Raw genomic sequence first — 72,089 nt, 5'->3', positions numbered from 1 at the left:
GTTATGATTAAATAAAGTTGTAGAAAATTTTATGAAATACACAGGATAAGAAATAAAATGTATCTCACGGAGGGAAGCCAAATCAAACACTCTGATTAGAAAGAAGCAAGGCATATTAAATTAAGTAAATCTCCGTCATTTTTTAATGAAACACAAGTTCACAAAGAAAAGAAATTCGACTGCTAGTTTTCAAAGATTTAAGAATCGCTTGGTTGTATCAAAACAAAATTAGGCTCGCCTTGGAGAGTACAAGGTTCATGCATGATTACGTTCGAGTAAGAAATAGAATTATAGAGACAATTAAATCTTTTGCAAACAAAGAATCTGAGACAAAAGCTCGAGCAAGTTATAAGGGAAAAAAATCGATCAGGTCATGAAGGTCCATGGATACTAAGCCTATCGCACAATCAATCTCTCTCCATTATAGCTCACCATCATAGAATTCAAACAGTACCCCTTGCGACCATAAGCTTTTTCAGACCTTTTGGATATAAATCGAATTGTATATTCGAAGCAATCAAGAAACACGTGGTGTGTTGATAACCAGTCCAATCCTATAAGCGGTAAGAAAGAAAGAGCTTCAAGTCTAAGTATTATAAGTTCAGAAGTTGGTATATGCACACTCGAGTCACAACTAAGTCTTAACACCTTTAGCTCTAAATCTTCACCTCCGTCATACACTATGTCTAAACATGACATTCCCAATATCATATAAAGCAATTAGAATTCTATTAACATTTTTTCAAGATTACCTCCACCTTGTGGTCACGCTTGATCAACGTCCTGAGCCTTTTCTGCGGGAGCAATCTTTAGAAATATGACTCGGCGCCCCGCACCTATAACACAGACCTGAACCCTTTCGGCACGGCCTATTCGGAAGAAAACTTTCGCACATTTGGCACCTCACATCCTCTGGGTAAGGCGTCACTTGCTCCCCTTTATCACTTCCCGGGCGACTACCACTCCTCTTGAACTCTTGGACCCTTGGTGCGAAATTCTGGTTATTGTCCCTTCGGTGGAACTCCTGGCTTTTACCCCCTGCCACAACAGCCTTCTTTAAACATTCTTCCACGACCCTGCTCTTTTATACCAAGTTTGAGAAAACTTTTATTTCTATTGGGCCCACAGAACTCAATATATCACTCCAAAGTCCTCCTTCGTATTTGATGCACTTCCACTCCTCAAAGTCTCCTGGAGCTCCGTGACAAATCCTAGAGAATTGGCACAATTCCTCAAACTTGTTCTTGTATTCAGCGACTGACATCTGACCCTACTTCAATTACAGCAGTTCAAGTTCCTTAGCTGTTCTGACCGAGTTGGAAAAGTATTTCTTGTAAAAATCAGTTCTGAATGCATCCTAGTGTATAGGAGCATCACCCTGTTACAAAAGGCGTCGCGTCGCTTGCCACCAATACTGGGCTTCACTCGCTAACTGATAAGTTGCAAACTCAACACACTGATCTTTAAGGACTTGTTGTGCTTGTAAAGCCCGCTCAATTGCTTGAAACCAGTTGTTGGCCTCAGTGGGGTTTGTGGTTCTTCCCAATATCGGTGGATGTATATTCAGAAAAGTTGCAACCGTCATTGGCCCGTTATCCCCATTTGCGTCATTCCTATTTCCAGCTTGATTCCCTAGCGCTTCGGCTATCGCCTGCATAGACGCAGGCAAGTTTTTTAGGGTAGCCATAAAGTTCACAAGTTTTCCCCTGTCATTTCAGGACCCGCATTACTATTTCTACCTCTGCCTCAGTCACGACTGCGTCCACGAGTAGCCATCTAGTTCCTGATCACACCAAACAAGTGATATCAAGGTGATCAGTCTCAATATCGCAAGTCCAGTGCTTCAAAGTCCCAAATGCATGCTCGTGAACTTTCATGCCACATTTATCAGCTAGATAACCTAGTTTAGCAAGTACAGACAACCAGAGTATGCCCAGAAGCATAGTCAGTCTGTCTCTCAAGCTCTACAGGAACGAGCTGCTCTGATACCTTTATGTAACACTCTATCAGATAGAGCCTTACACTCAAGTCGTAAAACAGAGGTGGTGAGGTATTACAACGTCTAAGAATAAAATATATATGTAGATATAGCTGAAGAAATTTGTAACTAGGAGCCTTGAAGAAAAAATTAAGCAAAAACCGTGAAAAGAAAAGCGCATTACACTCGTAAAGGTAAAATCGGAGAAACGACAAGGGTAAGTCGTGAGTATATTCAAAGAGTTGAGTACCAAAATACAGAATATCAAGCTCGAAATGCAACCTGCAAGGCTAAGGCTGGCCAGAATATAAATACATATATAAGCAAAAGTATATATCCCAAGATAACCCAACATGCATAAAGAAAACACCAAGTTCTCCAAAAAGCCTCTAAGAGGATTAAACATCATTTATCTATGTATATACATAGGAGAATCTATAAATAGAAAATACATAACAGACAACCCCAAAATGTAACATCCCAACTTCACTTATTAGAGAAACCTCTAGATGCTCTCCGAGGCACATCTCGACCAGCATATGAAAACAAAAACATAGATATGGAATCAAAACTGGAGGTTCTCATCATGGTAACGGTGCCATCATGCATAATATATAATGTCCCGGGAAAGCCAGAGGCGATCCTAGAACTTTGACACTCAGATTTAAATCTTAAAGTTTATAAATGGAAAACAATAAATAGGGTAGGTTATCCAAGGTTCTTATTTCTAATTCCTTTCTAACTTAATCCCTAATTTTAGCCTTCCTCCAATCTTCCAAAACTCCGGTGCACAGACAAGCAATAAACACAAAGTAAATACAAGTAGGAAACAGATACAACAGGTAGCAAATATAGCAGGTAAGCATAGTAATCACATAGGCAAGCGTAATTAATGCACAATCAAATAAAACATACATATGCATATGATGTATGTCTGCCCCATGGCTGATGAGTCTCATCTGTCAGTTATAAAGCCAACCCCACATGTCCGGTAGCTAACCCGGACATTGTCCTCTTAAAAACTGGTGAGCGGTACAGTACCACGATGCTCACCTAGTTGGCGGTAAACCACCTCGATCCCCACCAACTGCGAGTGGTAAACCACCTCGATCCTTACAGACATTTTCTGTAACACCTACCACATAGAGCCTTATGCTTAAGTCATAAAATAGAGGTGGCAAGACATTACGACCTCTAAAAAATAAAACTTAGTATGTATAGTAGTGTGAAAAGGTTTATAACTAGGAGCCTTTAAAGAAAAAGGGTAAATCAAAACCGTTAAATTGAAATGTGCAACACTCCGATCGATAACGTGAACGAAACAAATAAGGGATAAGCTAACGCAAAGAGATATATAAGAGAATGCCAAAATATACATATCAAGACTCAGGACTCGGTTTGCGAAGATAACCGTTCCGAGTATATATATAAGTATACATACATATATAAAGGAACTACCCCAAAATAAAGCCCAAAACACAAGATACAAAACCTGTTTCTCCAAAATAACTTCTAAGAGGAGTTAATACAGAATATATATATCAACAGTGGAGAATATAAGTATCTAAGGAAATACATAAATAAAAATAAAGCCCAGAGAGCTAAGGATCTTCGCCAAAATAGAAGTCTCCAGCATGCCTCAGCGAGGAGCCTCACGTCTTGCATCTGAAAACCACATAATCCGCATGGGTGAGAATTAGAGGTTCTCATCATGGTAACAGTACCCAAATATCTAACATGTAATGTCCTGGGAAAACCGAAGGCAATCTTGGAACTCCCAATTCATAATCAAAGCATATAAATGTACTAAACCATAAGAAATGAATATAGGTGACTAACCAATGATCTTCAGTCTAACTAAATATCCCCTTTCCAAATCCTGCAAACCTCCTAACTGCCAAGAGTAACTTGATTTGCACAAGTAGGAAGTAGATATAACAGTTAGGCAATTAGCAAGTAAATATGCAGACAATTAGGCACTCCAAACAAATCACATATGATGCATATGATGCATGCCTGTCCTAGTGGCTAATGAGTCTCATTTGTCAGTTATAAAGCCAACCCGACAAGTCCTGGTAGCTAACTATTGGACTGTCCCACTGTCGTGCATCCCCAACTTGAGTTATTCACAATATAATTCATAATTGACATCCAACATCCTCTATGGTGTATATTCACGGGGGCAAGCTCATCCGAAACTTTCACAGTATCCCGGCCACACTTACGACATAGGGTCAGCAGAGTATCGAGTCTCCACCTGGAGCACGTGGTGGCTAGCCACTGCTTTCACCTAGGGAAACTCGTATCTCAGATAGATGGAGTGCAAAAATCACAATACCAATAATTCAGCATATATGTATTCAATCACGGCCATACATTAACATTCATTTTAGCCATCTGGCTTACATCACACGTAGTCATTCGGCTCATAACATATTCGGCCCTTCGGCTAATATCATACCCAGCACTCCATCATTCTCCTTAACAACTCATATCATCATCAATCATAACTCATCATAATATCCCCTTTCTTCATCCACCAGCTTCCCTCTTCCCTAGCTTCCTCTCATTCACTAGGCATTTATATTGATTTCAGACTTAAAGGATGAAAATGAGGGTTTATAAGCGCGAAATAACATCTTGAAAGGTTACAAGTCTGTTGGAAAAGTGAAAAACTTGAAAACAAAAGCTTTATAAAAGAACAGGGTCGTGTGCGTACGCACAGGGGTCTGCGTGCGCACGCCCAAAAGTGTTTTCAGAAAGTGTGCATGCGCACAGGGTTGTGCGTACACACAGAAAGCGAAATCCCCATTGTTGAGTGCTCGCACATGGCATGCTAACACCGTCAACAGAACGATCTTCCCAACGTGTGCGTTCGTATAGAGTTGTGCGCACGCATAGCTCGCAAAACTAAATTGATTGTGTGCGCACATAGGGCGTGCTAGCGCCCCCACCACAAGCCACTTCCCTGTGTGTGCGTTGATGACAAGTCATCTTAGCCTAGTTTTACTAGTCTTTTTCTTTGTTTTTATTTGGTTTTATGCACTTTCTTGTATTGTAAGTAAGTAATTTGGAATGGAATTGCATGATTTCTTTGAATCAATCAACCACCCTTTAATTGATGCAAAATCATGAGGTTTAAGCTAAATTTAATTGATTTTTAATGATTTATAAACCTTGTGAATTTGGTGATACTTTGATTGGTTGTTTTGATTACTTGTAGGTGAAGAAAAGAAAAAAAATAAGAAAAGCGTAGCCTAAGGAGTATGATCTAAGCAAAGAAAGAAAGCGTGGCACAAGGAAAAGAAGTGTGGCTCAAAGAAGGAGAAGCATAGGTGCATTCAAGAAACAAGGGCACAAAGCTCTTGCCAAGAGCTTTAAAGCTCTTGTGGAGAGCTTTCCTTCAAAGAATCAAGAGCAAGCTCTTGGCAAAGAGCTTTGAAGCTCTTGCCAAAGAGCTTTATCAAGAACACATGGAAGAAGGAACCAAGAGCCAAGCTCTTAGCAAAGAACATTGAAGCTCTTGCCAAGGCTTGAACCTATGACCAAGGGGAGGGGGGCCAGCGCTACTCACAAAGAAAAATAAGCCAAAATTGGCTAAAATGCAACCCCCAAGACTTGAACCTTGCACCTAAAGGATAACAAGAAGGCGCTGCTCCAAGGGGGCAAGGGCGCTCAATTGCTTTACTTAATTGAGCACTACTTTATATTGCTAGGCATAAAGAAAATTGGCTCCACAAAATGCATTCACTGGGAATCGAAGTGGGAGCCTCACTCAAACAACAAGGAGCGCTGCACTCTTCATGAACTTGCAACCAATTTTGCTTCACCCAAGACATGAACCAAGGACCTCAAGGACAAGTAAAGCTCTTGCCAAGAGATTTCAAGCTCTTGCAAAGAGCTTTGTTCTCTTGGACCGTGCGCAACATATTGGAAGGAAAGGAAACCAAAGCTCTTGGCCAAAGCTCTTGCCAAGAGCCGAACTCTTCCCTGGGAGGTGCACCACGGGCTGAAAATTGAACTAAAAATCCAAATTAATTCATTTCTTCACCAAATCAAAAGCCCATCCAAATTCCAAAATCCAAAAATAGAAAGTGTATAAATAAGAGCTAGTTTAATGTAATTAGGACCTTTTTGACACCTTTAGAATTTACTTTGAATTTTTCTTTTGAACTTTCATTTTCATTTTGAAGTTAGATCTTAGAGAATTGGGAAGGAGAATTGATCTCTCTTCTTACTTGTTCTTGCTTGAGCACTCTTTTATTTTCTTGATTTTGATCTTGGGTGAAGAATTGAAGAACTTCTGTTTCAATCTCACCTTGAGAGCTCTTGTTTAATTTTACTGCATAATTCAATTTCCACTTCTGTTTACTGCATCTTCTTCATCTCCTCTTTGATTCTGCAATTTACTTTTCTTTATTTCTTTTGCAATTAATCTTGTTGGATCAAGGAAGGATTTGAGACCTAGACTTGTTATCTAGTCTCTTCCACCCCTGAGATCTTCAACCATCTTTTATTTTGCTGCAAATTAAGCACCCTTTCTGTTTACTTCTCAAAGCATTTTACCTCTCTGTTTGAAATCTATTTCAATTCAATTCATCTTTTACTCTTCTGTTTATTGCAATTTACCTTTGCTTGTTTAAATTCTGCAATCCCAACTCCCAATCCCTTTTATAATTCAAGCAATTTACATTTCTTGCACTTTAAGATTCAGTCATTTACATTTCTTGCAATCTAAGTTTCTGTAATTTACATTACTTGTTCTTTAAGATTCAGCTTATTTACTTTCTTTTCTCTTTAATTTCCTGCAATTTACCCCCTCTCCCTTTACATTTCAAGCAATTTAGTTTCTGTCAAAAACAAACCACTCAACCAATACTTGATTCGCTTGACTAAATCAACCACTAAACTAAAATTGCTCAATCCCTCAATCTCTGTGGGATCGACCTCACTCATGTGAGTTATTATTACTTGATGCGACCCGGTCCACTTGCGGGTGAGTTTTGTGTTGGATCGTTTTCCACACATCAAGTTTTTGGCGCCGTTGCCGGGGATTGAATTAGATTGACAATGATTAAGTGAAGTGGAGATCTAGATTAAGCACTTTTTATTTTTCTTTTTACTAAGCATACTAACTGTTTGAATTTTTGCTTAAGCTAACACTAACTTCAGTCTGGCAATAGAGTGGTTAACTCTGGTTCCTGGTTCTATGTTTATGTCAGGAGGAAGAAGCGATGAATCCACACCTTTTGATCCTGAAACACTTTGGAGGTTGAGAAGAGAACCAAGAAATGGAGGAAAATCCAACAAATCCACAAGTGGGAGTGGCCAACGACAATGGTCAGCCCCAAAGGAGAGTATTGGCTTCATATACATTTGCTAATCCAAGGCATTGTGGGAGTAGCATTCTCACCCCAAATGTTAATGCAAATAACTTTGAACTAAAGCCACAACTCATCACCTTGGTTCAAAATAATTGTTCTTATGGAGGAGGACCACTTGAAGACCCTAACCAACACTTGTCCACCTTCTTAAGGATTTGTGACACTGTCAAAACCAATGGTGTGCACCCTGACAGTTACAAGCTACTGCTATTTTCATTTTCTCTTAGAGACAAAGCCACTCAATGGTTGGAATCCTTCCCAAGAGACAGCATCAACAATTGGGATGATCTAGTAACCAAGTTCCTTGCCAAGTTTTACCCACCTCAAAGAGTTATTAGATTGAAGACTGAAGTGCAAACATTCACACAAATGGATGCTGAACCCTTGTATGAGGCATGGGAACGATACAAAGCTCTAATCAGGAAGTGTCCACCGGGAATGTTCAGTGAGTGAGACAGATTGCAAAATTTCTATGAAGGCTTGACACTGAAATCTCAAGAGGCGTTGGATTATTCAGCAGAAGGCTCTTTGCAACTGATGAAAACGGTAGAGGAAGCCCAAAATCTCATTGACATGGTGGCCAACAACTAGTACTTCTTTGCTCACCAAAGACAACGCCAACCATCACAGAGGAAATGAGTGATGGAGTTGGAAGGAGTGGACTCAATTCTGGCTCAAAACAAAATGATGCAGCAGCAAATTCAACAACAATTTGATCAAATGGCCAAGAGGATTGATAGTCTCCAAGTTGCAGCAGTCAACACAAGCCAATCATCAACCAAATGGGGGCAAAATGAAGAAAACCAAGAAAATCAGCAGCAGGAACAACCTCAATATGTGCACAACCAAAGCTCCGGCCAAAATGAAGTCTATGGTGACACCTACAATCCATCCTGGAAGAACCATCCAATCATAAGATGGGGAGATAACCACACTCAAAACCAGCAACCATGGCAAAGAAATTCAAACCAAAACAACTCAAGAAATAACCAAAACCACAATCAGCAAAACACTAACCCCAATCCATATAGAAAACCCCAAAACAACCACCCAAATTCCAGTTACTATCCACCCAATAACCAAACCACTAACTAAAATACCTATCATCAACCTTCAACATCTCACAACCAGCCACAAGCATCACAAGACACTCAAAGAATCTCTAATTTGGAGATATTGATGGAAAAGATGATGAAGCACCAAGAGATAATGATGGAGAAACTCATGAAAAATCAAGAGATGGCCAGACAAGATCAAGAAACAGCAAGAAAAGATCAAGAAGCATCAAGAAAATATCAAGCCATAACAAGCAAAAACCAAAAAGCTTCAATCAGAAATCTTGAGAGGCATATGGAACAAATGGCTAAACAAATTGCAGAGATGGATGAGAAACAATCAAATGCATCCCCTATTGCCACTCAAGACCACCCAAGGGACAAAGGAAAAGCTACAAAGTGGGAGGAGTGCAAAGCAATCATAGTGGGAAGTGAGAAGACTAGGGAGAAGGAAGCCATCACTCAAGAAGAACACAACAGAGAAGTTTCACAAGAAGAGACAGAAGAGAGAAGTGAAGAGGAGAGAAAGACCAAGAATGCAAAAAGCTCAAAGAAAGATGAGGACATCCTTGAAACACAGCTACAGGAGAAGAAGGAAGGGGTGAAGCCAGATGTCCCCAAACTTCCGTACCCTCAGTGGTTCAAAAAGAAAATGAGGATAAGCAATATTCAAAGTTCCTGGACATATTCAAGACACTTAGCATCAATATTCCTTTCTTAGAAGCACTTGAACAGATGCCATTATATGCCAAATTTATGAAAGAAGTGCTAACAAAGAAAAGACCCTTGAAGGAAGGACAAATTGTTGAAATGACAATGGAGTGTAGTGCTATTCTCCAAAGAGGTCTACCAGAGAAGAAGGATGATCCTGGAAGATTTTATATACCTTGTACCATAGGAGACATAACTATTGAGAAATCATTTTGTGACCTTGGTGCAAGCATAAACTTGATGCCTCTATCTCTTATGAGGAAGCTTCAAATTTTTGAGCTGAAACCCACTCGAATAGCTCTTCAAATGGCTGACAAGTCCATTCAGCAAGCACTCGGAGTTGTAGAGAATGTGCTGGTAAAAGTGGGAAAATTTCTTCTCCCAACTGATTTTGTCATCCTGGATATAGAAGAGGACCCTAACACTCCCATCATATTGGGGAGGCCTTTCCTAGCTACGGGCAGAGCATTGATAGATGTTGAAAAGGGGGAATTGTTGTTAAGAGTGCATGATGAGTACCTAGCATTCCATGTTTTTAAAACCTTGCATGAGCCCATTCAAGAAGAAGATTGTATGAAGGATAAGGCCAAAGATCAAAGCTTGAAGGAGGCATTCAATGAGTTAACTCCAAGACTTAAAATCCATGCTTAAAAGTAGTAGAGATGGTGCAACAGACCAAAGAAATCAAGGAGGAACTAGATCCAAAACCCCCAGATGAGAACCTCAACACTCCAGATAAAGAACCACCAAGGCATGAATTATCTCCTGAGAAAGAAGAGAAGAAGAAGAGGCCAAAAGGGTGGAGAAACAAGAAAATCCCCACTGAAGGCTTCTCACCAGGGGATAAAGTGATGTTGAACACCCAACCAATGAAGGTGTCTCCACAATTATCTGAGTACTATACTGTGAACCGGATCCTTTCACTTGAACACCTAGAGATCATCAAAGAGGAGACCAGAAGAAAGTTCACAGTAAGAGGAGAAAATTTGAGGCACTATGATTTTCAACCTCCATGATCAAAGAACAAGATGTCAAGCTAGTGACATTAAAAGAGCGCTTGTTGGGAGGCAACACAACCTGAGGTAGTTTTCTTTTAATAGCTATTTTAATAAAAAGGTTAATTAGTTTATCTATATTGCAAGGAGCTAAGTTTGGTGTTGCACACCAAAACAATCTAAGGGAGAATGAAGGATTCTAAGTTTAGTGTTCCACCAAAATCTCATTATAAAATATATTCTCACCTTCTGCATAATACTAGCTGCAAGCAATTAGATGAACCAATTAATCAAATTGCTATTTTCTAATCTTTGATTTTATAACCTTTAGCAAAGACAAAAGAATTCATGAATGGTTAACTTGTTGCATCGGAGACATTGGCAAGGAATTAAGTTTGGTGTTCCCACACCAAAATAAGTTTGAACGCCATGCTCAATTCTTGCACACTAACCAGTTGCCTAAGGGCTTAGAGAACAAGCAACTTTCAATATCTTTTGTAGGAAGTCATTCAATCTCTTGGAGGAAAAGGTACATCATCATGGACAGAGGGAGGACATGGAACCCAACAATGATAATGACACAGAGGAAACAAATAGACTCCAAGAGGTTGTATTATTCCCTGACTGATTCTAGTTCAACTATGTTAATTGAAAGTGCAAATGTTCCCTGTTGATTAGTGTCTTCTTAGATTTATTTACTGTCTGCGAGTTTGTTTGTTTTCATGCTGTTATGGCTTGCTAGTCTAAGTGCTTGATTCACTTTCATCCTACTTGAATTATATGCTTTGTTCCTCATGCTTGAATAAAAGAAAAATAACTGTGAAATAGAGAAAGAGTAAAAGTCTGGTATGATATGAGACAAAATAAGATTATGTGGTGGTATGTGCTGGTTCATTAGCTGATTTATAAATAAGGCTGAATGCAGGCATGACTTTGTGATATGAACTTGAGTTACATTTCATGAGACTTGACAAATGAAAAAGGTCCAAAATAAAAGAAAGAAAATACAAGAGAAATAAGCAAAAAGAAATACACAAGGCTGGGCACCAATGGCTGCAAATTTGGATAAATGCCTGTGATGCTCTTGTACAAAGATAAGCTTGGATAACTAGGTTCTAAGGGGTGCTTCATCACCCGGCAACTTGAGTTAACTAACCCGGGATTGCCAACTGAAAGTCCACCATCAAGAGCTACTTTGAGACAAAGCATTTAGTAACCCAAAGAGGTGCTGGGCATCAATTTCCAAAGAACAAACAGAGATGAACACAGCAAGCTAAATGCCTGTGATGTGTGTGTGCTAAGGAGAGGCTTGAGCAAGTAAGCCCATAGGGGTGTTTCAACACCTAGCATCTTGAACCAACTGGGGCGGGAATGCTGGCTGAAAGCTTATTCTAAAAAGCTGCCTTACAACATAGTATTAAGCCTCAGCCAAGAAAGAGAGCAACAAAAAAAAAAAAAAAAACCAGGGACCAAGCAATAACAAGTCTCATTTTTTTGTGTAATTCAAGTAAGGATCCAAAGGGATGTTGATGTCTCAGCCACAGAATAAAAATCACTAAGATACCATGCATAAAAACCCCATTTACCAGTATTCAATGTCTTCCAATAAAAGGCTTATACACTTCTCTGCTTCTAGTAATTTTCTTTATGTTTTACTGCTTGCTTGGGGACAAGCAAGTTTTAAGTTTGGTGTTGTGATGACAAGTCATCTTAGCCTAGTTTTACTAGTCTTTTTCTTTGTTTTTATTTGGTTTTATGCACTTTCTTGTATTTTAAGTAAGTAATTTGGAATGGAATTGCATGATTTCTTTGAATCAATCAACCACCCTTTAATTGATGCAAAATCATGAGGTTTAAGCTAAATTTAATTGATTTTTAATGATTTATAAACCTTGTGAATTTGGTGATACTTTGATTGGTTGTTTTGATTACTTGTAGGTGAAGAAAAGAAAAAAATAAGAAAAGCGTAGCCTAAGGAGCATGATCTAAGCAAAGAAAGAAAGCGTGGCACAAGGAAAAGAAGTGTGGCTCAAAGAAGGAGAAGCATAGGTGCATTCAAGAAACAACGGCACAAAGCTCTTGCCAAGAGCTTTAAAGCTCTTGTGGAGAGCTTTCTTTCAAAGAATCAAGAGCCAAGCTCTTGGCAAAGAGCTTTGAAGCTCTTGCCAAAGAGCTTTATCAAGAACACATGGAAGAAGGAACCAAGAGCCAAGCTCTTGGCAAAGAACTTTGAAGCTCTTGCCAAAGAGCTTTTTCGGGCATGCTCCAAAGAAAATTAAGGAAGAAAAGCTTGCCAATTCACTCACCAAGGTTTGAACCCATGACCAAGGGGAAGGGGGCCAGCGCTACTCACAAAGAAAAATAAGCCAAAATTGGCCAAAATGCATCCCCCAAGACTTGAACCTTGCACCTAAAGGATAACAAGAAGGTGCTACTCCAAGGGGGCAAGGGCGCTCAATTGCTTTGCTTAACTAAGAGCTACTTTATATTGCTAGGCATAAAGAAAATTGGCTCCACAAAATGCATTCACTGGGAATCAAAGTGGGAGCCTCACTCAAACAACAAGGAGCGCTGCACTCTTCATGAACTTGCAACCAATTTTGCTTCACCCAAGACTTGAACCAAGGACCTCAAGGACAAGTAAAGCTCTTGTGCGCAACACATTGGAAGGAAAGGGAACCAAAGCTCTTGGCCAAAGCTCTTGCCAAGAGCCGAACTCTTCCCTGGGAGGTGCATCATGGGCTGAAAATTGAACTAAAAATCCAAATTAATTCATTTCTTCACCAAATCAAAAGCCCATCCAAATTCCAAAATCCAAGAATAGAAAGTGTATAAATAGGAGCTAGTTTAATGTAATTAGGACCTTTTTGACACCTTTAGAATTTACTTTGAATTTTTCTTTTGAACTTTCATTGTCATTTTGAAGTTAGATCTTAGAGAATTGGGAAGGAGAATTGATCTCTCTTCTTCCTTGTTCTTGCTTGAGCACTCTTTTATTTTCTTGCTTTTGATCTTGGGTGAAGAATTGAAGAACTTCTATTTCAATCTCACCTTGAGATCTCTTGTTTAATTTTACTGCATAATTCAATTTCCACTTCTGTTTACTGCATCTTCTTCATCTCCTCTTTGATTCTGCAATTTACTTTTCTTTATTTCTTTTGCAATTAATCTTGTTGGATCAAGGAAGGATTTGAGATCTAGACTTGTTATCTAGTCTCTTCCACCCCTGAGATCTTCAACCATCTTTTATTTTGCTGCAAATTAAGCACCCTTTCTGTTTACTTCTCAAAGCATTTTACCTCTCTGTTTGAAATCTATTTCAATTCAATTCATCTTTTACTCTTCTGTTTATTGCAATTTACCTTTGCTTGTTTAAATTCTGCAATCCCAACTCCCAATCCCTTTTATAATTCAAGCAATTTACATTTATTGCACTTTAAAATTCAGTCATTTACATTTCTTGCAATCTAAGTTTCTGCAATTTACATTACTTGTTCTTTAAGATTCAGCTTATTTACTTTCTTTGCTCTTTAATTTCCTACAATTTACCCCCTCTCCCTTTACATTTCAAGCAATTTAGTTTCTGTCAAAAACAAACCACTCAACCAATACTTGATTCACTTGACTAAATCAACCACTAAACTAAAATTGCTCAATCCCTCAATCCATGTGGGATCGACCTCACTCATGTGAGTTATTATTACTTGATGCGACCCGGTCCACTTGCCGGTGAGTTTTGTGTTGGATCGTTTTCCACACATCATGCGTGCACACAGGTTCAGAAATCCACAGGGTGTGAGTGCGCACACAAACCAGAAATCTCAAATTCTGCAGAATTTGCAGAATTCAGATTTCAAGCCCAAACTTTCAACAATCATATCTCCTTCCAAAAAATTCAGGTTTCTACTAAATTTAATCTGTTTTCAAGCTTATGAAATTATCTTTCATTTGATATAAAAAGCATCAAATTCCAAAAACAATAGCTCAAGATATGATTCGTTAAAATTCATCAAAATTTTATTTTTTACCAATGCTCATAAACTTCCAATTTATAAAACATACATTTCCAAATTCCTTCAAAACCAACCAAAACTCAACCCTTCCATCATCAAGCATTTCCAAACTCTCATTTAATCATCAACCCACCAATTCTTCCACTTTTAGCCATTCTCAATTCAATAATTCAATGCTAAGTCAACATTACACATTTTCAATTTCCAATCAATGCTTAATTCCATCAATCAATATATATCAATATCACATACAATTTCATATTCATCAACAAGAGCCTCAACCTTACCAACAATTAGGCATACCAATCTATATCACTTACAACTTTACATGCTTTATCAACAATTTACACCACTCACAACCAATCAATCATTGTTCACATATATTCAACTTAATTCACATCATCCAACAACCACATCAACATTAAAAATCCACTAGATACATACATCACAACACACTTCATCTTAACCAATTAACAACCTCAAATGTTCAAATCCTATCTTGGGGTCTCTAGCTTAGGTTTTCACAACCACATTACATTTTAGATACAGAAAACCGAAACCATACCTTGGCCGATTCCTGTTCCATCTGGAACACTCTCAAATTCAACTTTCAAGTTTTTAAACCTTCCAAAAATCAGATTTCCAGCTTGTATATCACCTCAAGTCCACAAAATCTCCATCAACTTCGAATTCATTCACATATATACCTTGCCTAACACACATAATAACATCCAACCATACAAACTCAATATCTAATCACAACAACTCAAATATTTGACTTAGGATTAAGATAATTACCAAGTCCAAGGATCAAAAGAGGCAAGAAGAAGCCTTTCCTTCAAGCTAATTGGATCCTATAACGTCAAAACTCAAAAATCTCAACACTTTACCCACTAAATTTTCAAAATTGATGGCTGTAAATTCGAAGATAAAACTGTGGCTTACCTCAAGAATATTTGTGTAGATTTCATAGAGCTTGACGCTGCGGTCGCGTGGCCGTAAACGGTGCATCAATCGGAGCTCCGGATCAAAAGTTGTGATCAATGGAAGATTGAGTTGATTTGGAACAAGGGTTTTAATCTTTCCCCCTTCCCCTTGTGTGTTTCAGCGTGTGTGTGTTCTTTTGAAAGGAAGAGAGTGCTAAGTTTCTTTAATTTAGTGGGGCTTGGCTGGGCCTTGGTCCCAATATGGGTTCGGTTGGCCCGGTTTGGCCCCTTCGGCCGAATCTTGGGCCGATTTCTTTAAAATTGGTGTCTAAATTCTCGTTTTAATTTTTTTTCTATCATATTAGACCATAAAAATCTCATTTCTTATTTTCTAGAATATATTTTAATTTATAGGTTAATTATTCATTAATTAACTGGGTTTTATATTTTCAATTGGAAAAAACACACATATGAGCGATAAATAACCACGATCCCCACAAAATAATTTCTTATAAAATCTGGTAGATAGTAAATAACAACGATCCCCACTAAACAATTCCATATCAAATTCATCCTCATTATCATTCAATTCATTCAACAATTATCATCGTCAGACCTCCTATTCTATTCATCAATAATTCACACTCAAACATAATTCTCTTCTTAACTTAGTAAAACTCAAAACATAATACTTTTCTTGATAAATTGAAACTCCAACATAATACTTTTTTAATAAATCAAGTTCCAAAACATAATGCATTTTTTTCTATATAAATCAAAGTCAAATAATATAATTCTTTTATCCATACTTGTCAAAATAATACTTCAAACTAAATCTCCAATTTTTATAAAAAATTTTGATAGCATCTCCTTTAAAATTCGGACTTTGCCACCCTTCTCGAGTCCCAACCAAACCACCTTTCAAACCCTTTTCAAATCATTTCCAATAAGCCAAACCAATTCCAATATCAAAATCATTTCTAACTCTCAATTCATTTATTATTCAACAAACGCATATATATATATATATATATAATATATATATATATATATATATATATATATATATAACTCAACCAATCCTCAATATTTCATCATCAATACTCACATTCATCAATAATCATTCATCAACTCATTCGCAATATAATTCGCAATATAATTCCATAGGATAGGATGATCATAGCATTAACATGTTCTTACATTTTCAACCTATCCTATGATTATCTGGCCTATATTTTCACAAAATATTATATATTATTTTTGAGAAACCAAAATCATACCTTGGCCGATTCCTCTCTAAGCTCGGAACTCCTCAAAAACCTCTCCTTTCCCAAGCTCTAAACTTGCAAACGTCAATTCCTCAAGCTTAATCACCCGGATTTTGTTCCAAACTGCCTAATTGAACTGTAAATCCACAAGAACACAATCTAATTCATACAATATCACTATAATCAACATAAAGTTTACTAAATTGGAAATTTACCAAGAAATTAGAGTTCTTTACCTTACCCATGGCTCAAAAGAACAAAACCCAATAGTTTCCTCAGGCTAACTCAAGCCTAGAACATCAAAATCACATAATCTATTAATCTCAAAACCTTAAATTTTGAAATTAGGGAGGAGCGGCTAAGTTAGAAATTTCTTTATTCTCATCAAATTTATATTTGGGTTTCGTAGAGAATTCTGAGACGAACGCGTGGCCGCAGACGGCTCGTCAATCGAAATTTCAGATTGAAAGATACAGACGATTGAATTTTGGAAAGGGGGTTTAGGTTTTCAAGACATGAATCTCTCTTCAAAGCATTCCCAGGAGTGAAAAATGAGGAAAGCTCGCTCGTTGTAAAACCCATGAAATTAGTGAATAATTAACTCATAAATTAATATTTATTCTAAAAAATTAGAAAATAGAATTTTATAGCTTAATATGATAGAGCTAATTAAAACAAGAATTTTGACACTAATTTTAAAAAATTTGGCTCAAGATTGGGCCGAACAGGCCGAACCGAGCGAATTGGGCTCATGTTGGGCCCAAGGCCCAACCCAATAGCTAATTAAAGAAGGACACATCCCTTCCTTCCCCAGCAAAACATCACACACGCTGAAATTGATTTGGGGGAAGGGAAGAACGCTTCCAAAACCTAAACCCTCACTTGATAATCAAATTGCCATAACTTTTGATATGGAGCTCCGATCGCCGCACCATTTGCGGCCATGCGACCGTGGCGTCAAGCTCTACAAATCCCATAACATTATTTAAGAGGTAATCCACAAATCCCTTCCAGTTTTCCCAGCCCTTGATTTTGAAAATATTGAGCAAAGGATTTTTTATTTTGATCTCTTTGATGTTTTCAGATCCAATTAGCTTGAGAAAACTGCTTAATCTTTCCTCTTTGGTTCGTGGGTACGGTAAAAATTCTCAACCCTTGTGGAATTCTTGATGTATGGTGTTTGGGTATTAAGTTGTTATGTTTGAATGTGATATTGTGGATTAGGTAGTATATATATATGTATATCAGAGCTTGATTGAGGTCTTGGAATCTTGGAATAAAGTTTGGTGGCTGAAAAATCTGTTTGGGAGGTGTTGGAGTCTCGAAAGTTTGAAGAAAGTTATATTGGAGGTGTTCTGGGTTGATCGGGGAATCGGCCAAGCTATAGTTTCGGTTTCTCATATCTAAAATGTAATGTAATGTGAAAACTTAGGCTAGTGACCCTAGGATAGGAATTGAATTGTTAATGTTGTTGATTGGATGAGATGGATTGTGATATTATGTATGTGGTTTGTGATTTTGGAGGTTTTGATGGAATCTTGTATGTATGATATGTATGCCTTGGTATATGTTTAATGGCTAGTGAGATTGAATTGTGGTTGGTACCATGTTGATGGTGAGGTTAATGCTGGAATTGTCATAAGAAATTGATGATGTATTTTATACGTTGATGAACTTGAAATATTGAATTTGAGATTGATGAAAATGGAGAAAATTGGTAGATTTTGGATTGTATGAAGAAGTTGGTATATGGTTGATGCTGAATTGATAAGGTTTGGGTTGGTTTTAAAGGGTTTGGAAAGTGTTTGTTTTGAAATTAAAGGTTTGTTAAACTTTATGAAAATTGTGATTTTGGCCCAAATTTGGCGGAGCATAACTTGATCTAAGAACCTTTGATTTGTGTCAAACTTGTTTAGAAATAAAATTTTGTCTGAGATGTTTATGCCGTTCGACGGAGGAAAAATGTTTTAAAATGAAGAAGTTATGCTTGATAAAATTTTGGTATAAAAAGTTGAAAATTCTAGACTTAGCAGCTTGTTGAAGTTTCTGCATTACATGCGTACACCGGGCCCATTATACGTGGCCATTCATTTCTGTTTGGCGGGCATGTGTACACGAGCAGGTGCTGCGTATGCGACATGGGCCTAAAGGCGCGCTCACGTGTACGTGTGGCCCACGCATACGCGTAACCCCTGTTTTCAGCAAAGTGGATTTTGTGTTTTAAAACCTAATTTCGAACCTCTAAACCTCTATTTTTACTCTTTTAGCCCCTAAACCTTAGTGGTATGTTGAGTGGTGAGAAGAAGGTAGGGGAGAGTGGTAACTTGGAGATGAAGAAAATTTGAAAAATTAATGAATGATTAAATGATTATGATTAATTGAGGAAGCGTGAAAATGTGGCGAGTATGCTGGAGATGCATAGATGAGTAATGACTGAATGTAGTAAATGAATCATGAATGGAAAATGTTGAATGTAAGTATGCTTGTATTTTCTCTTTGGTTGTAATGGTGATAGGATACCGATACCCTCTAATGGTGACAGAGCACATAATCCCTCTAATGATGACAGGGTGTAAACCCCGAGAAAATAATAAATAGTTAGTGAATAAATTAATTATTAATCAAAGTAATTAGAAAATGGAATTTTTATAGTTTAATGAGATAGAGAAAATTAAAACAAGAATTTTGACACCAATTTTAAAGGATTTGGCCCAAGATTGGGCCGAACGGGCCGAACTGGGCGAACGGGGTCCGTATTGGGCCCAAGGTCCAACCAATCACAGTAAATCAAATAAGCTTTAGCTCCTCCTTCCCCTTACCACAATGAAACACACTGAAAAACTGAATTGGGGGAAGGGAAGGATAGTTCCATGAAACCTAACCCTTGCTCATAATTCAATCCACCATAACTGTCTGCTCCGAGCTCCAATCGCCGCACCGTTTGCAGCCACGCGACCACTACGTCAAGCTCAACTTTTCTACTGGAACAATTTTATCGGTAAGCCTCATCTCTCATCTTAGCCTCTCCTTCTTGTCAAAATTTGAAAATTAGGGCTTTGGTTATTGAAAATTCGATGTCTTGATGTTTATGCTCAAATTAGCTCGAGGAATTTGTGGGCCTTAGCTCAATCAAGATATACATAAGGTGAGGATTCTCAAATTATAAAAATTCTAGCTTATATGAGTTTGGGTATTGAAATTTGGGTGTGATACATGTGAATTAGGCTTGTATATGTGTATGTTGAAGTTGACTGAGTACATTGGAGGCTTGGTGAAAGATTGGTTTTAAAGCTTTATCGAATTTGGACTTGTGGGGGCTGTGTGTGTGACTGATGAGTCCATATTTGATGGTATATTTTGACTCAATTTGGATGGATTCTAGCACATGAAATCACACTTAAGCACCCAAATAGCATACTTTTGTGTTTAATCCCTAGTTTGATCTTAAATGTGAAAACATGCAATTTTGTGCTTTAATAGAGCAATTTAATCCCACCTTTGTGTCATTCGATGCCGTGATATGGTTTGTGAGTGATTTCAGGCCTTGAAGGCAATAATGGAAGGATAAAAGTGGAAGAAAGCATGTACAAGGGAGAAAACATGAAGAAAACAACAAAAAGCACACAGAGCAAAGTGTGCGTGCGCATAGCCCTGCGTGCGCGCGGACAAGAAAGAATTTCCATGTGTGCGTATGCACGCACCTGTGCATACGCACAGGTCAATTTTCAGCCGCGTGTGCGGATGCACACATTTGTGCGTCCGCACAGGTCCCAACACGTGATTTCATTAATGATGCACGTGCTTCGCGATTTCTGAGGCCTTTGGCTCACTTTTGGGAGGCTGAAATGCTATTTTGGAGTGCTATATAAAAGAGACTTCAACACTTATCAAAAGGGGAGGCATTGGAGCAATTTTTAGATAGTTTTCTTAGTAATTAGGAGTGGGAGTAGTGTATAGTAGAAAAGCTTTCTTAGGGTTTATGAATTTCCATTGTAGCATTTTATAGCAAGCCTTGATTTTGATTATACTTCTTCAATTGTAAGTACTCTCAATTTCCTCTTTAATTCAAGCACTTTTACTTTCAATTTCTCTTGGTTCAAGTTACTTTGTTCATATTGCAATTTTGTGTTTCTTGAAGTTTTGATTAATGAATTTTACATTTCATGCTTCCTTTAAGTTTGATTGCTTGTTTATGTTTGATTTTGTTGATAGTTAGTTATAGTTTTACATTTTATTTTGCAAATTTTCCATACTTTACTTTTATGCACACAAGGTGTTTGTGAAAATTCCAACTCTAGATTTTGAGTAAGTTTTACCACCATGGCTTGTGGTTTAAGTTTCTAGGATACCAGAGTCATAATGTCTGACATTTAGTGGTAATTCTTAGGAAGTTAATTGACTCTTGTTTCCATTGACGCTAGCCTTTTATCAACTAGTTTGGTAAGTTGGTTAGGACTTATGGATTAAGGTCAATTATGCTTGCTTGACTTACTCCTCAATGGTTGGGGTTGACTAGGCGAGATTGACCCATCATAATTACCATATTTGTAGTTATGGCAATGATAGGATTCCTTGGATGCTCATTCCCAAGTCAAGGGCTCTTTTATAGCGTTTTCACTAGTTTTGACCTCACTTTCTCTTTACTTGCATTAATTACGATTTTGATCATTTCTTAATTCTTTTGTTGCTTAGTTCTTTTAATCTTTCATTCATTTCTTGCACAAAACCCCTTTTGTTCTCTTCACAACCGAAAGAAGTAACATTTCATTTGCATTCCTAGGGAGAACGACCCGAGGTTTCATTACTCTCAGTTTATAATTTGTTTTGATTTGAATTTATTATTTGATAGTGAGGATTCATTGTTGGTTTGGACTATGCTATCAACGAATGATTCTTGTCCTTGATTAATTCTAGATCAACAAGAACTCTCTTCACGATCAAATTTACCGCCGTTGCCAGAGAATGCAAACGGTGTTATATCTTTTGGTTGTGGTGAATATGTTAATAGTGTAAATAGCTCTTTTTGGTTGTTTGTTTGCTTTTTTTAGTAGGTTTTTATTTATATTTTCTTAATGACTTTTTCACACCATTGCCAGAATGCACCCCAATGGAACCCAAACACTTACCCTCATAGTCACCAATCTTACACACCGCACACAAGAAGTACTTTTCACGCTCGTTCAAGAATAACAAGAGTTCCAGAAGAAGTAAGAGCAAGTCATGTCTACCTTAGCAAAAGCTTTAGGTCATTTAGCTTCATTACGTTCATGCCACAAGCAACAAATTCTAGTGGATGAATGTGTGAGACAAAGTAAAAAGTGTGGAGTGAAAGAAGAATTGCAAAATCAAGTAGAAGATGTCGAGTCACAAAATGAAGTGCAAGAGGAGATAAATGAAGAATGGGTAGGAATTGATCAAGAGGATTCCATCATTCAAGATTTTTTGTCCAACTTGGGTAATTCCTTCTATGACCTTCGTGAACCTCCTTTATTGAATTTGGAAGGAGCCGTTGATGTGGACTTCACACAACCTCCGATCTTTGACTTGAGTGATGATGAAGAAGATTCAAAAGAGGTTGAGGAAGATATTAGTTGCCAAGAAGTAAAGTTAGTTGTGCAAGAACGAATTGTGTGGGTGAAGAATTCTCCAACAAGATTTCTAGGCCCACATCAATATTCCATTTTAGAAACGGATGGTTAACTTCGAACCTTTCTTTGAGTAGTGGATGGTGAAGGGAACAATATTGATTGGCTAAGAAATGGGAAGTTCATCAAAGGAGCCAACTCAACATTTGGAGCTCAATTTTGGTGCAACAGTCACTTTAGTGGATTCCGGGGAATGCACAAGCATGTCAATTGTGATGAAGGAACTCAAGTATGGGATCCGGGCATTAATTTCAAGAATCAATACTTAAGGATCCTAGTTACTAGCTTGAAGTCTCTTACGAGTTAGATGCAACCTAATTGGGACCCCGAAGGTCAAATCAATAGCAAACTTGATTGGAGATTGAAGGAGGAGTGGAAGCATAAGCCTCCCTAGCAAGGATCTCCTCACCATGTCCAACTTAGCACTATAAATCAAAGTGCTAGGTGGGAGACACCCCACCGCGGTAATATCCTTCTAACCTTCTCTCTTTTAGCTTTTGTTTCATGAATAATTAGTTAGTTTGCTTGGTTGGTTGTTTTATTTTGATGTTTGTTGAGTAGTTTTAGTAAAATAAGGTATTTTTGGGAGTTTTGGGGCATGAAAACCTATTTGGGATATCAATTTTGGTGCCTTAGAGCCAAAATTTTTGTTGCAGGAACAGAGACCTGTGCGTCCACACAGCCTTGTGCGTGCGCACAGCTCCCCTGTTTTCCCATCTTTGTGTGCCCGTACATGAGCGTGCGCACGCATGCCCCCAAAAGCTTGCTCTGTTTGCAGTACACGCACGGCTTGTGCGTGTGCACACCTCCTTCTTTTCCCTCTTCTATGCGTCCGCATCCCATGCATGCGGCCGCACACGTCTAAAAAAAAACGTCCATCGTGCAAGCGCACACCCTCTGTGCACCCACACAGATTGAACAACACCCCCTGGTCGCAGTGCACGCACAAGCTGTGCGTGTGCACCCAACCATTCTCCCTCTTCTGTGCGTCCGCACACTAAGTGTGCGCCCGCACGACCCTGCGCGCGCACATGTCATTTTTCAAACGTTAATTCGAAAAGATCAAGGGCTCGCGCTTTATTTCCTTACCTTACCCCAACCCTTTCTTCTCCTTCTCTGAACACACACTCACCCAACCCCTCATCTCCCTCCACCCCGCGACCAACCACCGTCGGCGACCGCCCTGACATCGCCGCCACACACTCTCTCCCTCTCTCATTTCCCTTCTCTCTTCTTCTTCTCTCTCTCTCTCCCACATTTCCCCTTCTCTCTCTCTTTTCTGTCTCTGTACTCTGCGCCAGTGTTGTCCTAGGCCGCGCCTCTTCGGTTCTGACGAGTAGCCACCAGCAGCGGTGGACCCCTGTGCCGCTGCGCCTCTCTCTATCTCGCCCAACCTTCCTTCATCCTTCCTTCTCTATCTGCTTCCTGGTTTCATTTTGGTTCTGTTCCATTTTTTTGCTACTTTATTTTACTGCTTTCTTTTACTTCTGTCTTTAATTTTGCTTTAGTTGATTAAGAGGCATTAGGTTAGATGACTTCTCTTTTTCAGATTGAATATATGTGATGCTGGCTAAGTATTTTGGATTGTTTTCTGGACTGAATGCTGCTGTGAATTTCACCATTGTTAACCTGTGATTGTTGCTCATAACTTTTGCACAGGTTACGCTCATCGAAATGCTAAATGAATTTTTAACTCATCTTCTGTGTCTGATCAACACAGATTTTGAATTTTGTTTCAATTATGCATTGTTGTTTTCTACTTGAACACCATTTTGAACCTGAAACTTATAGCTTTGTCACTTCTGCTGGTGTTCTTGCTCTTATGCATATTAGATTCCATTAAATGCATTGCTAGCCGAGCACTTATTTGATTATTCGTACTAACACATCAAACTGCAATTACAAGCTGAAACTTATTCTGTTTGATGCATTTTGCAGGTGCATAGCATGCTAATTTTGCTACAACATGTACATACTACTCATTTCCTTTTGCTTAAACACCAAACCCGCCTTAAACTTCCAATTTTGGAATCTGTTTGGTGTCATTGGCAGCAGTACATGCATTGCTTTCTATGTGAATTGATCAAATGCTTATCCATGTGTGTTTAACATCAATGACCATAGAGTTAGCCATTTGTTCCTTGAGGTTTTTGAGCAATGCACTTTGTTTTTCAATCAAGCACTGCTTTGGACAAAAGGCTATGTATATGTGATCAATTCCTACTTTTTCAACATGGATAAGTGCGAGCTTTCACTCTGACTTTGATTTTTGCCATTTGTGCTAATTTTTCCAAACTCTTCCAATTTACAAGGCACAATGGCACTAATCAATCTCTTTGAACTCAATTCACATACATAATACACCTAAGTCCTATGTATGCTTTCATTGTTTGTTCATTCATTCATTTATTACTTAGGTTGCTTGATTTTGGGGAAAATGCATTCTCTTTTGCACATTCTACTACCTTACACATGTTTTCCATGATTGAGTATTTATTTATCTGATGGCTCTTAATAGAATTGTTTGATTATATCCTTCTTCTTTCTGTGATTTTATCTGTACCCTGAGTTGTATTCTGTTTTTGTCTTTTTCAAGATGGGCCGCAAGGGAAAGAAGAAAGCCAACCCTTTGGCTCACCTACCACCCATGCCTCCTAGTGACCATCCAGACACTTTCGTCAACTCTGAGGCCCAAGAACAATATAAGAAACTAGAAAATTGTGCCTTTCATTATGAGAGGAAGCTAAACCTGCCCAAGAAATATGCGGATAGAATCCTTGACAGAATAAATTTTTATCATTGGGATTCGTAAAATCCGACCCGGTGGAAGTAAATGAACACCAGGTCAATGAATTTTATGCCAATCTTCTTAAGAGGGATGCCCAAACCGTTTTCTTAAGAGGTGTCATCTTGGACACCTCTAATACTACTTTAAAGGCCCTCTTGGACATTCTGTATATTCCTCCGGGTAGGGACGCTTATACTCAAATAATGACGGATGTCACCACGGGCAAAATCTCTTTGGATGCGGTCTTGAAAAAGATTGGCCAACCTGAGGCTACATGGGAATACAGCAAAGGAGAGCAGCCTGTACCCTTGAGCATGCATGCACAGACCTTGACCCGAAGGCAAGGATCTGGCAGCAGATCATTGCCGATTACATCCTTCCGAGCACGCATGTCACTCATATCAGGATCCGTGTGGCAGTGTTACTATGGGCTATTTTGGAGGGGAAGAGGAACTCTGTTCTTTCCCTTATCAGAGAATGGATGATGAAGGTAAACCTACAACAGAAATTCAATGTTCTCTTCCCATCCCTCATCACCAGATTAGCAGCCTTATTTAGTGTAGAGAGACGCCCAACAGACTAGACGTCTGTCTACATCAGTAAGCAGCCGTATCTGCCATACAGAGATTATGACGGGCCGCCTCAGAAGAAGAGGAAGACTATTGAGCCTCCATCAACAGCAGCAGAGCCTTCAGCACCTCCTTCAGCACCCGCACCCATACCCCAACCTCAGACACCATATGAGTTATGCCGGGACATCCTTCAGGCCCTCCACCGATCTGAGTACTGCAATGCTCGCCGCTTCCAGTGGATAATTGCGAAGTTTGAGGGTAGAGACCCTGGGCCACCTCCTCCAGATACACCAGAGCCAGAGGCTGAGGAGCCTGCATATGAGGAGCTAGCAGCTAAAGCTGGCCAGGTAGTCGAGCACCCTGAGCGAAGACCTGAGGAGACCACAACTGAGGAGGTAGTGGTTGAGAGAGCTGAGGAGCAGAGAGCCGAGGAGCCGAGAGTAGAGGAGCCGACAGCTATCGCCGAGCCGAGAGCACAGACCACCACACAGCCATCCAGTGCCATTATTGTCTACCAGCGTCACCACCACCCACCACCGCCAAGCAGTGGAGCTTCACATGATTGACTCCCCCTATTGATTCCTTTGAGCACTGAGGACAGTGCATGACTTAAGCGTGGGGGAGGATCTTCTATTTTTGGGTGTAAATAATCTCTCCTGAACACTTCTATTTAGTTTATTTTGAGTTTTTTATTATACTTTTTGTGGATATTTATAGTACTTTGAGTTATGCACTGCTGTTTAGTACTTTTGGGTATATATATTAGTTGCTTTTAGTCATCTTTAGTATTGCATCTCTAGTCTTGGTATATATATATTGCATCTTTATATTGCTTGGTATATAGCATAGTTGTGGATTGTGATTGGATGATGTGAATAGCTTATGCCTAGTTATCTTGATCCTAATTGTTCATGTTACTTTTTGCTTGTTGAAAATTAGGAAAAGAACTAAGAAGTTTTGAAAAATTTTGCATCCATTACATTATACATACATATAGGAATTAACTTTGGTGAAAAACAACAAGGATTTCTAAGAATTTTGTCAAGGGCATTCTACTGAATTGACTGAGAAAACTGTTTTCATACTTGCTTGAATGATTTCTTTTTGGAACATGGAAGAGTAAAGAACAAATACCTTGTGAGTTTTTGAGCTATATTGAATGGTTACACATTTTTACCACTAACTTTATTCGTTGTGTGATATATCTCTTCTATGATTGTAATCTTGGTGTTGCTTAATTCTTTATTTCCATTGATTGATGTCTTGAATTACATTGAGCATGATTGAGGCCATCTTTGATAAAAGCTCACTTTACCCATAGAGCCTTACCCTTGCATTTACCATTGTTAACCCCTTTTGAGCCTTATTTACCCCATTGTTCTTGATATTAGCACATCACAACCTTAAGTTAAAAACTATGATTTACCTTAGATTGTATCCTTGATTGGAATAGGTTGAGGAGTGTGTCTCATTTAAGTGTGGGGGAATCTTTTGGGAAACTTTGGTAGTAAAAGAAAATGTTCAAATTGGGTATTTCATTGAAAACTTTGGAAAATGGGTACACTCATGTATGAGCTACTAGAACCGTATGCATTTCACTAGAAAAAAAATCATCATCATAAAAAGGGGATGAAAGTTACACCTGAGTGAAAGAAAATCAATAAGAAATGCATATGTGATATGAATGATAAGCCATACATGAGTGTTTGTAAGAAAGAAATGATGGAAGGTTAGAATTGCATTTGATTTTGATTTGATTGATATGGTTTGAGTTGGATACCTAAACTAATTAAGGATTCAACCATTTCAGTCCACTTAGCCATATCTATCTCACCTTTATCCTAACACCATTACAACCATATGAAGTCCTCATGATAATTGTATTCATGCATCATTTGTGTTGATTGTTAGATGAGGAGCAACTCCTTGAAAGCATGATTAGGAAGAGATTTGAGCGATTGACCCTAAACACCAAGTGATTAGAGTGTATACACACCTAGTGAAGGTTCAATTACTAAATCCTATGTTTCCATACTCCTTATCATGTATTCTTGCAAGATGCTTTACTTTGATGAGTTGAATCAATTCTTTAGATTTTTTATTGCATTGGATCATTTCCTTGCTTGGCCCTGCTTGTCTACACTTGCTTGGGAATTTGATTGTTTGTTTTCACCAAATTCATATAGATACCATAGATAGATAGATAGATAGATAGATAGATAGATAGATAGATAGATAGATAGATATATAGTATTTACATACTTGCATGCATATAGGTAGTTGCATTTAATAAGTTGATTACCCACTTTTTTTTATCATTCTCCTTGTCAGTTTAGCATGAGGACATGCTATTGTTTAAGTGTGGGGGAGTTGATGAGTCCATATTTGTTGGTATATTTGGACTCAATTTGGATGGATTCTAGCACGTGAACTCACACTTAAGCACCCAAATAGCATACTTTTGTGTTTAATCCCTAGTTTGATCTTAAATGTGAAAACATGCAATTTTGTGCTTTAATAGAGCAATTTAATCCCACCTTTGTGCCATTCGATGCCGTGATATGGTTTGTGAGTGATTTCAGGCCTTGAAGGCAAGAATGGAAGGATAAAAGTGGAAGAAAGCATGTACAAGGGAGAAAACATGAAGAAAACAAGGAAAAGCACACATGTGTGCGTACGCACAGGTCAATTTCCAGCCGCGTGTGGGGACACACACAACCGTGTGTCCGCACAGGTCCCAACACGTGATTTCATTAATGATGCACGTGCTTCGCAATTTCTGAGGCCCTTGGCTCATTTTTGGGAGGCTGAAATGCTATTTTGGAGTGCTATATAAAGGAGATTTCAACACTTATCATACGGGGAGGCATTGGAGCAATTTTTAGATAGTTTTCTTAGTAATTAGGAGAAGGAGTAGTGTAGAGTAGAAAAGCTTTCTTAGGGTTTATGAATTTCCATTGTAGCATTTTATAGCAAGCCTTGATTTTGATTCTACTTCTTCAATTGTAAGTACTCTCAATTTCCTCTTTAATTCAAGCACTTTTACTTTCAATTTCTCTTGGTTCAAGTTACTTTGTTCATATTGCAATTTTGTGTTTCTTGAAGTTTTGATTAATGAATTTTACATTTCATGCTTCCTTTAAGTTTGATTGCTTGTTTATGTTTGATTTTGTTGATAGTTAGTTATAGTTTTACATTTTATTTTGCAAATTTTCCATACTTTACTTTTATGCACACAAGGTGTTTGTGAAAATGTCAACTCTAGATTTTGAGTAAATTTTCCCACCTTGGCTTGTGGTTTAAGTTCCTAGGATACTAGAGTCATAATGTCTGACATTTAGTGGTAATTTTTGGGTAGTTAGTTGACTCTTGTTTCCATTAACGCTAGCCTTTTATCAACTAGTTTGGTAAGTTAGTTAGGACTTATGGATTAAGGTCAAATATGCTGGCTTGACTTAATCATCGATGGTTGGGGTTGACTAGGTGAGATTGACCCATCATAATTACCATAGTTGTGGTTATGGCAATGATAGGATTCCTTGGATGCTCATTCCCAAGTCAAGGGCTCTTTTATAGAGTTTTCACTAGTTTTGACCTCACTTTCTCTTTACTTGCATTAATTACGATTTTGATCATTCCTTAGTTCTTTTATTGCTTAGTTCTTTTAATATTTCGTTCATTTCTTGCACAAAACCCCTTTTGTTCTCTTCATAACCGAAAGAAGTAACATTTCATTTGCATTCCTAGGGAGAACGAACCGAGGTTTCATTACTCTCGGTTTATAATTTGTTTTTATTTGAATTTATTATTTGATAGTGGGGATTCATTGTTGGTTTGGATTATGCTATCAACAAATAGATTTTTGTCCTTGATTGATTCTAGATCAACAAGAACTCTCTTCATGATCAGTGACCTTGGTGAGTTGCCTCGGGAAATACGTGTTAATCGCCCAAGGTATGGTTTAGCTTTCTCGTATTTAATATCTAACATCCTGTGAAAACTTAGGCTAAATGACCATAGGATATGAATGAATGTATGAGTATGAGGATTGTTTAGTTCTTTAATGAGTCTGGATGACTAAGGTTGAGTTTTAGTTATTGTTGATGTTGGTGACAAAATGTTCAATGATAAATTGTTGATGTTTGATAAGATATGAGAGTGAAGATGTGTTTGTGATAAATTTTGTTGATTTAAAGGATGAATTCTAATTATGAGATTGTACATATAGGAGTATAATATATTTGAGATAAGATATTGAGGTTTGGTATTTGAAATGGTATGTTGTTGTGCTGAACATGTGTATAGAAAGTTTGATCTGAGTTTGATTTTTAAAGGAAATAGAGGTTTAAAGTTGATAAACCCCATTTTTAGGGTTTATCTTGTGCTTAATTTAGTGGATTTTATGCATTATTCTCACACTTATTCATATAATTTGCATGTTTTACATTTTTCTTCCGAATTTTGTACTATGATTGAAAACATGCTTCTTTGGCCTTAAATTTGCTAATTTTAATCCTATCTATTTACCATTCGATGTTGTGATCTGTGTCTTAAGTGATTTCAGGTTTTCCAAGGCAGGAATGGCTTAGAGGATGGAAAAGAAGCATGCAAAAGTGGAAGGAACACAAGAAAATGAAGTTTTGAGAAGCTGGCAGTGACGTGTACACGTGGATGACGCGCACGCGTGACCAGGAATGTGTTCAAGCGACGCGTACGTGTGGCTGACGCGTACACATGACGAGCGTCACGTGCTGTAATTTACAGAAAATGCTGGGGGCAATTTCTGGGCTACTTTAGACCCAGTTTCAAGCCTGAAAACACATATTAGAGGCTGCAGAGTGGAGGGAATCAATCATTGAACTCTCATTCACATAATTTTAGGTTTAGATGTAGTTTTCTAGAGAGAGGCTCTCTCCTCTCTCTAGGTTTTAGGGTTTTTAGGTTTATTTCTTCTCGAATTCAGAATTCTATATTGCTTTAATTTAGTTTTCTTCTACTTTTAGTTGTTCTAGTACTTTGGTTTATCTACTTCTCTTGTTGATTCCTTTATGTTGCCAATTTAGTTTATGAATTCTTCTTGTTTCCTTTCATTCATATTAATGCAATATATATTTCATGTTTCTTGTTGTTCAATTGCTTTGTTAATTTTATTTCTTTGCTTTGGTTAGTTTCGATTTTGCTATGTGTTGTTAGTTTTCTATGTTTTGATGTTATACCTTCCAACTGTTTGATAAATACTTGGTTGGAATTTAAATTAGATTTTTATATTCTTAATTTTGATTGATCAATTAGAGACTCTTGAGTTATCAAAAGTCTTTTGTTGATTGGTAATTGAGACTTGCTAGTTGGCTTAGCCTTCACTAAATCTAGTCTTTGATTAGGACTTGTGAACTTAAGCTGATTTTGCTCACTTGACTTACCTTTATTGTTATAGGTTAACTAAGTGAAATCAAAAGGCAATTACCATCACAATTTATGATGATAATGAGGATAGGACTTCTAATTATCAATCCCTGCTAAGAGCGTTCTTAGTTATTAATTTATTTTCTTGTCATTTACATTCCTTGTTAAACATTTAAAAAACCCGGAAAATATACTTTCTCATAACCAATAATAAATACACTTCCCTGCAATTCCTTGAGAGACGACCCGAGGTTTAATACTTCGGTTAATTTTATTGGGTTTGCTTAAGTGTCAAACAATTTAAATATTGATTGAGGTTTAATTGTCGGTTTAGAACTATACTTGCAACGCAAATATTTTTGTGACTTTCTTTACCGACGATTTTTCCTCCATCAAGAGTTTCGTGTGACATCGGTTTTTAGCCAAATTTTGGCGAGTCATAACTTGGCTTCCGTCAAATGGTTTCAAACTTATTTTTTATTGAAAATTGGGTCCGTGAAGTTTACTCCGTTCGAATAACGGAGGAAAAATTATTTAAAAGGGAAAATTTATGTGCATCAAAAGTTTGGTGTTTAATTTAGCAAATCTGCAGATTCCAGACTTAGTCAAAACTTTGATAAAATTCAAGCCCACGCATACGCGTGGCCGACGCGTACGCGTGGCAGCGGCAATTTCCGTACGCGAAGCCTTCACATGCATAGGGTAGCTACTGCCTCACGTGTATGCGTGCGCGGGCAAGCCTATGCGTACGCGTAATGGGCAAAGTTTGCATGCCTACATGTGTGTGTGGCCCACTGATGAGTGGATAATTTATACCATTTTGGCATTGTTTTTACATAGTTTTTAGTGTGTTTTAATCACTTTTTGTTATATTTTTATTATTTTTTATTCAAAAATCACATTTCTGGACTTTACTATGAGTTTGTGTGTTTTTCTATAATTTCAGGTATTTTCTGGCTGAAATTGAGGGACCTGAGCAAAAATCTGATTTAGAGACTGAAAAAGGACTACATATGCTGTTGGATTCTGACCCTCCTACACTCGAAATGCATTTTCTCGAGCTACAGAAACCAAATTGGCGCGCTCTCAATTGCGTTAGAAAGTAGACATCCAGGACTTTGCAGAAATATATAATAATCCACACTTTGCTTGAGAATTGATGGCCCAAACTGGCGTCCAAAGTCAGCCTAAAACTTTACGGCATTGGCATCTTTTTCGGCGTTAAACGCCCATTCTGGCACCCAGGGTGGCGTTTAATGCCAACTTTGGGCATATGCAGGTGAAAGCTTGAAAGCTCAGCCTAGGCACACACCAAGTGGGTCCTGGAAGTGGAATTTTGCACTATCTGCACTTAGTTACTCATTTTCTATAAACCTAAGTTACTAGTTTAAGTATAAAAACTACTTTTAGAGATTCATTTTGAACCTCATGACATTTTTACACTTCATATTATATTTCTGATGGCGTGAGTCTCTAAACCCCAGAGGTGGGGGTGAGGAGCTCTGCTGTGTTTCAATGGATTAATGCAATTACTACTGTTTTCTATTCAATCACGCTTGATTCTATTCTAAGATACTCATTCGTACTTCAATCTGGAGAAGATGATGATCCATGACACTCACCATTATTCTCAAATCTATGAACGCGTGCCTGACAACCACTCCCGTTCTATCTGAGCTCAACGTAGTCATTGGGCGACAGCTTGAGTGCGTATCTCTTGGGTCTCGGATCCACGAACCGAATCCATGAGATCAGAACATTCGTGGTAGAGGCTAGAACTAATTGACAGCATTCCTGAGATCCGAAAAGTCTAAACCTTGTGTGTGGTATTTCAAGTAGGATCTGGAAGGGGATGACTGTGACGAGCTTCAAACTTGCGAATGTTGGGCGCAGTGACAGTGTGCAAAAGGATAATGGTCCTATTCTGACGGTCGTGAGAACCGACAGATGATTAGCCATGTGATGACAGTGCCTGGTATTTTTCATCCGAGAGGATCATACAGCCTGCCATGGAAGGAAGCCATGCGTGTTTAGAGAAGAAGACAGTAGGAAAGCAGAGATTCAGATGACAGAGCATCTCAGGAACCTCAACCTGTTTCTCGTTACTGAATCACAAGTACCATTTATTTTATATTATTTACTTTTCATAAACAAAAATCATTTTTATCACTGATCTCCTGACTAAGAGTTACAAGATAACCGTAGCTTGCTTCAAGCCAACAATCTCCGTGGGATCGACCCTTACTCACGTAAGGTATTACTTGGACGACCCAGTGCACTTGCTGGTTAGTTGTGCGAAGTTGTGAAAAGTGTGATTTATAATTTCGTGCACCAAGTTTTTGACGCCTCTGCCGGAGATTGTTCGAGTTTGGACAACTGACGGTTTATTTTGTTGCTTAGATTAGGAAAAATTTTATCTTTTTGGTTTAGAGTCACTAAAATTGAGTGTTCTATTTTTGTTTTTGGTCAAAATTTTAAAATCCTTATTTTCTTTTTCTAATTTATTTTCGAAAATTTTAAAACCAATAACCCCATAATTTAGTCTTCTGTTTGAGTTTAGTTTCATGTTTTAAGTTTGGTGTCCTTTTTATTTTTACTTTCTTAAAAATTTTCAAAATTTGTTTTTGGTGTTCATCTTGATCTTCAAAGTTTTCTTGCTTTCTTTCCTTGTTTTGATAAAAAAAACTCTAAGTTTGGTGTCATTTTAATATTTTTCTCTTTCCTCATTAAATTCAAAAATATCTTTTCTCTTTATTTAATTGAATTTTCGAAAATTTCATTTAAAAATTCAGATTTTTATTTTAAAATTTTTATTTTATCTTATCTTAGTTTTAAAATTTCAAAATTCAAAATCTTCTTCGAAAATCATATCCAAAGTTTTTCAAATCTTCTTAATTAATTAATTGTTTTAGTTTTTGAATTTATTTTTCTTTTTTCTTTTAGTTTCTGAAACTTATATTTTATTTTCCAATTATTTTATTTTATCTTATTTTCTTTTTTTAATTCGGTTTGTTTTTAGTTAAAAAAATAAAAATAAAAATATATTTTATTTGCAATTCACATCAATTCCCTTTTCTCCATCATGGACCTAAGTGGAAATGAACAGTCCAGAAGGACTCTGGGTCATATGCTAACCCCATTACTGCTGCATACGGGAGTAGTATCTGTATACCTCCCATCAAAGTAAGCAGTTTTTGAGCTAAACCCTCAGCTCATTATCATAGTGTAGCAAAATTGCCAGTATTCTGGTCTTCCACAGGAAGAACCTATTGAGTTTCTGGCACAGTTCTTACAAATTGCTGACACAGTACGTGATAAGGAAGTAGATCAGAATGTCTACAGATTATTACTGTTTCCATTTGCTGTAAAAGATCAAGCTAAGAGGTGGTTAAATAGCCAACCCACAGCAAGCATAAGAACATGGAAACAGTTATCAGACAAATTCCTGAATCAATATTTCCCTCCAAAAAGGATGACACAGCTAAGGTTGGATATCCAAGGCTTTAAACAAGAGGATAATGAATCTCTTTATAATGCCTGGGAGAGGTACAGAGGGATGCTAAGGAAATGCCCCTCTGAAATATTTTCAGAGTGGGTGCAATTAGGCATCTTCTACTACGGGCTTACAGAAAAAGCTCAAATATCTCTAGACCACTTAGCTGGTGGATCTATACATATGAGAAAGACAATTGAAGAAGCTCAAGAGCTCATTGATACAGTTGCTAGAAATCAACATCTGTATTTAAGTAGTGAGTCCTCCATGAAAGAAGAAGCTAAAGCAGTATCCACTGAACTTAGTCCTCAAGAACAAGTTGCTAAACTCAATCAGCAATTGCTTATTATAACAAAACAGTTAGCAGAATTTAAAGAGATACTGCAAGAAACCAAGGATGTTAATGAGAATATGGAAACACACTTGAATCAGACAAGACAGTAGCTATCTAAAAAAATAACAGAAGAATGCCAAGCTATCCAATTAAGGAATGGGAAAACACTGAAGGTGTCAATCCAAGGCAGCAGAAAGCCAAGAAAGGAACAACTAATAGAGGATAACCAAACCACTGCCCAAAATCCCTCTGAGGACAGTAAGAGCCCAGAGAGGAATAATTATGGCGTTCAAACGCCAGAAAAGGGTAAAAAAGTGGCGTTAAACGCCCAAGGGATGGCCAGTTCTGGCGTCCAAACTCTTGAAATAAAGATTCTGTTTGCAGAGGCACTTAAGCAAATACCCTCTTATGCTAAGTTCATGAAAGAAATCTTAAATCATAAGAAGGATTGGAGAGAAACTGAAAAAGTTTTCCTCACTAAAGAATGTAGTGCTGTCATTCTGAAAAGCTTACCAGAGAAGCTTAAAGATCCCGGAAGCTTTATGATACCATGCACATTAGAGGATACTTGTACCAAGACAGCTCTATGTGATCTTGGGGCAAATATCAACCAAATACCTGCATCCACTATCAAAAAGCTTGGTTTAACTGATGAAGTTAAACCAACTCGGATATGCCTCCAACTTGCTGATGGATCCATTAAAATTCCATCAGGGGTAATTGAGGACATGATTATCAAGGTTGGGCTGTTTGCCTTTCCTACTGACTTTGTAGTGCTGGAAATAGAGGAGCACAAAAGTGCAACTCTCATTCTAGGAAGACCTTTCCTAGCAACTGGACGAACCCTCATTGACGTCCAAAAAGGAGAGATAACCCTGAGAGTCAATGAGGATGAGTTTAAGTTGAATGCTATCAAAGCTATGCAGCATCCAGACACACCAAAAGACTGCCTGAGCACTGATGTTATTGACTCCTTGGTGGAAGAGGTCAATATGACTGAGAGTCTCGAATCAGAGCTAGAAGACATTCTTAAAGATATTCAGCCTGATCTGGAAGAACCAGAGAGAACAGAAGAACCTCTGAAAACTCCTCAGGAAGAGGATAAGCCTCCTAAACCCGAGCTCAAACCACTACCACCATCCCTGAAATATGTATTTATGGGAGAAGGTGACACTTTTCCGGTGATCATAAGCTCTGCTTTAAATCCACAGGAAGAGAAAGCACAAATTCAGGTGCTAAGGACACACAAGACAGCTCTTGGGTGGTCCATAAGTGATCTAAAGGGCATTAGCCCAGCAAGATGCATGCACAAGATCCTATTGGAGGATGATTCTAAGCCAGTGGTTCAACCACAGAGGCGGCTAAATCCAGCCATGAAGGAGGCGGTGCAGAAAGAGGTCACTAAGTTACTGGAGGCTTGGATTATTTATCCTATTTCTGATTACCCCTGGGTGAGCCCTTTCCAAGTTGTCCCCAAGAAAGGAGGCATGACAGTGGTTCATAATGAAAAGAATGAACTGGTTTCTACAAGAACAGTTACATGGTGGCGTATGTGTATTGACTACAGAAGGTTTAATACAGCCACCAGGAAGGATCATTTTCCTTTACCATTCATAGACCAGATGCTAGAGAGACTAGCAGGTCATGAAAACTACTGATTTTTAGATGGCTATTCAGGTTATAACCAAATTGCAGTAGATCCTCAAGACCAAGAGAAAATAGCATTCAGATGTCCATCTGGAGTATTTGCCTAAGAAAGATGCCATTTGGTCTGTGCAATGCACCTGCAACCTTTCAGAGGTGCATGCTCTCTATATTCTCTGATATGGTAGAGAAGTTTCAAAAAGTCTTCATGGATGACTTCTCAGTATTTGGAGACTCATTCAGCTCCTGTCTTGACCATCTAGCACTTGTTCTAAAAAGGTGTCAAGAGACTAACCTGGTTTTAAACTGGGAAAAATGTCACTTTATGGTGACTGAAGGAATTGTCCTTGGGCACAAAATTTTGAACAAGGGAATAGAGGTGCATCAAGCTAAGGTAGAGGTAATTGAAAAATTACTACCACCTGCCAATGTTAAGGGAATCAGAAGCTTTCTGGGGCATGCAGTATTCTATAGGAGGTTTATAAAGGATTTTTCAAAAATTGCAAAACCTCTGAGCAATCTGCTAGCTGCTGACATGCCATTTGTCTTTGACACGGAGTGTCTGCAGGCGTTTGAAACTCTAAAAGCTAAGCTAGTCACAACACCAGTTATTTCTGCACCAGACTGGACATTACCATTTGAACTAATGTGTGATGCCAGTGACCATGCCATTGGTGCAGTATTAGGACATAGGCATAACAAGCTTCTGCACATCATTTATTATGCTAGCCGTGTTTTAAATGATGCACAGAAGAATTACACAACCACAGAAAAGGAGTTGCTTGCAGTGGTTTATGCCATTGACAAGTTTAGATCTTATTTAGTAGGATCAAAAGTGATTGTGTACACTGACCATGCTGCTCTAAAATATCTCCTCACAAAGCATGATTCAAAACCCAGACTCATAAGATGGGTGTTGCTTCTGCAAGAGTTTGATATAGAAATAAGAGACAGAAAAGGGACAGAGAACCAAGTAGCAGATCACCTATCCCAGATAGAACCAGTAGCAGGAGCGTCCCTCCCTCCTATTGAGATCTCTGAAACCTTCCCGGATGAGCAACTCTTTCCCATTCAGGAGGTACCATGGTTTGTAGACATTGCAAACTATAAAGCTATGAGATTCATACACAAAGAGTATAGCAAGGTGCAAACAAAAAAAATTGATTTCTGATGCAAAATACTACTTGTGGGATAAACCATATCTCTTTAAGAGGTGTGCAGACGGAATGATCCGTAGATGTGTGCCTAGAGAAGAGGCACAGAAGATCCTATGGCATTGCCATGGATCACAATATGGAGGACATTTCGGAGGTGAGCGAACAGCAACCAAGGTTCTCCAGTATGACTTCTACTGGCCTACTCTCTATAGAGACTCCCGAGAGTTTGTACGTAACTGTGACAGTTGCCAGAGAGTTAGTAATCTGCCTAACGGTTATGCCATGCCTCAACAAGGGATCTTAGAGATTGAGTTGTTTGATGTATGGGGTATTGAGTTCATGGGGCCTTTCCCACCATCATACTCAAACACTTATATTCTGGTGGCAATAGACTATGTATCTAAATGGGTAGAGGCAATTGCAACACCCACTAATGATACTAAGACAGTGATGAAGTTCCTCTAGAAGCATATCTTCAGCAGGTTTGGTGTCCCTAGGATACTGATCAGCGATGGAGGCACTCATTTCCGCAATAAACAGCTTGACTCTGCTCTGGTTCGATATGGAATTAAACATAAAGTGGCAACTCCATATCATCCACAGACAAATGGGCAGGCTGAAGTCTCAAATAGAGAACTAAAATGAATCCTGGAGTGGACTGTAAATGCCCGTAGAAAAGATTGGGCAAGAGGTCTGGATGATGCTCTGTGGGCATACAGAACAGCATTCAAGGCTCCTATAGGGACCTCTCCATACCAGCTTGTGTATGGAAAAGCCTGTCATCTGCCAGTGGAACTGGAACACAAGGCCTACTGGGCAACCAGGTTCTTAAACCTTGATACTAAGGTAGCTGGAGAAAGGAGATTACTCCAGTTAAATGAGCTGGAAGAATTCAGACTCAATGCTTTCGAAAATGCCAAAATTTTTAAGGAGAAAGCAAAAATATGGCATGACAAAAGGCTGTCATCTAGAGTCTTTGAGACAGGACAGAAGGTCCTGCTGTTTAACTCTAGGCTCAGATTGTTCCTCGAGAAATTGAAGTCCCGGTGGAGGGGCCCATATGTGATTACAAGTGTATCACCATATGGCTATGTAGAACTTCAAGATATTGATTTTGACAAAAAGTTCATTGTTAATAGACAAAGAATCAAACATTATCTTGAATGCAATGTTGAGCAAGAATGCTCAAAGCTGAGACTAAGTTAAAAGCTCAGTAAAGTCCAGCTAAAGCCAGTAAAGAAGCGCTTGCTAGGAGGCAACCCAGCCATTATCAATAATTAGATGTTTGTAACAGTTAGATAAGTCTCTTTAATTTTGTTTTCCTTGTTAATTAATATATTTTCAGTGAATAAGTCAGGAAAATGGAGGTTCAAGACATAAAGCAGAGAAATCACAGAGAAAAGGAGCTCACTGGCATCAAAATGCCAGTAAAGAGGCAATCTGGGCGTTAAACGCCAGAATGGCTACCATTCTGGGCATTTAACGCCAGTGAAGGTAACATTCTGGGCATTAAACGCCAGAATAGGTAGCATTCTGGGCGTTCAGAAAAACACCCAGTGAAGAAGGATTTCTGGCGTTTAACGCCAGCCAGGGTACCTGGCTGGGCGTTAAACGCCCAAAATGGCCACCAGATGGGCGTTAAACGCCAGAACAGCTAGAAGAGAGGTAATTTCGTTTTCAATTCAAATTTTTTCTAATTTTCATGTTTTAATTCAAAATTTTCTGCATCAAATTAGCACAAACATTCATTTTTCAAGTTCAATTCTCAAAAATTAATAATCTCATAAAATCTTTTTAATTCTTCTCCAATTCTTTTCAATTCTTTTTCAAAAATTCATTCATCTTTCTAAATCCTTTTCAAATCCTTTTTTTTACTAATTCATATTATCTTTTATTTTCTAGAAGCATAAACAAAATTTAGATTTAACTCCCTTATATTTTTTTCTTATCTTTTAAATTTTTAAAAAGAATCTCATCTTTTTCATATCATGTTTATCTTTTTTTCAATCATATCTTTCAATCATATCTTTTTCTTTTTAAATTTTCGAACCCATTTCCTCCCTCCCCTTTATTTATAAATCCGGCCACCACCTTTGGTTCATCATTGGAATCCTTCTCTCCATCTATTCATCTTCTTTCTTTCTATTTTGCTTGAGGGCAAGTAAAGCACTAAGTTTGGTGTGATTTTTGAGGATTAGCCAGGACTTCTTCCAACATATATCTTCTTTCTTTCTCAGGATTAGCCAGGACTTCCCATCCCCTATTTTGAATCTGCTATTCAATCTGTCACCAAGCTGCAAGAAGCTGTGAATCAACTCAAAGAGGAGCAACAGAATCAAAATAGTATGCTTTGCAAACTGCTCATAGAATAAAAGAAACAAGGGCATGAGATACAGGAGTTAAAGCGCCAGAAGCTATCTCTTGAAGAGCCAGGCATCCCACAAATTGAAGGAGCACTTGCCTCTCCAAATACTGGTTGTTGAGTCCTAACTCTGTGATAACTTTTGTTATTAGAGATCTATTTTAAGAGTTACATGAGCCTTAGTAGTAGAGTCATTTACCTTTATGTTTTTTTTCTATTTTTTTACTTGGTCATTAGTGTTTACAGTTCATGTCTTAAGGTTATGAATAAATTCCATGAATCCCTCACCTTTCTTAAATAAAAAATTTTTTTATTTGCAAAAGAACAAGAAGTACATGGTTTCGAATTTTATCTTGAAGTTAGCTTAATTATTTTGATGTGGTGGTAATAATTTTTGTTTTCTGAATGAATGCTTGAACAGTGCATATTTTTTATTTTGTTATTCATGAATGTTAAAATTGTTGGCTCTTGAAAGAATAATGAAAAAGGAGAAATGTTATTGATAATTTGAAAAATCATGAAATTGATTCTTGAAGCAAGAAAAAGCAGTGAAAAAGAAGCCTGCAAAAAAAAAAAAAGCAAGCAGAAAAAGCCAATAGCTCTTTTAACCAAAAGGCAAGGGTAAAAAGGATCCAAGGCTTTGAGCATCAATGGATAGGAGGGCCCAAAGGAATAAACTCTTGGCTTAAGCGGCTAAACCAAGCTGTCCCTAACCATGTGCTTGTGGCATGAAGGTGTCAAGTGAAAAGCTTGAGACTGAGCAGTTAAAGTCGTGGTCCAAAGTAAAAAGAGTGTGCTTAAGAGCTCTGGACACCTCTAACTGGGGACTCTAGCAAAGCTGAGTCACAATCTGAAAAGGTTCACCCAGTTATGTGTCTTTGGCATTTATGTATCCGGTGGTAATACTGGAAAACAAAATGCTTAGGGTCACGGCCAAGACTCATAAAGTAGCTGTGTTCAAGGATCAACATACTGAACTAGGAGAATCAATAATACTATCTGAATTCTGAGTTCCTATAGATGCCAATCATTCTGAACTTCAAAGGATAAAGTGAGATGCCAAAACTGTTCAGAAGCAGGAAGCTACAAGTCCCGCTCATCTAATTGAGGCTAATCTTCATTGATAATTTTGAAATTCATTGTATATTCTCTTATTTTTATCCTATCTTGTTTTTAGTTGCTTGGGGACAAGCAACAATTTAAGTTTGGTGTTGTGATGAGCGGATAATTTATATCCAATTTTGGCATTATTTTTACTTAGTTTTTAGTGTGTTTTAGTCACTTTTTGTTATATTTTAATTAGTTTTTATTCAAAAATCACATTTCTGGACTTTACTATGAGTTTGTGTATTTTTCTATAATTTTAGGTATTTTCTGGCTGAAATTGAGGGACCTGAGAAAAAATCTGATTCAGAGACTGAAAAAGGACTACAGATGCTGTTGGATTCTGACCCTCCTGCACTCGAAATAGATTTTCTCGAAATACAGAAGCCCAATTGATGCGCTCTCAATTGCGTTGGAAAATAGACATCCAGGGCTTTCCAGAAATATATAATAGTCCACACTTTTCCTGAGAATTGATGGCCCAAACTGGCGTCCAAGGTCAGCCTAAAACTTTCTGGCGTAAAACGCCAGAACTGGCACCCATTCTGGCACCCAGTGTGGCGTTTAACGCCAACTTTGGGCATATGCACGTGAAAGCTTGAAAGCTCAGCCCAGGCATGCACCAAGTGGGTCCCGAAAGAGGAATTTTTCACTATCTGCACTTAGTTACTCATTTTCTGTAAACCTAAGTTACTAATTTAAGTATAAAAACTACTTTTAGAGATTCATTTTGAACCTCATGACATTTTTACACTTCATATTGTATTTCTGACGGCATGAGTCTCTAAACCCCATAGGTGGGGTGAGGAGCTCTGCTGTGTTTCAATGGATTAATGCAATTACTACTATTTTCTATTCAATCACGCTTGATTCTATTCTAAGATACTCATTCGTACTTCAATCTAGAGAAGATGATGATCCGTGACACTCATCATTATTCTCAAATCTATGAACGCATGTCTGACAACTACTCTTGTTCTATCTGAGCTCAACGTAGTCATTGGGCGACAGCTTGAGTGCGTATCTCTTGGGTCTCTGATCCACGGACCGAATCCATGAGATCAGAACCTTCGTGGTAGAGGCTAGAACCAATTGACAGCATTCCTGAGATCTGGAAAGTCTAAACCTTGTTTGTGGTATCCCGAGTAGGATCTAGAAGGGGATGACTGTGATGAGCTTCAAACTTGCGAATGTTGGGCGCAGTGACAGTGTGCAAAAGGATAATGGCCCTATTCCGACGCTAGTGAGAACCGACAGATGATTAGCCGTGCGGTGACATCGCCTGGTATTTTTCATCCGAGAGGATCATACAGCCTGCCATGGAAGGAGGCCATGCGTGTTTAGAGAAGAAGACAGTAGGAAAGCAGAGATTCAGATGACAGAACATCTCCAGAACCTCAACCTGTTTCTCATTACTGAATCACAAGTACCATTTATTTTATGTTATTTACTTTTCATAAACAAAAATCATTTTTATCACTGATTTTGATAAACCCCATTTGGAGGGTTTATCTTGTGTTGAATTTAGATAATTTTATAACCTTTTAACCCACATTTATCCAATGAAATAGCATGGTTTCATGATTATCTCCCAATTTGTGCTTAAGTGTGAAAACATGCTTTCTAGTCCTTAATTAGCTAAATTTAATTCACCTTTGATTCCACTAGATGCCTTGATCTGTTTGTTAAGTAATTTCAGGTTGAAAAGGGATAGGAATGGATCAAGGGAATGGAGAGGAAAGCATGCAAAGTGGAGAACACATGAAAAAGCCAAAGATTTGGATATCTTCATCCACGCGCACGCACACCGTACGCGCACGAATGGATCGCAAAAACGCAAGGGACGCGTACACGCACTGTACGCATACGCGTCAGTGGCCACACATGATATTTTAATAGAAAATGTGCCCAGCGATTTTAAGGAGCTGTGGGGCCCAATTTGCAACCAACTTTGGTGCCAAAATGCATTTAAAGGACCAAGGATTGAAGGGAATCAACACTTAGCATCATTTACACTCATTAGGATTAGTTTAGAGTAGTTTTAGAGAGAGAAGCTCTCACTTCTCTCTAGGATTAGGAATTAGGATTAGGTTTAGATCTTAGATCTAGGTTTTAGTTCATGCTTCCCTTTACTTTTGCTTCTTAATTCTTTGTTGTTGCAATCATCTTCTTCTATTCTTTTGTTGTAATTTTCTTTATGTTGCTTCTATACTTTGTTGTAGATCTACTCTTCCTCCTTCTCTTTTCTTTCAATTCAAGTTGAGGTAATTCATAATAATTGTGTTTCTTTTGATTGTTGTTGTTAATTTCTTGCAATAATTGTTGTTAGATTTCATTCTTGTTGTAGATTTCATATGATTCCTTTTATGCCTCTTATGTGTTTGATAAAATGCTTCTTTTAGCTTTAGTGTAGATTTTGTTCCTCTTGGCCTAGGTAGAGTAATTAGTGACGCTTGAGTTATCTAATTCCTTTGTTGATTGATAATTAGAAGTTGCTAATTAATTTGGATACCACTAACGCTAGTCTTTCCCTTGGGAGTTGGCTAGGACTTGTGGAATCAAGTTGATTTATCCACTTGACTTTCCTCCATGGTTAGAGGTTAACTAAGTGGTAGCAATGGACAATTGTGGTCACAATTGAGGAGGATAACTAGGATAGGACTTCTAGTTCTCATATCTTGCCAAGAGCTTTTCTAGTTGTTAGTTTAATTTCCTTTGCCATTTACGTTTCATGTCTAAAACCTCAAAAACTCCAAACATACCTTATAACAATAACAAGACACTTTGTTACAAATACTTCAGTTTATAGATTTTAGGGGTTTGTTTTAGTGACAAACAAATTTTTGTATGAAAGGATTATTGTTAGTTTAGGAACTATACTTTACAACGAGAATTTATTGTGAATTCTAAACCACACAAAAGTCCAATCATCAGATCTCCTGACTAAGCGTTACAAGATAACCATAGCTTGCATCAAGCCGACAATCTTCGTGGGATCGACTCTTACTTGTTGGTTAGTTGTGCAGAGTTGTGAAAAGTGTGATTTACAATTTCGTGTACCACCCACACGTACGCGTGACTCCCCTGTTTTCAGCAAAAGTATTTTGTGTTTTAAAGCTCAATTTTGAACCTCCAAACCTCTATTTTTACCCTTTTAGCCCTAGGACATAATGATAAGCTTAGTTATAAGCTGGAGCTAGGAGATAGAGATAACTTGGAAATGAAGTAAATGTTAAAAATGATTAATTGTATAAAAAGGAGGTGCACATATGAAAGAGTTCTGATGTTAAGGCTTGAATGATTGATTTTCTACAAGTAATATGAAATGTATGTGGCAAGTAAGAAAGTAATATAAGAAATTGAGAATTGTTGGTATTAATTAATTGAGAATAATTGAACATATTATTAATGGGTAAGTGATTATGATTTGTTGAGGAAGTGCGGTAATGTCGTGAGTATGCCGGAGACGCATATGTGAGTTAAAGGTTGAGTATTTTGAGCTTGGGGTACTGTCCCTCCCACATCAGCTGGAAATTTTTCCCGTGAAAAATATTGAGCTTGGGAGTGTTATTTCCCCATGTTAGCTTGGGGTATTATTTCCCCATGTCAGCTTGGGGGTGTCTCTTCTCCCCATGTCTGTAACAACCCCGGTTTTCGAGTACGCGAGATCTTTTCTGAAAGTACGGAGAACTCCGAAGGATCAATAAGGGGAGAAGTTCTGATATATCATCAAGTATCTCAATCGTCATTGTCATTATATCATCTTTAAGCTAGAACCTTTTATGAGGCAAGCTCGATAACGCAGTCACGAAGAACCTAGTTTTTGAACCGTATCGGTTAGGAGTCTTGATTCGGTTTTTCGTAAATAGTCTCAGTTTGACAAACCGGACTCGATTTATGATATAAGAGAGATAATAGGATAATATCATCATTATATGAGTATTAGAAGCTTCTTGAATGATATTATAAGGTTACCTGGTCTATTTTAGTTAAAAACAGAAAATTGGTTTAACCGGGTTTACGGTTTACTGGTGCAGCTTAGCACCAGCACTCTCTGATGACTTTAGCAATGCTAAGGCCTCATTATACATGTTTTATTCTCATAATAAATATGTTACTAGTGTCATTTATGCTAGTAGCTCAGAAAATAATTTTTAGAGATGTTTTTACAAGTGTTCCGATACACCTAGTTTTAGTAGTTATACACCTGACTTAAGTTTTGAAGACTTAGAACGTACTTTCCCTCGCTTTAGTAGTTTAGAGGGACTAGGTGAGAATAGAGTCTAGGCTAGTCTGGGTGCCAGCTTAGGGACCACTTGAACAGGTCAGGACCTGGGATGTTGTATGTATGTACATGTATATAGTTATTATCTAGCTATATCTAGGGGTGTTCTAACTAAAAGTCTATACTCTAATAAAGGCTGGATCACTGAATGTTGTTAGCTGCTTGTGATGTATTTATGTGTGATTGTTTATAACTATTTTATCTATTTTTATTTGTGAATTGATTATAAATGATTATGTTTATTAATCCAAACGTTTTTAGCAAAAAAAAAGTACCTCGCTAACTAACTACGCTTTTAACAACGAATCAGGCTCATATAATAAATAATAGATAATAATTAGGATGACAAATTGGTAGCACTCAGTTTCTGGTATGTCCTAGGCGTACTGAAAATTGGTCGTTACAATGTCAGCTTGGGACTCTTCCCATGGATGTTATTGAGCTTGGGATGATCTTTTTTCCATGTCAGCTTGGGGATTCTCCCCATGGTGTATTTTGAGCCTGAGAACATGTCAGGATGGCTACATAACCGATAGTTGATATCAACAGCCATAGGACAGGCATGCATCAAGTGGATATTGTTTGAATTGCTCGCTTGTGAATTGTTCAGGATTGCCTACGTGATTATAATCTGCTACTTGTTATAATTGTTATTTGTATTACTTGTAAATTACCTGTGTTTGCCTTGTTTGCTTATCCGTCTGTGCATATTCACCGGAGATGGAGGAACAGAGGAAGGATAAAAGGGTCTAATGTTTAGGTCGAGTTTTAGTTGAGTTTCAGAACCCTTAGAAGGCCACCTCTTATGGTTTTTGTTTAATATCTTATGTTTCATAATCTGAGTGTCGATGTTCTAGGATTGCCTCTGGCATTCCCAGGACCTTATGTATTATGTGCATGGCACCTTTACCATGCTGAGAACCTCCGGTTCTTACCCCATACTGTGTTGTTGTTTTCAGATGTAGGTCGAGAGGCACCCCGCTAGGTGTCTGGATTCCTGAAGCGGAGCGGTTTCTGGGTTCTTTTGTTCTGTAGCCTATGTATATATGTACTTAGCTTTCTCTCCAAGAAACTTGTTTATTTTGTTCCTCTTAGAGGTTAATGGAGAGCTAGGGTTTTACCTATGTATCTGGGTTTTTAGGAGATGTATATATGTATGTAAATATTCTTTTGCCAGCCTTGGCTTTGAAGGCTGAGTTAGGAGTTAGTTATTTTGTATCCTTGACTCTATATTCTCATTTTTTGTCTATTTATACTTATTATCTTTAGATTTCTTAGCACGCAAGTTATCTCATTTCCTGAGCGTTGCGCTTTTATTTTGCGATTTTATTTTACCCATTTTTCAAGGCTCTTAGTTAAATATCTCTTTCACTATTACTATATATATATTTTTACTTTTAGAGGTCGTAGTACCTTACTATCTCAGTCTTATGACTTAAGCATAAGATTAAGTGTGGTAGGGTGTTACATTATGGTATCAGAGCAGCTCATTCCTATAGAGCCTAAGGGACAGACTGACTATGCTTCTGTGCATACTCTGTGTGTGACTATGTGCTACCTAGGATATCCGACTGATATGTGTAGCATTCTTGTTCGTGAGCATGCACTTGGGACTCTAAAGCACTAAACTTGAGGTATTGAGATTGATCACCTTAATATCAATTGTTTGGTATGAACAGGGACCAAATGTTGTCTCGCGGATCCAAGCGAGGTACCTAGAGGGAAAATCCTAGGACCGAACCGATGCAAGGACGTCGAGATAGAAGCTCGAGTGCTGGTACAAGCAATGTAGGTCGATACTATAGGTCTATGACCCTTACTAATTTCCTCAAGAGTGGTCCACCGATAACTGAAATTGATGTATCATTACAAAAATTCATTCGACAAGTATACCGAATTGTCGTCAAGTAATAACTCACAAAGAGTGAGGTCAATCCCACGAGATTTAACGGATTAAGCAAACAATAGTTGATTGATTATTCTAGTTAGACAAACATTAAGGAGAGATAATCAACTAGAAATCTAAATGACATGAAAGTAAAGGAAAACATTAAAGTGCAAGAAAGTAAATGGCATAAATGTAAATTACAAGAAAGTAAAGTGCTAGAAAATAAATGACCATAAAGTAAATATAAGAACGAAAGATAAAATAAACATTGGGATCAAGAGATATTGCATTCTAAGGATTAATTGATTTCATCTCATCTTCAATCATGCAACTCATTGACCTCTTGGCAATCATGAGTGATTGAGTCCCAATTTCTTGGTAACTCAATCTTCCCAATCTTCATCGATAGCTAATTCCTTGGTCTAGTTGCTCATGAGAGGAGACGAAACTTGTTCCTTGATTATACCACACATCCTCATAGACCCAAATAATGGATAGATTAAATGTCACAATATCCCATCCATACCCAAATCTACTCAAGTGTGAGAAGGATTTTCAAGCATGGTTTTATGATTCCTCTTCCAAGGTTCACATAAAACCCAAATACATTCAATCTCTTTTCAAAGATAATTGAATGCTAACATGAAGAACGAAATTCCTTCTAGTAAATCAAAGAGAGATGAAGAGAAGAAGAAGAATAAAGACAATTTAATCCATCAAATATCAATAGAGCTCTCTTTCCCAATGGAAAGAGTTAGTGATTCATAACTAAAATGTTTACAAGTAAGAAAGTGGAAGAGGAGAGAAGTGTGGGTGGAAGGGAGGGGTCCAAAAACCCACTCCCCTAATTTTTACCAGAATTCCCCCTTAATGTGGGTGTGGTGGTCCTATTTATAGCTATCCTAAATTACAAACTCAAATGAAATTGAAAGAAATTACAATGAAATGAAAATGAACTATTCTAGAAGCTTCTTGTGGCCTTGATTGATTGAAAATTGTGGCTTGAATGAGAGTTGGAGTGGGCTAGGTTGAAGGTTGGGGGCTGCAAGGAGAAGTTGGCATGTGGTTTCAAGTGCCACGCCCAATAGAAATTGCTCCCAGGAGTGAGACCCATCTTACAACGCTAAACAAATAGATACTTTTTAGCCCACAAACGAATGTCAACTATAGATTATTATATAATTCTAGAAAGCCCTGAATGTCAGCTTTCTAATGTCGCTAGAATCACCACATTTGGACCTCTGTAGCTCAAGTTATGCTTATTTGAAGGTGAAGAGGTCAGGCTGGCGTGTGGCCCGCCGTGCCACGCCCATTCTTTGCGTGCCATGCCCCTTCTTGGCATGCCACGCCCCTTATGTTGTGAAACTGGCATGCCACGCTCATTGTTGGTATGCCAGGGCCCTTGTGGAAGTAAAACTGGCGTGCCACGCCCATGTTTAGCGTGCCACGCACACTGGCACGCCCATAGACACACCCAGCTTGTGACACTAAAAGAATGGTCTTTTTCACCTTTATATTTAATGTCCACTATAGAGTGTTATATATCATTGGAAAGCTCTGGATGTCAGCTTTACAACGCCACAAACAAAGTATCATTTGAATTTCTACAACGCAGGTTATGTTCCTTTGAAGATGAAGAGGTCAGGCTGGTATCTCTGCAGGGACGTGCTGTGCTCCTTGTGGTTTCGGGGTCAATATCTTCCTCAATTCCAATGTCCACTATAACGTGTTATATATGGTTGGAAATATTTGGATGTATAATTTCTAATGGCACTAAAATCACCTCTTTTGGAGTTGAGTAGCTCAAGATATGTTCATTTGAATGGGAGGAGGTCAGGCTGGCATATACCCCGGCATACCACGCCCAAGACTGGCATGCCATGCCCATGTAGAACTGTTCAATCTTCTTTGCTGAATTGTTGGCCTGGCGTGCCATGTCCAAAACACCAAGTGGCATATCCTCTTTGAGATCTTAACTTCACATGCTTGGTGTGCGACGCCCAGAGCACCAAGTGGCACGCCCATTAATGAGAGTTAGCTTCACAAGCTTGGCGTGCGACGCCCAGAGCACCAAGTGGCACGCCCATTAATGAGAGTTAGCTTCACAAGCTTGGCGTGCCACGCCCAGAGCACCAAGTGGAACGCCCATAGTGATTCAACTTCCTCCCTTCTCTGAAATTTAGATCTGGTGTGCCACGTCCATGAGTGGCGTGCCACGCCCCTTGCAGATAGTGATCCAGGCGTGCCACGCCCTCTTTGGCACGCCCAAAATTTCCTCTTTTCTTCTTTTGAGCTTGTTTGTGCTTTTTGCTTCTTTTTCCACAATTTTCTACAAAATTCATCAAATCATAAGATCAAAGCAATATACAACTTAAGCACAACAAATACTCAATAATTGGGCATTATAACTAATTTTTTATATGAAAAAGCATAGAAAAACATAACATGATGTGCAGTCATCACAACACCAAACTTAAACTTTTCTTGTCTAATGAACAAAAATTGTATGTCTGTAAAGAATTTCTCAATTGAATTCTCGTTGAAAGTATAGTTCTAAACCAACAAACAACTCCTCAATCAAAAATTTGGTTGTCACAAGTACAAACCCCAATAATAATAAACCGAAGTATTTAAACCTCGGGTCGTCTCTCAAGGAATTTCAGGGTAGTGTTCTTATTATTGGTTGGGAAGTATGTTTTGGGGTTTTTGAATTAAGAGACAAGAAATGTAAATTGCAAAAGAAATGAAGTATCAACTAATAAAGCTCTTGGCAAGGTATGAGAACTAGAAATCCTATCCTCATTATCATCATCACTTCTGACAACAATTGTTCATTGCTCCACTTAGTTAACCTCTAACTATGAAGGCAAGTCAAGTGAAAATAATCAATTTGGATCCACAAGTACTAGCCAAATCATAATGAAAGACTAGCTTTAGTGACATGCAAATCAATTAGCAATTTCCAATTATGAATCAACAAATGAGTTTGAAAACTCAAGAGTCACTAATTACTCAACTCAAGCCAAAAGGAGAAAAATCTACCTCATAACTAAAATAAACATTTCAACAAACACCTAGTGGGCAATACAAACAAACAACACATTTATTACAAGAATTAAAAGGATCTACAACTACAACAATAGAATATCAAAGTAATCATGAATCAACAAAGAAATCATGAATTGCATTGAAAGGAAAAGGAGATCTACAAAAGAATTCATAAACCACAACTAACAAAGTAAGAGAAATACAAGAGAAGTAGAATGCTACAACTACAAGAGAACAATCAAAGATGAAAAAGGACAACTACAAGAGAATAATAAAAGGGAAGACGTAGATCTAGATCTAAACTAAAAACCCTAATCTAGAGAGAGGAGAGAGCTTCTCTCTCTAGAAACTAACTAAAGCATCATCTAAACTAAACTATGTGCTAATGTGTTCGATCCCTCTTTGAATTCTGCCTATAATAGCCTCAGAGTTGAGTTGGATCTGGGCTTGGGAAGCCCAGAAATTGCCCCCAGCGGATTCACTTCAAGTGGGTCACGTGCGAGAACCAAAGCGTATGCATGGGTCACACATACGCGTCACTTGGCGTTTTGCTATCCACGCGTACGCGTGATGTCACGAGTACGTGTCACCATGCGACTTCACTTTCCACGCTTATGTGTCTGCTGTGCGTGCACGTCGATGAGTGCAACCCAAATTCTTGATTTTTCATGAGTTCTCCACTTGCATGCTTTTCCTCTTCACCCCCTTGACCCATTTCTAGCCTTTCCAATCTGAATTTACTAACAAACATATCAAGGCATTTAGTGGAATCAAAGGTGAATTAAATTTAACTAACTAGAGGTCTAAAAAGTATGTTTTCACACTTAAGCACAAATAAAAGAGAATCTACAAAACCATGCCATTTTATTGAATAAATGTGGGTAAAAGGTGATAAAATCCCCTAAATTAAGCACAAGATAAACCCTAAAAATGGGGTTTTGATAAACCCCATTTTAGGGTCTAAACCCCATTTTTAGGGTTTATCTTGTGCTTAATTTAGGAGATTTTATCACCTTTTCTTACATTTATTCAATGAAATGGCATGGTTTCATGATTGTCTCCTAATTTCTGCCTAAGTGTGAAAACATGCCTTTTAGACCTTAATTAGCTAAATTTAATTCACCTTTGATTCCACTAGATGCCTTGACATGTGTGTTAGTGAATTTAGATTGAAAAGGCTAGGAATGGATCAAATGGATGAAGAGGAAAAGCATGCAAGTGGAGAACTCCTGGAAAATCAAAGATTTGGGGATGCTGAGATCGACATGCACGCGTGGAATGTGAGGTCGCATGGCGACGTGTACGCATGACTAACGCATACACGTGGATAGCAAAATGTCAAGCAACGCGTACGCGTGACCCATGCGTACGCGTCGATACTTGCACGTGACCCAATTAAAGTGAATCTTCTGGGAGCGATTTCTGGGCTTCCCAGGCCCAGATCCAACTCAATTCTGAAGCTATTAAACCCAAGGAATGAAGGGGGGTGGTGCATGAAATTGTGATCATCAATGGCGCCAACAACTTGGTACGCACAATTGTAATCTCAACTATTTATCACAACTTCGCACAACTAACCAGCAAGTGCACTAGGTCGTCCAAGTAATAAACCTTACGTGAGTAAGGGTCGATCCCACGGAGATTGTCGGCCTGAAGAAAGCTATGGTCACCTTGTAAATCTCAGTCAGGCGGATTCAAATGGTTATGGTGAATTGATAATAAAAAGATAAATAAAACGTAAAATAAAGATAGAGGTACTTATGTAATTCTTTGGTGAGAATTTTAGATAAGCGTATAGAGATGCTTTCATTCCTCCTGAACCTCTGCTTTCCTACTGTCTTCATCCAATCATTCCTACTCCTTTCCATGGCAAGCTTTATGTTGGGCATCACCGTTGTCAATGGCTCCATCCCATCCTCTCTGTGAAAATGGTCCAATGCGCTGTCACTGCATGGCTAATCATCTGTCGGTTCTCGATCATACTGGAATAGGATTTACTATCCTTTTGCGTCTGTCACTATGCCCAGCACTCGCGAGTTTGAAGCTCGTCACAGCCATCCCTTCCCAGATCCTACTCGGAATACCACAGACAAGGTTTAGACTTTCCGGATCTCAAGAATGGCCGTCCATGGGTTCTAACTTATACCACGAAGATTCTAATATCTCGGACTCGGTCCTCTTTATTAGATATCTAAGAGATACTCATTCTAGCTTGTTTGCATGTGGAACGGAAGTGTTTGTCAGGCACGCGTTCATGGGTGAGAATGATGATGAGCGTCACATAATCATCACATTCATCATGTTCTTGGGTGCGAATGGATATCTTAGAGAAGGAATAACCTTGAATTGAATAGAAAAATAGTAGTACTTTGTATAAATTCATGAGGAACAGCAGAGCTCCACACCTTAATCTATGGAGTGTAGAAACTCTACCGTTGAAAATACATAAGTGATAAGGTCCAGGCATGGCCGAATGGCCAGCCCCCAAACGTGATCTAAAGATGAAACTAAAGATGTTCCAAAGATATAAATATAATAGTAAAAAGTCCTATTTATACTAAACTAGTTACTAGGGTTTACAGAAATGAGTAAATGATGCAGAAATCCACTTCTGGGGCCCACTTGGTGTGTGCTTGGTCTGAGAATTGAGCTTTACATGTGTAGAGGCTTCTCTTGGAGTTGAACGCCAGTTTGTAGCCTGTTTATGGCGTTTAACTCCACTTTGCAACCTGTTTCTGGCGTTTAACTCCAGAATGCAGTATAGAACTGGCGTTGAACGCCAGTTTACGTCATATAAACTCGGGCAAACTATGGACTATTATATATTGCTGGAAAGCCCTGGATGTCCACTTTCCAACGCAATTGAGAGCGCGCCATTTGGAGTTCCGTAGCTCCAGAAAATCCACTTTGAGTGCACGGAGGTCAGAATCCAACAGCATCTACAGTCCTTCTTCAACCTCTGAATTTGATTTTTGCTCAGGTCCTTCAATTTCAGCCAGAAAATATCTGAAATCACAGAAAAACACACAAACTCATAGTAAAGTCCAGAAATGTGAATTTTATATAAAAACTAATAAAAATATACTAAAAACTAACTAAATCATACTAAAAATTATGTAAAAACAATGCCAAAAAGCGTATAAATTATCCGCTCATCACAACACCAAACTTAAATTGTTGCTTGTCCCCAAGCAACTGAAAATCAAATAGGATAAAAAGAAGAGAATATACTATAAATTCTAAAATATCAATGAAACTTAGCTCCAATCAGATGAGCGGGACTTGTAGCTTTTTGCCTTTTGAATAGTTTTGGCATCTCACTTTATCCATTGAAGTTCAGAATGATTGGCATCTATAGGAACTTAGAATTCAGATAGTGTTATTGATTCTCCTAGTTCAGTATGTTGATTCTTGAACACAGCTACTTTATGAGTCTTGGCCGTGGCCCTAAGCACTTTGTTTTCCAGTATTACCACTGGATACATAAATGCCACAGACACATGACTGGGTGAACCTTTTCAGATTGTGACTCAGCCTTGCTAAAGTCCCCAATTAGAGGTGTCCAGGGTTCTTAAGCACACTCTGTTTTTGCTTTGGACCTCGACTTTAACAGCTCAGTCTCAAGTTTTCACTTGACACCTTCACGCCACAAGCACATGGTTAGGGACAGCTTGGTTTAGCCGCTTAGGCCAGGATTTTATTCCTTTAGGCCCTCCTATCCACTGTTGCTCAAAGCCTTGGATCCTTTTTATTACCCTTGCCTTTTGGTTTTAAGGGCTATTGGCTTTTTGCTCTTGCCTTTTGGTTTTAAGAGCTTTTGGCTTTTTCTGCTTGCTTTTTCTTTTCTTTTTTTTTGCTATTTTTCTTTTTCTTTTTTTTTCACAAGCTTTTGTATTCACTTCTTTTTCTTGCTTCAAGAATCATTTTTATGATTTTTCAGATTATCAAATAACATGTCTCCTTTTTCCTTAATCTTCAAGAGCCAACATATTTAACATTCATAAACATCAACTTCAAAAGACATATGCACTATTCAAGCATTCATTCAGAAAACAAAAAGTATTGTCACCACATCAAAATAATTAAACTAGTTTCAAGGATGAATTTGAAACCATGTACTTCTTGTTCTTTTGTAATTAAAACATTTTTCATTCAAGAGAGGTGATGGATTCATATTCATAACATTAAGGCATAGACACTTAGACACTAATGATCATGTAATAAGACACAAATATAAATAAACATAAAGCTCAGAAATCGAAAAACAAGAAAATAAATAAACAAGGAGATTAAGGAATGAGTCCACCTTAGTGAGGGTGGTGTCTTTCTCTTATTGAAGAACCAATGGTGCTCTTGAGATCCTCTATGTCTCTTCCTTGTCTTTCTTGCTCCTCCCTCATAGCTCTTTGATCTTCTCTAATTTCATGGAGGATGATGGAGTGCTCTTGATGCTCCACCCTTAGTTGTCCCATGTTGGAACTTAACTCTCCTAGGGAAGTGTTGATTTGTTCCCAATAATTCTGTGGAGGAAAGTGCATCCCCTGAGACATCTCAGGGATTTCATGGTGAGGAATTTCCTCATGCTCATGTTGAGGTCCATGGTCTCTTATTTGCTCCATCCTTTTCTTAGTGATGGGCTTGTCCTCTTCAATGAGGATGTCTCCCTCTATGTCAATTCCAGCCGAATTGCAGAGGTGGCAAATGAGGTGAGGAAAGGCTAACCTTGCCCAAGTGAAGGACTTGTTAGCCACCTTGTAGAGTTCTTGAGGTATAATCTCATGAACTTCCACCTCTTCTCCAATCATGATACTATGGATAATGATGGCCCGGTCTATAGTAACTTCAGACCGGTTACTAGTAGGAATGATTGAGCATTGAATGAACTCTAGCCATCCCCTAGCCACTGGTTTGAGGTCGTGCCTTCTTAATTGAACCGGCTTGCCTCTTGAGTCAATTTTCCATTGAGCTCCTTCCTCACATATGTCTATGAGGACTTGGTCCAACCTTTGATCAAGGTTGACCCTTCTTGTGTAGGGGCGTGCGTTCTCTTCCATCATTGGCAAGTTGAACGCCAGCCTTACATTTTTCGGACTGAAATCTAAGTATTTCCCCCGAACCATGGTAAGCCAATGCTTTGGATTCGAGTTCACACTTTGATCATGGTTCCTAGTGATCCATGCGTTTGCTTAGAACTCTTGAACCATTAGGATCCCAACTTGTTGAATGGGGTTGGTGAGAACTTCCCAACCTCTTCTTTGGATTTCAAGTTGGATCTCCGGATACTTGATGAGCGGATAATTTATACGCTTTTTGACATTATTTTTAGTATGTTTTTAGTATATTTTAATTAGTTTTTATTATGTTTTTATTAGTTTTTATTTAAAAATCATATTTCTGGACTTTACTATGAGTTTGTGTGTTTTTCTGTAATTTCAGGTATTTTCTGGCTGAAATTGAGGGACCTGAGCAAAAATATGATTCAGAGGCTGAAAAAGGACTGCAGATGCTGTTGGATTCTGACCTCCCTGCATTCAAAGTGGATTTTCTGGAGCTACAGAAGCCCAATTGGTGCGCTCTTAATTGCGTTGGAAAGTAGACATCTCGGGCTTTCCAGCAATATATAATAATCCATATTTTGCCCGAGATTTGATGGCCCAAACCGGCGTTCCAAGTCAGCTCAAGAATTCTGGCGTTTAACTCCAAAACTGGCATAAAAGTTGGAGTTAAACGCCCAAACTGGCACAAAAGCTGGTGTTTAACTCCAAGAAAAGTCTCTACACATGGAAGCTTCAATGCTCAGCCCAAGCACACACCAAGTAGGCCCAGAAGAAGATTTCTGCATTAATTACTGATTTCTGTAAACCCTAGGCTACTAGTTTTCTATAAATAGGACCTTTTGCTATTGTATTTTCATACTTTAGAATCTTTGGAAATCTTTGACTCATACTAGACCTTTTCATGTTTGGGAGGCTGGCCTCACGGCCATGCCTAGACCTTGTTCTTATGTATTTTCAACGGTGGAGTTTCTACACACCATAGATTAAGGTGTGGAGCTCTGCTGTTCTTCATGACCTAATATAAAGTACTATTGTTTTTCTATTCAACTCAAGTCTATTTCTTCTCCAAGATATTCATTCATTCTTCAACTTGATGAATGTGATGATCCGTGACACTCATCATCATTCTCACCTATGAACATGTGCCTGACAACCACATCTGTTCTACTAGCAATGGCTTGAATGCATATCTCTTGGGTTTCTAATCTAAGATTGGAACCTTCGTGGTTTAAGCTAGAATTATTGGTGGCCATTCCTGAGATCCGGAACGTCTAAACCTTGTCTGTGGTATTCTGAGTAAGATCTGGGAAGGGATGACTGTGACGAGCTTCAAACTCACGATTGTGGGGCGTGTGACAGACGCAAAAGGATCAATGGATCCTATTCCGACATGATCGAGAACCGACAGATGATTAGCCGTGCGATGACAGCGCATTTGGAACGTTTTCACTGAGAGGATGGGAAGTAGCCATTGACAACGGTGATGCCTAACATAAAGCTTGCCATGGAAAAGAGTATGAATGATTGGAAGAGGGCAATAGGAAAGCAGAGGTTCAAGAGGAACAAAGCATCTTCGTACGCTTATCTGAAATTCCTACCAATGAATTACATAAGTATCTCTATCTTTATTCTATTTTATGTTTATCTTTTAATTATCAATCCTCCATCATCATCTGAATTAGCCTGACTGAGATTTACAAGGTGACCATAGCTTGCTTCAAGCCGACAGTCTCCGTGGGATCGACCCTTACTCACGTAAGGTATTACTTGGACGACCCAGTGCACTTGCTGGTTAGTTGTGCGGAATTGTGACAAAGTGTGATTCACGTTTGAGAGCTCCAAGTCTTTGGCGCCATTGTTGATGATCACAATTTCGTGCACCAAGTTTTTGGCGCCGTTGCCGGGGATTGTTCGAGTTTGGACAACTGACGGTTCATCTTGTTGCTTAGATTAGGTAATTTTACTTTTTATTTTCGAAATTTTTTTTTAAAAATACAAAAAAAAATTTCTATTTTGTTCTTCAGAGTTTTTAAGAATGAATTCTAGAGTTTCATGATGATCTGTTGAAGTCTGGCTGGCTGTGAAGCCATGTCTAATCTTATTGGACCGAGGTTTCAACTTATCATCACAAAAGCTTGTTGATTTCCATTAATTTTGCTGTTGTTAGCAATGATCTGCTAAAGCTTGGCTGGCCATTGGCCATGTCTAGTGTTTTGGACCGGAGCTTTCTTTGAAAGCTTGGCTGGCTAGTAAGCCATGTCTAATTCCTGGACCGGAGTCTTAGACTAGCATTGCAATGATTCCTGGAATTCTTATTAAAAATTTTGAATCCCTTTATTTTCTTCTCCACTCAATTTTCGAAAAATCACAAAAAAAAAATTATAAAACCATAAAAATAAAAAATATTTTATCTTTCTTGTTTGAGTCTAGTATCAATTTTTAAGTTTGGTGTCAATTGCATGACTTTCTTCTTCTTGCATTTTTCGAATTTATACATATTGTTCTTCATCTTCAAGTTGTTCTTGATGATTTCATTGCTCTGATCTTTAAATTCTCTTGTTTTGTGTGTTTTAGTTGTTTTTCATATGCATTCTCAATTTGTTAGTGTCTCCTATATGAAAATTTTTTAAGTTTGGTGTCTTGCATGCATTGTTCATTTGATCTTAGTTGCATTTTTTGTTATTTCTCATCATTAAAAATTCAAAAATATTTTCAAAATTGTGTCTTTTCAAGTCAATAATACAGAGAATTGAAGATTCAGAACATTCAGCAGAGGAATCAAACAGAAAAAGATGGGCGTTCAAAACGCCCAGTGAAGAAGGAAAACTGGCGTTTAAACGCCCTGGTTGGGCGTTTAACGCCCAAAAAGGTAGCATTTTGGGTGTTAAACACCAGAATGGATGCCATTCTGGGCGTTTAATGCCAGAAGGACACAAGAGGGAAGATTTTGTTTTTAATTCAAATTTTTTTCAAATCTTCATAATTTTTCAAAATCAAATTTTTTTCAAATCATATCTTTTCAATCATATCTCTTCAAAATCAATTTCTTTCCATTTTTTATTTTATTATTATTTTCGAAAATCCTTGCTATAATTAAAGATTTACTTCAAAATTTTCAAGTTGTTACTTGCCTATTAAGAAAGGATCAAAAGTTTTAATTCTAGAATCATATCTTCTAATTTCTTGTTATTCAAGTAATCAACTTTAATTTTAAAACTTTCTCTTTTTAGTTTGATTTTCAATCATATCTTTTCAATCATATTTTTTCAATCACATCTTTTTTTTTTAAATTAATTTTCAATCATATCTTTTTAATTTCTAGTTTCAATCTTTTTTCAAAATCACTTAATTTCTTTCCCAATTTTAGTTTTCGAAAATCATCAATCAAATTTTCAAAATTTCTTTTAATTATTTCAAAATATTTTTAATTTATTTTCAAAAATTCTTCCCCTCTTCTCACATCCTTCTATTCAAAGGACTAACACTTCTCCTCAAGGTACAATTCGAACTCCTTCCTTCTTTATATGTTCGAATTCTCTTCCATCTACCTCCTCTTTCTTTTCTTCTTTTCCTCTGACACCTCAAGGAATTTCTATACTGTGACATAGAGGATTCCCTACTTTCTTGTTCTCTTCTCTTTCATATGAGCAGAAGCAAAGATAAAGGCATACTTGTTCAAGCTGATCTTGAACCTGAAAGGACCTTAAAGAGAAAGCTAAGAGAAGCCAAAGCATAATTCTCTTTAGAGGGCCTAACAGAGCTCTTCAAGGAAGAAGAAACCATGGCAGCCGAAAACAACAATGCCAACAATACAAGGAAGGTGCTTGGTGACTTTACTGCACCTACTCCCGACTTCTATGGGAGAAGCATCTCAATCCCTGCCATTGGAGCAAACAACTTTGAGCTTAAGCCTCAATTAGTTTCTCTAATGCAAAAGAATTACAAGTTTCATGGACTTCCATTGGAAGATCCTCATCAGTACTTAGCTGAATTCTTGCAAATCTGTGATACTGTCAAGACCAATGGGGTTGACCCTGAAGTCTACAGACTTATGCTCTTTCCTTTTGCTGTAAGAGAAAGAGCTAGGACATGGTTGGATTCACAACCTAAAGAAAGCCTGAACTCTTGGGAAAAGCTAGTCAATGCCTTCTTGGCAAAGTTCTTTCCACCTCAAAAATTGAGCAAGCTAAGAGTGGAAGTCCAAACCTTCAGACAGAAGGAAGGAGAATTCCTCTATGAAGCATAGGAAAGATACAAGCAATTGATCAGAAGATGTCCTTCTGACATGCTTTCTGAATAGAGCATCATAGGTATTTTCTATGATGGTCTGTCTGAACTATCCAAGATGTCATTGGATAGCTCTATTGGAGGATCTCTTCATTTGAAGAAGACGCCTGCAGAAGCTCAGGAACTCATTGAAATGGTTGCAAATAACCAATTCATGTACACCTCTGAAAGGAATCCTGTGAATAATGGGACAAATCCGAAGAAAGGAGTTCTTGAAATTGACACTCTGAATGCCATACTAGCTCAGAACAAAATATTGACTCAACAAGTCAATATGATTTCTCAGAGTCTATCTGGAATGCAAGCAGCAACAGGCAGTACTAAGGAAGATTCCTCTGAAGAAGAAGCTTATGATCCTGAGAACCCAGCAATGGAAGAGGTGAATTACATGGGAGAACCCTATAGAAACACCTATAATCCTTCATGGAGAAATCATCCAAATCTCTCATGGAAGGATCAACAGAGACCTCAACAAGGTTTCAATAATAATAATGGTGGAAGAAACAGGTTTAGCAATGGCAAGCCTTTTCCATCATCTTCTCAGCAACAGATAGAGAATTCTAAGCAAAGCCACTCTGACTTAGCAACCATTGTCTCTGATCTAATCAAAACCACTCAAAGTTTCATGACTGAAACAAGGTCCTCCATTAGAAATTTGGAGGCACAAGTGGGTCAACTGAGTAAGAAAATTACTGAACTCCCTCCTAGTACTCTCCCATGCAACACAGAAGAGAATCCAAAAAGAGAGTGCAAGGCCATAACCACAACCCACAAGGCCGAACCTGGAGACGAGGAAGAGGCAGTAATCTCCACTGAGGAAGACCTCAATGGACGTCCACTAACCTCCATGGAGTTCCCTAAAGAGGAACCATGGGAATCTGAGGCTCACACTGAGACCATAGAGATTCCAGTGAATTTATTTTTGCCATTCATGAGCTCTGATGAGTATTCCTCCTCTGAAGAGGATGAAGATGTTACTGAAGAGTAAGTTGCTAAGTACCTTGGAGCAATCATGAAGCTAAATGCCAAGTTGTTTGGTAATGAGACTTGGGAGGATGAACCTCCATTGCTCATCAAAGAACTGGATGACTTGACTAGGCAGAGATTACCTCTGAAGAGACAAGATCCTGGAAAGTTCTCAATCCCTTGTACCATAGGCACCATGACCTTTGAGAAGGCTCTGTGTGACCTGGGGTCAAGTATAAACCTTATGCCTCTCTCTGTAATGGAGAAGCTAGGGATCATTGAGGTACAAGCTGCAAGAATCTCACTGGAGATGGCAGACAATTCAAAGAAACAAGCTTATGGACTTGTAGAGGATGTCTTGGTAAAGGTTGAAGACCATTACATCCCTGCTGATTTCATAATCCTAGAGACTGGGAAGTGTATGGATGAATCCATCATCCTTGGCAGACCCTTCCTAGCCACAGCAAAAGCTGTGATTGATGTTGACAGAGGAAAATTGATCATTCAAGTGAATGAAGACTCCCTTGTGTTTAAAGCTCAAGGATATTCCTCTATCACCATGAAGAGAAAGCATAAAGAGCTTCTCTCAATACAGAGTCAAACAGAGCCCCCACAGTCAACTTCTAAGTTTGGTGTTGGGAGGCCACAACCAAACTTTAAGTTTGGTGTTGAACCCCCACATTCAAACTCTAAGTTTGGTGTTGGGAGGTTCCAACATTGCTCTGAACATCTGTGAGGCTCCATGAGAGCCACTGTCAAGCTATTGACATTAAAGAAGCGCTTGTTGGGAGGCAACCCAATTTTTACTTATCTATGTTAAATTTCTATTTTCTTTTGTTATTTTATGTTTTCTGTAGGTTGATGATCATGTGAAGTTACAAAAACAATTGAAAAAGTAAAAATAGAAGGAAAAACAGAATGAAAAATAGAACACCCTGGAGGAGAAACTTACTGGCGTTTAAACGCCAGTAAGGGTAGCAGAATGGGTGTTAAACGCCCAGTCTGGCACCATTCTGGGTGTTTAACGCCAGAAATGGGCACCAGACTGGCGTTTAACACCAGGAATGGGTAAGAAGCTGGCGTTAAATGCCAGAAATGGGCAGCAGCCTGGCGTTTAACGCCAGGATTGGCAGCAAGAGGCATTTTTGCACGCCACATGGTGCAGGGATGAGAAATCCTTGACACCTCAGGATCTGTGGACCCCACAGGATCCCTACCTACCCCACCTCTCTCTCTCTTCTTCATCCATTCACCAATCATCTCAATACCTCTTCCCCAAAAACCCCTCACCTATCCAATCCCACAATTCTCTTCACCACTCACATCCATCCTTCATAAAACCCCACCTACCTCACCATTCAAATTCAAACCACTTTCCCACCCAAACCCATCCATAATGGCCGAACCACACCCCCCTCTCCACTCCTATATAAACCCATCTTCACTCCTTCATTTTCACACAACCTAAACACTACTTTTCCCCTTTGGCCGAAACACAAAGCCCCCCTCCATCTCCTCTATTTCTTCTTCTTCTACTCTCTTCTTTCTTCTTTTGCTCGAGAACGAGCAACCTTCTAAGTTTGGTGTGGTAAAAGCTAAAGCTTTTTGTTTTTCCATAACCATTTATGGCACCAAAGGCCGGAGAAACCTCTAGAAAGAGGAAAGGGAAGGCAAAAGCTTCCACCTCCGAGTCATGGGAGATGGAGAGATTCCTCTCAAGGGTGCATCAAGACCACTTCTATGAAGTTGTGACCAAGAAGAAGGGGATCCCCGAGGTCCCTTTTAAGCTCAAAAAGGGCGAATATCCGGAGATCTGACATGAGATCCGAAGAAGAGGTTGGGAAGTTCTCACCAACCCCATTCAACAAGTGAGAATCTTAATGGTTCAAGAGTTCTATGCCAATGCATGGATCACCAAGAACCATGATCAAAGTGTGAACCCGGACCCCAAGAATTGGCTTACAATGGTCCGAGGGAAATACTTAGACTTTAGTCCGGAAAATGTAAGGTTGGCATTCAACTTGCCCATGATGCAAGGAGATGCACACCCATACACTAGAAGGGTCAACTTTGATCAAAGGTTGGACCAAGTCCTCATGGACATCTGTGAAGAGGGCGCTCAATAGAAGAGAGATTCAAGAGGGAAGCCGGTTCAACTAAGAAGGCATGACCTCAAGCCCGTGGCTAGGGGATGGTTGGAGTTCATCCAACGCTCAATCATTCCCACTAGCAACTGGTCTGAAGTTACTATAGACCGGGCTATCATGATTCATAGCATCATGATTAGAGAGGAAGTAGAAGTTCATGAAGTTATATCACAAGAACTCTACAAAGTGGCGGACAAGTCCTCCACTGTGGCAAGGTTAGCCTTTCCTCATCTCATTTGTCACCTCTGTAATTCAGTTGGAATTGACATAGAGGAAGACATCCTCATTGATGTGGACAAGCCCATTACTAAGAAAAGGATGGAGCAAACAAGAGATCCCACTCATGCACAAGAGCATGAGGAAATTCCTCATCATGAAATCCCTGAGATACCTCAAGGGATGCATTTTCCTCCACAAAACTATTGGGAGCAAATCAACACCTCCCTAGGAGAATTAAGTTCCAACATGGGACAACTAAGGGTGGAGCACCAAGAGCATTCCATCCTCCTCCATGAAATTAGAGAAGACCAAAGAACCATGAGAGAGGAGCAACAAAGGCAAGGAAGAGACATTGAGGAGCTCAAGCACTCCATAAGATCTTCAAGAGGAAGAACAAGCCGCCATCACTAAGGTGGACCCGTTCTTTAATTTCCTTGTTCTTTATTTTCTGTTTTTCGAATTTTTATGCTTTATGTTTATTCATGTTTATGTCATGATCATTAGTGTCTAAGTGTCTATGCCTTAAAGCTATGAAAATGAATCCATCACCTTTCTTCAATGAAAAATGTTTTTAATTGAAAAAGAAAAAGAAGTGCATGAATTTCGAATTTTAAAACAGTTTAATTATTTTGATGTGGTGGCAATACTATTGTTTTTCTGAATGAATGCTTGAACAGTGCATATTTTTTGAATTTGTTGTTTAAAGAATGTTAAAATTGTTGGCTCTTGAAAGAATGATGGAAAAAGAGAAATGTTATCTGATGATCTGAAAAATCATAAAATTGATTCTTGAAGCAAGAAAAAGCAGTGAAAAGCTTGCAGAAAAAAAAAAGAAAGAAAGAAAGAAAAAGAAAAGCAAGCAGAAAAAGCCAATACCCCTTTAAACCAAAAGGCAAGGGTGATAAAAAGGATCCAATGCTTTGAGCATCAGTGGATAGGAAGGCCCACAGGAATAAAATCCTGGCCTAAGCGGCTAAACCAAGCTGTCCCTAACCATGTGCTTGTGGCATGAAGGTGTCAAGTGAAAACTTGAGACTGAGCGGTTAAAGTCGAGGTCCAAAGCAAAAAGAAGAGTATGCTTAAGAACAAAGCTGGACTCTAGTAAAGCTGAGTCACAATCTAATTGGGGACTCTAGCAAAGCTGAGTCACAATCTAAAAAGGTTCACCCAGTTATGTGTCTGTGGCATTTATGTATCCGGTGGTAATACTGGAAAATAAAGTGCTTAGGGCCACGGCCAAGACTCATAAAGTAGCTGTGTTCAAGAATCAACATACTTAACTAGGAGAATCAATAACACTATCGGGATTCTGAGTTCCTATAGATGCTAATCATTCTGAACTTCAAGGAATAAAGTGAGACGCCAAAATTGTTCAGAAGCAAAAAGCTAAAAGCCCCGTTCATCTAATTAATACTGATCTTCATAGATGTTTTTGGAATTCATTGTATATTCTCTTCTTTTTATCCTATTTGATTTTTAGTTGCTTGGAGACAAGCAACAATTTAAGTTGTGTGTTTGTGATAAGCGGTTAATTTATACGCTTTTTGGCATTATTTTTAGTATATTTTTAGTATATTTTAATTAATTTTTATTATATTTTTATTAGTTTTTATTTAAAAATCATATTTCTGGACTTTACTATGGGTGTGTGTGTTTTTCTGTGATTTTAGGTATTTTCTGGCTGAAATTGAGGGACCTGAGCCAAAATCTGATTTAGAGGCTGAAAAAGGACCGCAGATGCTGTTGGATTCTGACCTCCCTGCACTCAAAGTGGATTTTCTGGAGCTACAGAAACCCAATTGGCGTGCTCTCAATTGCGTTGAAAATTAGACATCCTGGGCTTTCCAGAAATATATAATAGTTTATACTTTGCTCGAGATTTGATGGCCCAAACCGGCGTTCCAAGTCAGCTCAAGAATTCTTGCGTTTAACTCCAAAACTGGCATAAAAGCTGGAGTTAAACGCCCAAACTGGCACAAAAGCTGGCGTTTAACTCCATGAAAAGTCTCTACACATGGAAGCTTCAATGCTCAGGCCAAGCACACACCAAGTAGGCCCAGAAGAAGATTTCTGCATTAATTACTGATTTCTGTAAACCCTAGGCTACTAGTTTTCTAGTTGTAGTACCTTCTTAGGTTACAGGCGTGCCAAGACCTCGGGAGCTCTCGCCCTTGGAGGCTGGCCACCTTATAGTAACCTTTTTTCCAAGTATGTCTGTAACTCGTTATGTTCCTTTCTAGTTGGACTCTAGTTTTCCTTCTCCCGACCGACCTGCTTCAATGTCATTTCGAATTAGGATGAGGTCGTTGGTCACGAAGCTTCATTGGATTACCTTTCGGTTGTACCTCTCTGATCCGAGCTCTTTCTTGGACTTCTGGAAGCAGGTCGAGTTCTTCTTTTTGTACCTGGGAGTTGGTGTCCCTGTTGTAGAAGATCACCCTAGGGGATCTTTCGTCTATTTCTATAGGGATCATTGCTTCCATCCTACAGGCAAGTCGGAAGGGCGATTCGCCTGTGGTGGAATGTGGGGTTGTCCGGTATGCCCATAGGACCTAAGGGAGCTCTTCAGCCCAGGCTCCTTTCACGTCTTGTAATCGACGCTTTAATCCAGCCAATATGAATTTGTTTGTGGCTTCTGCCTATCCGTTGGCTTGTGGGTGTTCTACTGAGGTGAACTGGTGCTTTAATTTTTAGGTCGGCGACCAGGTTTTTGAAGCGCATGTCAGTGAACTGTGTCCCATCGTCAGTGGTGATGGAATGGGGAACTCCAAACCTTGTGACAATGCTTCTATACAGGATCTTCCGACTTCTTTGAGTGGTGGAGGCGGCCAATGGCTCTGCCTCAATCCACTTTGTGAAGTAGTCTATTCCTATAATGAGGAGCTTGACTTGCCCTGATCCCAGGGAGAATGGTCCGAGGAGGTCGAGTCCCCACTTTGCGAACGGCCAGGGTGAAGTGACGCAGATGAGCTCTTCGTGTGGGGCGATATAGAAGTTGGCGTGCTTCTGGCATGGAGGGCATATTTTGACGAATTCGGTCACTTACTTCTGTAAGGTCAGCCAGAAAAAGCTGGCTCGTAGTACCTTTTTGGATAGAGCTCGTGCTTCGAGGTGATTGCCACACATGCCGCTGTGGACTTCTTCCAGGACCTCCTTCGTGGAGGAAGTCGGGACACATTTTAGGAGGGGTGTTGAGATCCCTCTCTTGTATAGGACGTCGTGCACTATGGTGTAATATTGTGCCTCTCGCATGAGCCTCTTTGCCTACTTTTCATCTGTGGGGAGTGTTTCAGACTTGAGGTAGTTGATTATGGGGGTCATCCACCCTTGGTCCTGGTCTGATATGTTCAGGACCTTCTCTTCCTCTGAGGTTGATGGGTTTTGTAGGGTTTCTTGGATGAGGCTTCTATTGTTGCCCCCAGGTTTGGTGCTGGCTAGTTTTGAAAGTGTGTCAGCTCGGGCATTTTGTTCCCGAGGTATATATCGGATCTCATATCCCATGAATTTTCCGAGCTATTCTCTGGTTTTGTCTAGGTATTTTTTCATGGTGGGACCTTTTTCCTGGTAGCTTCCTTCTATTTGTGAGGTGACTACTTGTGATTGTTGAAGATGGTAGGCTTTTGGGCTCCGACTTCTCTAGCCAGCTTCAAACCGGCCAGTAGGGCTTCATACTCGGCTTGGTTATTTAAGGCGGGGAACTAAAACCTTAAGGAGAGTTCGAGTTAGGTTCCTTGGTCACCCTCCAGGATAACGCCGGCTCTACTTCCGACATTGTTTGATGAGCTGTCAATGTAGAGGTTCCACTCAATGAGGGTTCCTGGGGTGTCGGTGTACTCTGTGATGAAGTCGGCCAGGTACTGCGACTTAATGGAAGTCCGTGCTTCGTACTTGAGGTCAAATTCGAACAGCTCAACTGCCCATTGTAGGATTCTTCCAACCAGGTTGGTTTTCTATAGAATGCCTTTCATGCGTTGGTTGGTCCGTATTTTGATGGTGTGGGCTTGAAAGTATGGTCGAAGCCGTCGGGAAGTAAGTATGATGGCGTAGGCGAACCTTTCTATCTTTTGGTAGTTTAGTTCAGCCCCTTGTAAAGCCTTACTAATGAAGTAGATGGGTTGTTGTCCGTTGTTGTCTTCTCTGACTAGCACTGATGCTATCACCCACCTTCCAACGACGAGGTATAGTATCAGTTCCTCTCCTTGTCGAGGTCGGGTCAGGATAGGTGGTTGCCTTAGGAATGTTTTGAAGTCCTGGAAGGCTTGTTCACATTTTGGGGTCCATTTGAACCTCTTTCCTTTCCTTAGAGCTGCATAGAAAGGGAGAGATGTTAAGGCCGATCCAGCTAGGAATCTAGACAGGGCTGCTAGTCTTCCATTCAGTTTTTATACCTCCTTGACAAAGGTCGGGCTTTTCATGTTTAGTATAGCTTGGAATTTGTCCGAGTTTGCTTCAATCCCTCTCTAGGTGAGTGTTCCAAGGGTTACTTGAAACTGTAGGTCGATCTCGAATGAGATCTTCTGTACTGGTCGGAGATGATGTGTCTGGCCGGTTGGTGGCGGCCGGAGCTGTTGTGTCCGACTTGTTGGACTGGCTGCACTGCTGATCCTTCGTCACCGGAGGGTGGGGGTACCTGCAAGAGACTCCGATGCTTAAGTTAGCATGGGTATTAAACAGGTTTTTAGTAGAATCAGAGTATGAGTTATACCTGGGTGCTCTAGTGTATTTATAATGATGAGGAGTGACCTTTTTAGATAAGATAAGTTAGTTATCTTATCTTATCTTATCTTTGTGTGAGGCCAGCTTATCTTCCATGGAACCACCCTTATCTCTATAGGCATGGGCTGCCTCTAGATCTGGGTCGTATTCCTTGAGTTGGACCCTTCTTTGGGCTTTCCTGTCGATTTGGCCGAGTTCTTCGTGAAGAAGTCAGTCTGCTTGACCTAAAGAGGTCGGTCGCTTTGCTACTGAACATCTCGGTTTGGACAGCTTGACCCAGGGTATGAACAGTGCCCCTGCTTGAGCTCGATCTTCTTTGTTTTGGGGGCGAGTCCTTGACTTCGGTCCTTCTCTAATGAAGCCGAACTCAAGCATTTCGTTAATTCTTTTGTAGCAGCTTTTGAATGTAGAACGTTTTCTTCTAAAAGCGCGCGCTTGAATATCAGCGCTTTGGAAACGTGTGAGGGTTTAATACTTTCATTAATTAGTATTAATTGCCCCGTTTTCCGTTGGCTCTTTATTTTGATTTTCGAAAGCCCAGAAACGGTTTCTCTTCTTCGCTCTTTTTGTAACTTCTTCGCAATTTCTTCTCTCGCTCTCTGTTTTTTGCCCACATTTCTGCTTTTCTTGCGTTGCGGCGTCGCTTGGCGATTTTCTGGGCAGCTTTCATTTTTATGTCTCCTTTCTTCCTTTGAAGCTTCTTCCTTCTCCAGGTGAGTTCCATCCGTATTTTCTTTTTCTTTCGTTGCTTTGGCTTTGTGATGAAGTTTGATTTTACTTTAGAGAAAATTTGGATCTTTTTCTGTTTTTGTCGCGCCTAATTGTTGTTGAAATGTGTGTTTTAGGAGTTTCTTTATCTTCTGCATAATCCTTTTTGCCTTTCCTGTTGCTTGATGCTTTTTAGGGCTTTTGCATGTTCTGTTGTTTCTGCCTGATACCAATACCCAAAAAATCTGCATCTTTTCCTCGCTTTGTTTGAAGATTGCTTTTTGTCTGATTCTGAAAACGGTTGCACCTTTGATCGTTTCTACTTGGCGTGCCTTGATGTTTGGGGATGTATGCTTTTTTGCTGGTAGACCGTGAGGCAAAAGTATTTTGATGACTTTTTTTATTTTGCTTTGTTGAAAAATGCCATCTGTTTGCAGTCTTCTTTTCTTGCTTGAGAGGTGCTGGGGTGCGAGCTATAGATTTTTCCTGAAAACCTTGCTTTGTTACTGCCTCCAAAGGATGCCCCGAGACTTTGGTTTGAGTCTTGGGGTTTCCATTTTCTGTTTGTTCGCCTGTATCGTTTTGATCGAGTTGTTTTATCCCTCGTCCGAGATATTTTTAGTAATCCCATCTCTTTTTCTTATTGTAGGATTAGTTGGCCTCATGTCTTCTTGCAATAACATTGTAGAGATATCTTCCAGAGTTCCCGAGGGGATGTTCGATTGGCTGGACCCCTTGTCTTGATGTGTGTTTCTGTTGTGGATGCTGAATTTTGCATAGAGCTGAGGAAGCGTCATAAGATTTGTGGTAACAGTGCCTGGGAGAGGGATTATGAGCTTGTTGCTCTTGATTCTGATGAGAGGGTTTGTTTTCCGACCTCCATCGAGGGGGAGCGTCCCTTCTTCTATGCCTACGAATATTTCTTCAATCAACTGGACATTATTTTTCCTTTTACTACTTTTGAGACTGACCTGTTGTGGTCGTGTAATATTGCCCCATCCCAGCTTCACCCGAATTTCTGGGGTTTTATCAAAATTTTTCAGCTACTTTACCAAGAGTTAGGTGTAACACCTTCTCAGGCTCTCTTCCTTTATCTGTTTGTTTCCGCCAAGCCTGGTGGCTCTTCGAAAAAGAAAGCTTCCTGGGTTTCTTTCAGGTCTGCCCAGGGCCATAAAGTGTTTGCTATGTATGATAAGTCCTTTAAGGATTTCAAGAATTACTTCTTTAAAGTTCGTGTTGTCGAGGGGGCCCGCCCCTTTTTTCTTGATGAAAATGATGAGCCTTCTTTCCCTCTAGAGTGGCAGAAGGATGTGAGAGTGTCTCGCTATTCCTGGGATATGCTTGACGATGTTGAGCGTGCCTTTGTTGTTGTTCTTTAGGATTTATGGGGAGCACCACCCCATCTTGATACAAAAAGGTTTTTGAATGACCCATCCCTGGTCTGGGCTGTTTTGGGTATTTGCCTGACTTGTTTCTATACTTGTTTCTTAGTTTGGCTTCCTCATCTTGTGATTGTAACCCTTTACTTGTGGCTGATTTTGTATTTGTAGAGATGTCAAAAAATAATGATTCCATGAAGACCTTCAAAAGGGCAAATAAGGCGACTGCTGCTCAGAACATCTCGGCCAAGACGGCCGGGGAGGGGTCTTCCCAAGTGCAAGTAAAGCCACCTGTGCCGAGTTCTCTTGGACCGAGGAAGGTGATCCCTACTCCTCGGGTTCGTCTGGCTGACCCACCACCGACTTCTGCCTCTAGTTCTGGTGCTCCTCCCAACAGGAAACAAAAAATAGCTGAGCCTTTCAACCTTGATGCTCCTGACTTTAATGCAATTGAATTTGTGGATCAACAAATCGGTCCCTACGGTGCCCTTCCTATGGACGATGTGTCGCTCCTTCGCCATCTGGATTTTATAACTCGAAGTAGTGTTAGAATGGCGTATATGGGGGCTGCCCTATACCGGACTGCTCAAAATCTTCCTCTCCACCCACCAAAGCCTTTATGGAGGAGGCTAAATAGGAGTTTGATCGGATGAAGGGCCTGAAGGAGGAGCTTGAAGTAAAGGTAGCCAAGTTGGAGAAGGATCTGGAGAACGAAAAGGCGAGTTCACTTTCTCTGGCGGCTTCTGTGAAGCTGGCCGAGGACACGGCACTGATGCATAAAGACAGCTATGTTACATCCTATCGGGAGGGAATACGTCTGAAGGCGAAGTTGGAGAACGCCCGAGCTGATTACTCCGAGCTCCAGGGTCATCTTGTTGGCAGCGTAACTGCTGCCTATGAGAACATGAAAGAGCAAGTTCAGATTATTGCTCCCGAGGCCGACCTTACTCTCTTCAGCCTGGATAATGTTGTTAGGGATGGTAACATTGTCCCTAATGACAAGGATGATGATGATGTCGATCCCCTCCCTGTGTCTTCTGCCAAGGTGTCAGCTCCTGCTGTTCCTCCTGCCAAGGTCGGCCCTCCTGCTTCTGATCCTGACTGCCAGATCTTAAACCGGGATGATGGTACTGTGGATGCTGTTCCTCTCCAGACTCGCCCTCCTTCTCCTCAGACTGATGCTGCTAAAATGTCTTCTAATCTTTAGCTGATTTATTTTGGATATTTGTGTAGTTGGCCCAGCTTGTGGGCTTTAAAACTCTTTATTTCGTGGTTGGTTTATTTTGCTGACACTCTTTCTGGTTGCTTGTTTAGCAACTCATTATTTTGAAAAACACAACGAGTAGCTTCTGAGCTTTTGGGTCTGATCCTGAAGCTTTGTTATTTTATGTCATGCTTGCTTGTGCCTGTCTTAGCTTCTTTATATGTTTCGAGAATGTTGAAGCCTTGTTGATCAGCCTCTTTGAATTGCTTTGTACTTGGCGGTCGTATGACCGACTTCTTTGTCCTTTTCCAAGTAGTTTCGTAGTTGACCGACGTCGGCATGTCGATCTTTTCTCAGTTATTTTGTAATCCTCTTTCTTGGATCTTTGTCAGATCTCTTTCAGGGATTACTTTTTATAACTTGTTTGTTGTAGGAGACCGACTTCTCTATTTGATCTCTTCTAAATTATTTTTGTAATCCTCTTTCTTGGATCTTTGTCAGATCTCTTTCAGGGATTACTTTTATAACTTGTTTATTGTAGGAGACCGACTTCGTTATGTCGATCTCTTCTAAGTTATTTTTGTAATCCTCTTTCTTGGATCTTTGTCAGATCTCTTTCAGGGATTACTTTTATAACTTATTTGTTGTAGGAGACCGATTTCGTTATGTGGATCTCTTCTAAGTTATTTTTGTAATCCTCTTTCTTGGATCTTCGTCAAATCTCTTTCAGGGATTACTTTTATAACTTGTTTGTAGGAGGTCGACTTCTTTGCGTCGTCCTCTTTCTAAGTTATTTTTGTAGTCCTCTTTTTTGGACCTTTGTCAGGTCTCTTTCAGGGACTACTTTTATAACTTTTTCATTTTTGGCTGACTTTGTCATGTCGGGCCCTTCTAAGTTAAAGTAATCCTCTTTATAGGGTTCGCCATACCTCTTTCCAGGGTTTACTTATAACTTGGGTTGACTTGGTCTGACTTCTTAACGTCGGCCAGTCTTTAAGTTATTATTTAGCAATCAATAAGACCTCGTCAGGTTCTTTTTCCAAATCACTTTCGATAACTTCTTACATTATTCTGTGTTCATCTTTGCCGATTTGTAGAAGGTGGTTGCTATCTTTAGATCGTCTTTTAGGTGAATCGCGTTTTCACCTTTATCGGATGTTTGTCTTTATCGTGATTGTGTAGTGAATTGTTTTTCACTTTCTGCCGATCTGTTGCTTTATAATCGGACGATGAATGCTTCAGATTAATGCGTCTTGAAAACTTGTAGAATATCTAAAATATGTTTTATTCAAAGGAAAGTGCAAATATATACATGTGGGAATTTTTCATCCCTTTAAGTCGGATAGTGTCTGA

At 39.0% G+C, this 72,089-nt stretch overlaps 1 non-coding gene across 1 annotated transcript; it reads right to left on the bottom strand.

The window, feature by feature from the left end:
- Nucleotides 1–59,293: 59,293 nt before the first annotated feature.
- On the bottom strand, nucleotides 59,294–59,401 carry LOC148553216 (small nucleolar RNA R71). The gene has a single exon (XR_015893656.1). It is a non-coding gene; the product is annotated as a small nucleolar RNA R71 (small nucleolar RNA).
- Between the last annotated feature and the right edge of the window lie 12,688 nt (nucleotides 59,402–72,089).

This window comes from Arachis ipaensis, chromosome B7, assembly GCF_059453495.1.
Source record: "Arachis ipaensis isolate K30076 ecotype BB chromosome B7, ASM5945349v1, whole genome shotgun sequence".
NCBI classification, from domain to species: Eukaryota; Viridiplantae; Streptophyta; class Magnoliopsida; order Fabales; family Fabaceae; genus Arachis; species Arachis ipaensis.
The sequence above is the reverse complement of the archived record's forward strand: the minus strand, read 5'-3'. Positions and strand labels throughout refer to the sequence as shown.